The sequence below is a fragment of the Schistocerca nitens genome, chromosome 6 (genome assembly GCF_023898315.1).
Source record: "Schistocerca nitens isolate TAMUIC-IGC-003100 chromosome 6, iqSchNite1.1, whole genome shotgun sequence".
Lineage (NCBI taxonomy): Eukaryota > Metazoa > Arthropoda > Insecta > Orthoptera > Acrididae > Schistocerca > Schistocerca nitens.
Window position 1 is genome coordinate 462,945,675 of NC_064619.1, and position 72,089 is coordinate 463,017,763.

At 43.1% G+C, this 72,089-nt stretch overlaps 1 non-coding gene and 1 pseudogene across 1 annotated transcript; both read right to left on the reverse strand.

Moving 5' to 3' along the window:
• Window positions 1-13,791: 13,791 nt before the first annotated feature.
• On the reverse strand, window positions 13,792-13,909 carry LOC126191843 (5S ribosomal RNA; annotated as a pseudogene).
• Window positions 13,910-31,234: 17,325 nt separating this feature from the next.
• Trnas-gga (transfer RNA serine (anticodon GGA)) lies at window positions 31,235-31,318 on the reverse strand. Its single transcript is given in 2 exon segments — window positions 31,235-31,269; window positions 31,279-31,318. It is a non-coding gene; the product is annotated as a tRNA-Ser (tRNA).
• Between the last annotated feature and the right edge of the window lie 40,771 nt (window positions 31,319-72,089).

Genomic DNA, 72,089 nt, shown 5'->3' on the forward strand with positions numbered 1-72,089 from the left:
CTGACGCGCCCCAAAGATGGGTGATCCGAAGTGAAAGAAAAGTACACATGTGTCAACATTCAGCTGTATCCTGAGTTTTCCTAAACTCACTTCACATCATACACAAGCATGTGTCATGAGTTATGAGTAGGAAAGGGGGAGGGGGAGAGAAAGGCACTAATATTGTGTGGCATTAAAATGTAATATTGATAGTCCCTAAAATATGTAATGCAATTGGTTTAAAATTAAGAAGAAATTTGGATAAAGTACATAACATTGCTCGGTGAGACGTCTTGTTAAAATTCACAATTAATCAACTGATCCAGACACAGTTTTCACCAGAGGCCACATGAGTGCGTGGTTTCGCTTGTGTATACTGGGTTCAGTCTGCCTGCGACAGAATAATATTTGTAAGTGTGTGTGTGCGAGAACTGTGTCACGTTACGAAAATTTCTATCATCGTGTGCGTGTCTCTCTTTGTGTACACTTTTTTTTCAATAATGTCATCGGTGACAGCAATTTCTGATTCTAGTACATTTCTCTGATACGTCAAGATACCTCGTTAAATGCAACACAGCTGTTTAACATAATTCCGGCTAAACCCATGTAGTATTCCATGAAATGGCGTTCCTTTTTTATAAGTTGGACTGCAGTCCTAACTTCAATTAAGAGGCATGCGTGGGTACATGCACTCAAGACCTTTCATTACTCAGTGAATCTAACCATGCTTTAAAAACAAAAAAGAATTTTCATATTTCATACGCTAGATTGTGATTTATTTTGAAGAAATGGTTGTTACAGTATCTTGAAAGAAAACAGTTGTTTTTGAGCTTACTGAAATAGGCAGCCTTCTTATCGGCACGATTGAAGCTGAGTGCACGACCGTACACACTCGTACACACACTAGTTGTATGCGCGCCAAAACGTTCGGAGAATGATATTCGAAACTGTGTACATGAAGATTGTAACGCAGTACGAAGAGCGTCTGACGTAATTATGAAGGTAGACGTGCCCCGCTTTCACCAACGGAAATTTAAAAATCTGTATTCAAAACAACAGGACAGCGAGGTGAAATAAATCGCAACAGACAAAATCCGTTTTATCGCATAGAAAACAAATGGCACGTTTTCTTTTCGTACTCATAGTTTATAGTTATAAGAGTCTGAGTAGAAAAAAGTAAATAAAGGGTCTGGAGCAGCAGTACACTAAATTAATACTCAAACAACTTCCTCCTGACCAAAATATAGACATATCCTCACAGATCGAGCATTTCAGCCCAACTTTATCTTCAGACTTACCTCTAGGCAGGCCGGGTGGCCGAGCGGTTCTCGGCGCTACAGTCTGGAACTACGCGACCGCTACGGTCGCAGGTTCGAAACCTGCCTCGAGCATTGATGTGAGTGATGTCCTTGGGTTGGTTAGGTTTAAGTAGTTCTACGTTCTGTGGGACTGATTACCTTAGAAGTTAAGTCCCATAGTGCTCAGAGCAATTTGAACCCTTTGAACTTACTATTGTTTCAGACTGCAGTATCGAAAAAGTATTTGGAGGCGTCACATTTTATCAGATACTGATATTATATCCGTTATAAACGGATAAAGTTCGTAATTCGAAACACTATTTGTAGTGACTGAATTAATAACTTTAAATTCTAGAAAGATAGGATACAATTTTCTCGCCACAAATGCCGTAAAAAGGTATAACTGAAAAACAAGCAAAAGTCTGGAAAGCCTGGAGCCATTTTAACCCGAAGAGGAAAGGTAATTAGTATTAGATTCAGAAATTATTACAGCTTTGGAGGATTTAAGATCAGATAAGGCAGAAGGGACACAAGTCGCTGAGGAATGAAATAAATAGGAAGTGTAGGGAGGATATGACATAATGGCTGCATGAAAAATGTAAAGAAATCAAAAGAAGACATGATTGTCAGAAGGACTTAAACAGCCTACAGAAAAATCAAAACATCCATCGGTGAAATTAAAAACAAGGGTTGTGCCACTAAATGTGGAACGGGAATTCCTTTTTTAAATGCAGAGGAAAGGGGCTTCTATGAGAGTTACTGCAACAAGCAGTAGAGGAAGAAACAAGAGTCTATTTAGAAGAGAAAAGGTATTTAGTATTAGATTCAGAAATTATTAGAGCTTCGGAGGATTTAAGATCAAATAAGGCAGAAGGGATAGATAACATTCCATCAGAATTTCTAAAATCATTGGGGGAACAAACAATCTGAGGTCACGTTGGTATGTAGAATGTATGAGTCTCGCGACATACCATCTGGCTTTCGGAAAAATATTATCCACACAATTCCGAAGACTGCAAGAGCTTACAAGCGCGAGAACTATCGCACAATCAGCTTAACAGCTCATGCAGCCAAGTAGCTAAGAAGAATAATATACAGAAGAACTAAAAAGAAAATTGAGGATGTTTCAGATGACGATCAGTTTGGCTTTAACGAAGGAAAGTCGCGCGGGATTAGCCGAGCGGTCTCGGGAGCTGCAGTCATGGACTGTGCGGCTGGTCCCAGCGGAGGTTCGACTCCTCCCTCGGGCATGGGTGTGTGTGTTTGTCCTTAGGATAATTTAGGTTTTTTTTTTTTTGGTCATCAGTCTGCTGACTGGTTTGATGCGGCCCGCCACGAATTCCTTTCCTGTGCTAACCTCTTCGTCTCAGAGTAGCACTTGCAACCTACGTCCTCAATTATTTGCTTGTCTTCCTCTACAGTTTTTGCCCTCTATAGCTCCCTCTAGTACCACGGAAGTCATTCCCTCATGTCTTAGCAGATGTCCTATCATCCTGTCCCTTCTCCTTATCAGTGTTTTCCACATATTCCTTTCCTCTCCGATTCTGCATAGAACCTCCTGATTCCTTGGCGTATCAGTCCACCTAATTTTCAACATTCGTCTATAGCACCACATCTCAAATGCTTCGATTCTCTTCTGTTCCGGTTTTCCCACAGTCCATGTTTCACTACCATACAATGCTGTACTCCAGACGTACATCCTCAGAAATTTCTTCCTCAAATTAAGGCCGGTATTTGATATAAGTAGACTTCTCTTGGCCAGAAATGCCTTTTTTGCCATAGCGAGTCTGCTTTTGATGTCCTCCTTGCTCCGTCCGTCATTGGTTATTTTACTGCCTAGGTAGCAGAATTCCTTAACTTCATTGACTTCGTGACCATCAATCCTGATATTAAGTTTCACGCTGTTCTCATTTCTACTACTCTCATTACCTTCGTCTTTCTCCGATTTACTCTCAAACCATACTGTGTACCCATTAGACTGTTCATTCCGTTAAGCAGATCATTTAATTCTTCTTCACTTTCATTCCGGATAGCAATGTCATCAACGAATCGTATCATTGATATCCTTTCACCTTGTATTTTAATTCCACTCCTGAACCTTTCTTTTATTTCCATCATTGCTTCCTCGATATCCAGATTGAAGAGCAGGGGCGAAAGGCTACAGCCTTCTCTTACACCCTTCTTAATACGAGCACTTCGTTCTTGATCGTCCACTCTTATTATTCCCTCTTGGTTGTTGTACATATTGTATATGACCCGTCTCTCCCTATAGCTTACCCCTCCTTTTTTCAGAATCTCGAACAGCTTGCACAATTTTATATTGTCGAACGCTTTTTCCAGGTCGACAAATCCTATGAAAGTGTCTTGATTTTTCTTTAGCCTTGCTTCCATTATTAGCCGTAACGTCAGATTTGCCTCTCTCGTCCCTTTACTTTTCCTAAAGCCAAACTGATCGTCACCTACCGCATTCTCAATGTTCTTTTCCATCCTTCTGTATATTATTCTTGTAAGCAGCTTCGATGCATGAGCTGTTAATCTGATTGTGCGATAATTCTCGCACTTGTCAGCTCTTGCCGTCTTCGGAATTGTGTGGATGATGCTTTTCCGAAACTCAGATGGTAAGTCGCCAGACTCATATATTCTACACACCAACGTGAATAGTCGTTTTGTTGCCACTTCTCCCAATGATTTTAGAAATTCTGAGGGAATGTTATGTATCCCTTCTGCCTTATATGACGTCAGAATTGCCTCTCGCGTCCCTTTACTTTTCCTAAAGCCAAACTGATCGTCACCTAGCGTATTCTCAATGTTCTTTTCCATTCCTTCAAAGCTCTTTTAAATTCCGATTCTAATACTGGATCCCCTATCTCTTCTAAATCGACTCCTGTTTCTCCTTCTATCACATCAGACAAATCTTCACCCTCATAGAGGCTTTCAGTGTATTCTTTCCAACTATCTGCTCTCTCCTCTGTATTTAACAATGGAATTCCCGTTGCACTCTTAATGTTACCACCGTTGCTTTTAATGTCACCAAAGGTTGTTTTGACTTTCCTGTATGCGGAGTCTGTCCTTCCGACAATCATATCTTTTTCGATGTCTTCACATTTTTCCTGCAGCCATTTCGTCTTAGCTTCCCTGCACTTCCTATTTATTTCATTCCTCAGCGACTTGTGTTTCTGTATTCCTGATTTTCCCGGATAATGTTTGTACTTCCTCCTTTCATCAATCAACTGAAGTATGTCTTCTGTTACCCATGGTTTCTTCACAGCTACCTTCTTTGTACCTATGTTTTCCTTCCCAACTTCTGGGATGGCCCTTTTTAGAGATGTCCATTCCTCTTCAACTGTACTGCCTACTGCGCTATTCCTTATTGCTGTATCTATGGCGTTAGAGAACTTCCAACGTATCTCGTCATTCCTTAGTACTTCCGTATCCCACTTCTTTGCGTATTGGTTCTTCCTGACTAATGTCTTGAACTTCAGCCTACTCTTTATCACTATTATATTGTGATCTGAGTCTATATCTGCTCCTGGGTACGCCTTACAATCCAGTATCTGATTTCGGAATCTCTGTCTGACCATGATGTAACGTAATTGAAATCTTCCCACATCTCCCGGCCTTTTCCAAGTGTACCTCCTGCTCTTGTGATTCTTGAACAGGGTATTCGCTATTACTAGCTGAAACTTGTTACAGAACTCAATTAGTCTTTCTCCTCTTTCATTCCTTGTCCCAAGCCCATATTCTTCTGTAACCTTTTCTTCTACTCCTTCCCCTACAACTGCATTCCAGTCGCCCATGACTGTTAGATTTTCGTCCCCCTTTACATACTGCATTACCCTTTCAATATCCTCATACACTTTCTCTATCTGTTCATCCTCAGCTTGCGACGTCGGCATGTATACCTGAACTATCGTTGTCGGTGTTGGTCTGCTGTCGATTCTGATTAGAACAACCCGGTCACTGAACTGCTCACAGTAACACACCCTCTGCCCTACCTTCCTACTCATAACAAATCCTACACCTGTTGTACCATTTTCTGCTGCTGTTGATATTACCCGATACTCATCTGACCAGAAATCCTTGCCTTCTTTCCACTTCACTTCACTGACCCCTACTATATCTAGATTGAGCCTTTGCATTTCCCTTTTCAGATTTTCTAGTTTCCCTACCACGTTCAAGCTTTTGACATTCCACTCCCCGACTCGTAGAACGTTATCCTTTCGATGATTATTCAATCTTTTTCTCATGGTAACCTCCGCTTTGGCAGTCCACTCCCGGAGATCCGAATGGGCGACTATTCCGGAATCTTTTGCCAATCGGGAGATCATCATGACACTTCTTCAATTACAGGCCACATGTCCTGCGGATACACGTTACGTGTCTTTAATGCAGTGGTTTCCATTGCCTTCTGCATCCTCATGTCGTTGATCATTGATGATTCTTCCGCCCTTAGGGGCAATTTCCCACTCCTAGGACAAGAGAGTGCCCTGAACCTCTATCGGCTCCTCCGCCCTCTTTGACAAGGCCGTTGGCAGAGTGAGGCTTATTTCTTATGCCGGAAGTCTTAGGTTGGTTGGTTGGTTGGTTGGTTTGGGGAAGGAGACCAGACAGCGTGGTCATCGGTCTCATCGGATTAGGGAAGGATGGGGAAGGAAGTCGGCCGTGCCCTTTCAGAGGAACCATCCCGGCATTTGCCTGGAGTGATTTAGGGAAATCACGGAAAACCTAAATCAGGATGGCCGGACGCGGGATTGAACCGTCGTCCTCCCGAATGCGAGTCCAGTGTCTAACCACTGCGCCACCCCGCTCGGTTGAAGTCTTAGGTTAGGTTGTGCGTAAGCTTAGGGACTGATGACCTTAGCAGTTAGGTCCCATAAGATTTCACACACATTTCAATTTAGCAAAGATAAAGGCACCAGAGAGGCAATACTGACGTTGCGGTTGAGAAGAAGAAAAATCAAGACACGTTGTTAGGTTTTCTCGACATGGAAAAAGTGTTCGGAAATGTAAACAGGTGCCAGTTGCTCGAAATTGCGAGAAAAATGGTGTTATGCTGTAGCGAGAGACGGGTAATTTATGATATGTACAAGAGACAAGAGGGGATAATAACAGTGAACGACCAGGAATGAAGTGCTCGGATTAACAAGAGTGTAAGACTGGGATGTAGTACTTCACCCCTACCGTTCAGTCTGTACATCGAAGAAGCAATCAGGGAACTTAAAGAAGGATCAAGAATGGGGTTAAAATTCAAGATGAATGGATATCAGTGATATAAATTCCCTGATGACATAGCTATCGTGAATGAAACTGGGGAAGAATTACATGATCTGCTGAATTGAATGAACAGTCTTTTGAGAACAGGTTATCGATTGAGAGTAAACCGATGAAAGGTGAAAGTAATGATAAGTAGCAGAAATGAGAATAACGAGAGACTTAACATCACTGTTGATGGTCACGAAGAGTTACTTTCTTCGTGAAGGAATTGGATTACCTAGGGAGCAAAATAACCACTGACGGACAGAGCAAGGATTACATCAGAAGGAGATTAACTGTAACCAAATGAGCATTCCAGGCCAAGAGATACCTACTGGTATCAAACATAGGACTTAATTTGAGGAAGGATTTTATGAGAATGTACGTTTGGAGCACGGCATTGTATGGTAGTGAAACATGGACAGTGGGATAACGGGAACAGAAGATAGTCGAACCATTTCAGATGTGGTGCTACAGACGGATGTTGAAAATTAGGTCGACTGGTAAGATAAGATAGAAGGAGGTTGTGCGCAGAACTGGAAAAGAAAGCAATACGTGGAAAACACTGACAAGGAGAAGAAACAGGTTAATAGTACATATGTTAAATTATCGCTGAATGACTTCCATGGTACTAGAAGGAGCTATAGAGGGAAAAACCAGAAAAGGAAGAAAAAGATTGGAGTTCATCCAGAAGTTAACTGAGGACTTAGGTTGCAAGTGCTCCTCTGAGATGAAAAAAAAAAAAACAAAGGCATCGATACTTAAGTTTCCACAATCTACAAAGATAAAGAGGGACTTCATGAACACACCTACTGCTCCTTAATCAAATGCACACTTTATCGCCGAGAGCGTCAAGCTTTTCACTCCAACATCACTATCATTACATGCTAAAACAATTTTCTTATCTCTAGATTTTCGATCTCTGTAGTTGATAAGATGAGATGACTATAACCAAGCAGACTGAGATCAGCATCCTTTGCTCCTACTTGCCTGCACTTTAGAAGATTAAAATATCCGCTAGTCTTCTTGCTGGCCAAGAGACGAAGTGAGGTCATGTTGAATCTATCGGAAATCCGTTACGAAGTTAGCAAAATTACGGTCATGAACAAATAATGTTCTCAAATCAGTCAACTATTAATTGCAGGCACTCATCACCCTCATGACTAATGCGGACTAGAACTGTTCCTCAGATCAAAGTTTCTCCTTTCGTAAGTACCAACCTCTCTTTCCCCACCTCGTCACAGATGTCACGTGTAATTTGGATCCAAGTTTTTGCCGATTTCAAACCGCTTTCACATTAAAACTCCATTCCGCACAGCACTTCACCGACCCTGCCTACTCTAAACTCAGCTAAAGAGCATCCATTGTGCTAGAAGGATTGGGTATGTCGACTGCAAAACGTTTCGGTAAGGAGAGTAAAGACTTTTCGTTTACGTTTTGTTATTATTCCTCTGAGACTGCATAGTTAGGCACCTGCACACCAATACAAAGTTAGTTACTGTCGACAATGCAGGACTGCCGTGAAGTACTGCATGCATACGTACATGGAAGATAGCATAGCGCTGGGAGTGGCAAGGTGCTGAATTCAATATACCCAGAAACAAGAAATATTTTTTAGAACATTTATTTTTCTCGGTGGAATTCAACAATATTGATAGTAAAGAACAATTCAGTTTTTAAGAAAAATAATAATTCACTCAACAGAGAATAATTTTGCCTTTTCGACAACTGGCCTTATAAGAGTCACCAAATATTATTAATGAGTTACAAAACTGAATGACACTTTAAGTTGAAAGTTTGAAGAAAGTTTTAAAATTGCTACATATTAGTTTTAAATTCTTCATTGATGTGGCCATATTGCAGTAGTTGCTTTATAATTCCTGAGGATATTTTCGTTCCGTCGCTACAACTATAAGAAAATGCATTTTTTTCTCAGTAGATGCGTTTCGTTTTGTTGAGGTAAAGCATCATAAGTGGTATGTAATTAAAGATGTTTACAATTTGATATATTTTAAGATCTAAAAACATTTCATTTACATTTTGTTGGTACATGATAAAACGCTAAAACGGCGTCTGCTAGCAAGTCTTTGGTTTCTTTCTTCATTAGACACTGATACTGTAGTTCTCACTGCTTTGCTGAACTATGGATTTTTTTTTACGTTTTATGCAGCACCACAGTTAAGGTTTATTTTATACATACATCTTAGTATGTATTGCGTTTTGTAGTGTTGACAACACTGTCACTAGTTTGTCTTTCAAAAAAAAATGGTTCAAATGGCTCTGAGCACTATGGGACTCAACTGCTGAGGTCATCAGTCCCCTAGAACTTAGAACTAGTTAAACCTAACTAACTTAAGGACATCACAAACATCCATGCCCGAGGCTGGATTCGAACCTGCGACTGTAGCGGTCTTGCGGTTCCAGACTGCAGCGCCTTGAACCGCACGGCCACTTCGGCCGGCAGTTTGTCTTTCACTTTTTTTGTAGGTAATTATACATTTGCTAATCTACTTAACTACGTTGCTGTGCATTTATATACCGGTATTGTTTAAGTGTAATGAAGGAATAGTGATTGAGTAGGCAACCACTTTTTTTTAATAGGTTGGGGAGGAGAGGAAAAGAAAGATAATTGGACATAAGGCAATAGTGGTGTGATGGAAAGTAAGTTGGAGGAAAACGTGAGTAGCAAGAAGTGAAATAAAAGTGAAAGAGGGGGAAAGGGAGCGTCTGGGTGGGAGAGGGTGAAGGACAGAAATTGCTCTTTTCTTTCTCCTGTGATTTTTTCTTTTATTTTATGTAATGTCTGGCTTCTAGTGTTTATTTGATCACTGAACAACGGTTTATTTTGTGGGAACGCTTTATGTATGCAGATATTTTCTTGGCAAAGGAAGAGGTGACTGTCTTTGCTGATTCTTATGATGTTCAAACCTTTTTCAACATTGCTCAGTCTATGGTATTCCTGTTTAAAATGATCTGGATAGGTTGAATGGTTTGCTCCATATTTCAGTGCTCTGACATATTCCTTATATCTTGTGTCAAATGACCTGCCAATCATTCCAATGTATATTTTTTCACAATCTCTGCAACTTAACTGATATAGCCACATAAATTAAGAACTTAATGACATCCTGTCAAGCATAGCTAATTCGCACTTATTATTAGTTTAAAACCGTCCATTTTAATCTGCATTAAACTGTTGAAACCATCAGATTCAATAACCAGTGTAAAAGTAATGATCTGATGTCAAAATACATAAATCTAAAGATCAAAAGCAATTCTAAAGCGGCAAAAGTTGCCAGACAGGTTTCCAAAAATTCATGGTGAAAAACAAAATTAAGTCACTATACACGAGAAAACAGACAATAAAACGAGAAAAAATGCGAATTTCACTTTCAGCTAACACAAAAATTAAATAATACTGGTATTTTCAGTTTCATCGTGGAAAAAGTCGAACACTGCACATGCAGAGCAATAAGCAATATGCAACTACAACATAACAAGAAAATTGCAGATCTCAAATTGCACCACACAAATCCCCATAACAAGAAGCACTCTCACACACAACATTTCTATCCAAGAATGTTCAATCCTACAGATACAACACCAAGTGAAATCGAACAAAAACTCTTAGGAACAAGTTTAAAACACACTGTTGACTCTCCGTCAAATGAACAACAAATCGTTATAGAATCTGAATACATTCTCGCTACATAAGAAAAAAAAACTGTAACAGTAATGTAAATACAGGGTGAAGTTGGGAATCAATAAAAGAGGAAATTAGAACCATCAGTACAGATTAAAGAAGAAACAATGCATTCAAAAATAATTGTGATGAAAGAAAATATAAAAATCTACAACATACAAGAAGAAGATTTACTCATGGGTTCACCTTTTCAGGCACATTGCCCAACATTTTCATGAATCATATAGGAAGATTAATATTTGAAGAGATAATAAAAAGAAAAGCTACAACATCATCTACTGTTACTGGTATATGGATATATACTATGCATGGTAGATGAACGTAAAACTAGAGTGCAGAAACCACACAGAGAAAAAAAACTATATACAAAAACATAAAGTTCAAAATAGAAGAAGAACAAGGAAACACATCCACTTTCTAGACATAACGATAAGGAGAGGCAATCTCGGTCACACGTCTGATGTATACAGGAAACCCGCAAGTGACACCATCTTAAATGCCACCTCAAAAATCAAAGGCTGCAAGCAGATATATGTTAAACAGACTGAACAGGATGCTCCTAAACACTTCTGATTAGCAAAAAGAACTTGTCATTATAAAACAAATAACATTAAAAATGGACACAAAGGAACCATGGTAGACAAACTAAACAGGAAAGTAGAGACACAAAATCTGAAAGAAAACAACCGAAACCAGCACGTACTATCAGTAGTACCAGAAAAATGACACACAATGACCTACCATAACAAGTTCACTTATAAGACAGGTATATTAGGTATATTAAAAAACAAGTCGTAAACATTGCTTACAGAACGAACAACTCAATACAAAAGTGGCTCCTAAAACAGAAAGCAAAGCAGATAGATACCAACAATCTGCTATCTTCAGCTATCTGCAATCTATCATCTCAGTAGCAGAGTTGTGAAAAACATACAAAGGCAGGACATTTGACAAAATGTATCAAGATCACATCAGAGTTTTGAGGTAAGATGCAAACTATTTAATATTTGCAGATGGTCTGAAAGAGGAGTACCTCAGACCAAGCAAAATTCGAAAATGTATGAACACCAGAGGAATCAGTAGAGACAGGCACCTCCTCCCTTTTCAAGAAAATTTCCACATACATTAAGCTTTGACACAAACACTTACTCAATGACCAAATAAATACTAGAAACCAGACACTATATAAAATAATTGAAAATATCACAAGAAAAGGAAAAGACCATTTTTTATCTTCCTCCCTCTCCCACCCGACCCATCCCGTATGCTCCTTCAATTTAAATTTAGCGTCTTACTCCTCACCGTTTCCTCCAACTCACTCTTCATCACACTACTATTCACTTATGTCAACTCATTTTTCCTTCTACCTCCCTTGCCCACACCCACTTAAAAAGTAAAGAAACACTCCAGCACTATTCCTTCATTACTCTTACACAGTACATAAATACACAGAAACATAATTAAATAGAATAACAGACATACAATTAACTTAAAAAAGCGTCGTTCAAAGACAAACTAGTGGAAATATTGGAAATATCACAAAATACACAGAGGTATAAAGCTAAACAGTAAACAATGGTGTACGAAAAAGTGTGATGCGTGAACCATAAAAATGCATAGTTCTGCCAAGCAGCGAAAAATTAGACTACAAGTATCAGAGTGTAATGACGGAAGTAACCAAAGACGTGCTAGCAGGCGAAAATCTGAACAGAAATTACCGTAAGTAAAAACCAACAAATTGTTAACGGATTGTTTTTCAATATTAAAGACAAATTAGATTGTAAATGTCTTACATTACAACTGCTGATGCCTTACCTCAACTAAGCGAAACGCTTCTGGTGAGAAAAACACGCATTTTCTTGTAGTTGTAACGGCCGAACGAAAATACGCCCAGGAATGTTGGTTTTAAGTACCATGAACAGTGAAAGAATCAGTATTCGCGGAATTTAGAAATTTCGACACAGTATTCCGATATTCAGACGAGTTAGTAGCGTGCCCAATTTCTGCATAAACAATAGAAGCATTAAGGGTACTAAATCATATTTAAAAGAGGTGACACTAATACATTTGATTAATAATCAGGCGTTGACACAAGGTGGCGAGCTTCAACTGAACCTTGACATAGCTCGGTCACTTCATTCACCTCAGATTATGTACTCTGAAACACACACAGGATAGAAATTAAATTCATGTCGCCACAAGGTGACAATAACAGAAATGAGATGTATATCGCACTCCGAAAGATCTTATAACGACCCTTCCGTCGGTAACAGTGAACAACATCAGACTTTGTCTTTCGCTCAGGAACAAATAATTAAAAAACATCTACTTTTCATGAGAGTCTTAGCACATAGGCCTTTAAAAAAGAAAATCAGCCTTAACTGCAGCACATAGTGAAAGTATTTCAGTTTGGGGAGGAACTGATTTTTACAAATGTGCTTAGGAATAGCTCGGCCGTGTTTTGGAAATTCTGAATGATGGTCATTACTGAGGACTAAGACAAATATAACAGTTACACATCTAAGATAGACAGAATTGTAATGCGAGAAATCAATTATATTTCTGAAATAAAGCTTCGCCCGTAGAAAAGTGGGGTCTTCAAGTACCAGTACTATAGTCACTTTCCTTTGTACGCTGGTCCTTGGCTGTTTAGTAAATGCTGGGAACTAGGAATCCGCAAACTGATGCAGAAGGAATGAGGAACATGCGGATTTTGTACATGCGAACTTTCAACCATGAAGGCAGTGGAAAGCAGTAATTCTTCGAACATCATAGGCACACTTTTTAGAGTTAAGAATCAATATCCATCAGATGACGAGCCGAAACACTACCCTCGGTGAAGAATTCTAGTTGCCAGATTACCACAGCAGAGAGCGCTCTTATAGCTAAATCCGTTAGGCGAGAAGCTATGCTGCCTCTGGAGGGATGCCAGCGAACGCATTGCTGTCATACCAAATACAGAGAAGTATTACCACGACTTGTATCGTTACTGACACACGCACGACTCATATACATTTTCCATTGAATCGTTGCACACACAAAATTAATTATTATATGTGTCACACCTTATAAATGAATATCTAATAGCGCAATAGTATTGTTGCTATAGAAAGCGTTCCATTATCTCTCAAAGATCACTTTACTATCAAAAGTGGCTAGGTATGAAAAAGTAGGTACATGTCTAAATTGTACACATGACATGGCCATACTCTTACTTATGCCAACATCCTCTGTGAAATAAGGTTCCTTCTAGCACTCTAAACGAAAGAAGTTGCCTCCATACAGACAGAAACATTTATTGAAGTCAAATGAAAACAACTATTGGGTAGAAGAACTTTACAGGAGCAGATGAACAGCACTCCGTCTTCAGGCCACGAGTGGCCTACGGGGACCATCCGATCGCTGTGTCATCCTTAGTGGAGGATGCGGATAGGAGGGGCGTGGGGTCAGCACACCGCTCTCCCGGTCGTTATGATGTTATTCTTGACCGAAGCCGCTACTATTCGTTCGACTATCTCCTCAATTGGCATCACGAGGCTCTCAGTTCACCCCGAAAAATGGCAACAGCTCATGGTGACCTGGATGGTCACCCATCTAAGTGCCGACCACGCCAGGCAGCGCTTAACTTCGGTGATCTCACGGGAACCGGTGTATCCACTGCGGCAAGGCCGTTGCCCAACAGATGAACAGGAAAACTCAAAATTAGTTGCAACAACAGTCAAACTGAGTGGAAACTCATTGTAGTGCATTGAGTAGCTGAGGAAACAAGTTCACTATAGAGGCTGTGGGCGATCAACAGAATTTACATGATCAGACAGAAAGCTACTGAATCGTTACATAGCGAGTGGCGATGAAAGACGAATCAAGGACAGCCTTTCGCTCCACGTCATCATTCCTCTGTTGCATTGATGAGCCAAAATAGTTAGCACGCAGGCCACCAAGGGTTGAACGTAGCCAGGTGGTGTTGCAGGCACGTGTTGCCGTAGGAAAAGCTTACAAGCGGATCATAGCTGCATGGGGAATCATTCTAGCAATGACAACGGCCGCATGTGACTGATGTAAGTGACTTCGAAAATCGGAAGTGGCGAAACTGATATGCTGTTTGCTTACTACTTGTGGCTTGGCCTCTCTGAAAAAAGGAATAAGTAGCAATCCATAGCAGAATGACGAGTAAGTAGAATTCTGACGCAAGCAAACCATTCAGCACACGTTTATAATCATGCGGCTCCCTATATCTTTCCTTGTTAAACCAAATACATCCTTAAATCATTAATAGTGATTGCTGTGGGCACGAAGTCATCGCGGCTGCACTATGGATCAATGGAAATGTGTCACCTTTCTGGATAAATCATGGTCCTTGTTGCAGCAGGTCGTATCCAGATTACGTCGCCATACATCCAAACAGCTGCTCGAAACACGCACCACACCATGGACGGTAGGCGGGAGGGGAGGGGGGGGCAGTGCTTCCATGAAACCTAAGGCATTAAACGAAGGCACCACGACAGTTGGGGACCATGTGCTCATTATTATCGACGACATACAAATCTTCATGTTTCTACATATAGTTCTGTATGGATACTATGAAAATCACATTTAAGTGTTTGGCAGACAGTTCATCGAACCACCTTCACAATTCTCTATTACTCCAGTCTCGTATAGCGCTGAAAGAACGAACACCTATGTCTTTCCGTACGAGCTCTGATTTCCCTATTTTATCATGGTGATCGTTTCTCCCTATGTAGGTCGGCGTCAACAAAATATTTTCGCATTCGGAGGAGAAAGTTGCTTATTGCAATTTCGTGAGAAGTTTCCTCCACCATCAATATCATTTCAGTGACACTCTCTCCAATATTTCGCGATACGTTTTCGATGTACTCCGTCAATCCTATCTGGTAAGGATCCCACATCGGGCAGCAGTATTTTAAGAGAGGACGGACAAGCGTAGTGTGCGCGGTCTCCTTAGTAGATGTGTTACATTTGCTAAGTGACCTGCCAATAAAACGCAGTCTTTGGTTAGCGTTCCCCACAACATTTTCTATGTGTTCCTTCCAATTTAAGTTGTTCGTAATTTTAATTCCTAGGTATTTAGCTGAATTTACGGCCTTTAGATTTGATTGGTTTATCGTGTAACCGAAGTTTAACGAATTCCTTTTAGCACTCATGTGGATGATCTAACACTTTTCATTATTTAGGGTCAATTGCCAATTTTCGCACCCACAGATATCTTTTCTAAATCGTTTGCATTTTGTTTTGATCTTCTGATGATTGTACTAGTCGATAAACGTCAGCGTCATCTGCAAACAACCTAAGACGGCTGCTCAGGTTGTCTCCCAAATCGTTTGTATGGATAAGATACAGAAAAGGGCCAATAACACAACTTTGGGGAACGCCAGAAATCACTTCTGTATTACTCGAAAACTTTCCATCAGTTACTATGAACAGTGACCTCTCTGACAGGAAATCACGAATCCAGTCACATAACTGAGACGATACTCCGCAAGCACACAGTTTCACTACAGGTCGCTTGTGTCGTACATCGTCAAAAGCCTTCCTAAAATCCAGAAATACGGAATTTGAAATCCCTTGCGAATAGCACTCAACACTTCATGCAAGTAAAGAGCTAGTTGTGTTTGGAAAGAACGATGTTTTCTAAATCCATATTGACTGTTTGTGAATAGATCGTTTCCTTCGATCATAATGTTCGAACACAATATATGTTCCAAAAGTTTGCTGCATATCGACGTTAATGATAAGGACCTGTAATTTAGTGGATTACTCCTACTACCTCTCTAAATACTGGTGTGACCTGTGCAGCTTTCCAGTCTTGGGTATGGATCTTTCGTCGAGCGAACGGTTGTATATGATTTTTAAGTATGGGGCTATTACATCAGCACACTCTGAGAGGAACCTAACTGGTATACAGTCTGGACCAGAAGACTTGTTTTTATTACGTGATTTAAGTTGCTTCACTACTCCGAGAATATCTACTTTTACGTTACTCATGTTGGCAGCTGTTCTTGATTCGAATTCTGGAATGTTTACTTCTTTTTCTTCTGTGAAGGCATTTCGGAAGGCTGTGTTTAGTAACTCTGCTTTGGCAGATGTTTGATGCCTCCTGCGACTGTGATGCCATCTTCCTGCAGAGATTTGAGGAGCGTGACAGTGAACACACACAATTGTGTCGGCCACCCTACTCACCTGATCTAAACCTGATAGAACGTATCTGGATGGCAACTGGGAGTCAAATCCTCCAGCCAGTAGGTTAAGGAAACTGCATGAGACTTGTTGTCACCCATGCCTCGAAACCTGCCAAGGGCTTATCGAATCCAAGCCACGCACAATCGCTGCAGTATTGTGTTCCGGAAGGTGAGCCAGAGCGCCATCAAGCGGATGGTCATTTTTTTTTTTTTTTAACTCTGCCACCTGCGTTTGCCAGTGTATACCACGCCTTACCACTTCCGACGACCTGTTCTCATTAACCGGTCATCAATAGCGGCATACTTGTCCCTATGTTAATTTCTGTGTCATGTTACATGTAAGTAAATGACTTACGTGCGAGTACTATAACTACTGTATCCAAAATCGAGGAGGTGGTTCTGACTGTTGTGGCTGTTTAACTTTGTTGTTAATACTGTACGACGGCTGACTCTGTCTCTTCTAAGTTGCAGTCCTCGATAGTATTTGGCGATATACGTAATGACGACCTTGGTACTCACGGCAGTCGACTCTAGTGGCGGAATATTCCCGAACGGAGCTCCACCCTTGTTCCTGTAGCTCACTGAAAATATATTACATCTTACAAACATCTCAATGTTTTGCAAATGGCGGCCATTACATAAACATCGGTTGAATGTAATCCATTTTGAGCTTCATCCACAACAGATATTATTGAGAAAACTCTCTATACAGTATACAACATTAATGGCAATAGAATCATCCTAGCCATTTCCGTGCGCTGAAGCCACACTAGGAGGATTAATAATTTGTGTCACAAAAGTTCATACACGTCAGACCTTACCAAGATTTTCTTTTATGATTAAGGAATTCTCTATATTATTAAGGTTTCCATACATTAGAATAACTATAATAAAAGTAGCCGTCACAGTATATCTGCAAAACGATATACCCTAAGTTACAAGAGAAAACAGTGTGTGTTGATTTAAGTTTGTAAAATACATTTTTAATTCACATTGGTAAAAGGATGTGATATTCCTCGTTTAGGTATTAAAAATTATTTTCGTACTGCTATAATATTCTTTTAATTACATGGTGGATTGTGGGCCAGTGATCCTGTTAGATTATCACGTTATTTTGGGAAACCGATAAATGCATGTTATCTTCTCTACGTATGCCTCTAATTCGCACTATGATTTTTGCTGTATGGTATTTAGCTGTAGTGGGTGGAAAAATTGAAATTTTAACCCTGGATAGCTGATGCGAATAGGAACCGAAATGAATAATGTGTTGTAGGTCAACAATGCACAATTTTTAAACTACGGGAATTTGGCACCACGCGCTCCAGTTGGCAGCGGGATTGCCCTGTTGCCATATGCTTCGGACAATGCATAGCCGCGAATGGTTTGCCTGCCGGAGATCGCGATGTATACAAGGCAGCCCTCACGCTCGTTGGTAGTGCACTAACCTTCCACTCTGAGGGCCTGGGAGCGAATCCGCCGGGGTCCCGACACATCCGTTGTAGTTTCATGATAAGACGTACCAGGAACAGACCCGTCAACAGCTGTTAGTTCGCGTGCAGAAAGTCTTTTAAAAACACCTTCTTTACGGACGCACCCACCACACAAGCACCAACGGTCTGTCCACGGTGGAAACCTGCATAACTGGCTGCCTTCTGCATTTCTATTCCATTGATGAATGGAACATTCCAGAATTTGAAACACGAACAGCTGCTAGCATGAGTTTCTTAGAAGTAGATACCTTAGGGGTTGCGAAGCAACTCAGATCGCTTGATACGGGCAAGTCTTCAGGTCCAGATTGTATACCGATTAGGTTCCTTTCAGATTACGCTGATACAATAGCTCCCTACTTAGCACTCATATACAACCGCTCGCTCACCGATAGATCTGTACCTACAGACTGGAAAATTACGCAGGTCGCACCAGTGTTTAAGAAGGGTAGTAGGAGTAATCCATCTAACTCCAGACCTATATCATTGACGTCGGTTTGCATAAGGTTTTGGAGCATATACTGTATTCAAACATTATGAATCACCTCGAAGGGAACGATCTATTCTCAAGGCTGTCAATTCAACTAAGTATCTGGGTGTTAAAATTACGAACAACTTCAGTTGGAAAGACCACATAGATAATATTGTGGGAAAGGCGAGCCAAAGGTCGCGTTTCATTGACAGGACACTTAGAAGATGCAACAAGTCCACTAAAGAGTCAGCTTACACTACACTCGTTCGTCCTCTGTTAGAATATTGCTGCGCGGTGTGGGATCCTTGCCAGGTTGGATTGACGGAGGACATCGAAAGGGTGCAAAAAAGGGCAGCTCGTTTTGTATTATCACGTAGTAGGGGAGAGAGTGTGACAGATATGATACGCGAACTGGGATGGACGTCATTACAGCAAAGACGTTTTTCGTCGCGGCGAGATCTATTTACGAAATTTCAGTCACCAACTTTCTCTTCCGAATGCGAAAATATATTGTTGAGCCCAACCTACATAGGTATGAATGATCATCTAAATAAAATAAGAGAAATCAGAGCTCGAACAGAAAGGTTTAGGTGTTCGTTTTTCCCGCGCGCTGTTCGGGAGTGGAATGGTAGAGAGATAGTATGATTGTGGTTCGATGAACCCTCTGACAAGCACTTAAATGTGAATTGCAGAGTAGCCTTGTAGATGTAGATGTAGATGAAGTATGCATTACTCGCCGTGTTTTCATATTTTTGTGCATGCCCTGCAGTTGTAGAAACTACAACTGAATTAAATTGGCTGACGCTTTTTCTCTATTGAGGGGAAATAAATGATCTTTTGTGCCACAAATCGAAAGAAAATTTAAAATTATGTGGAATTTTTAGTATATAATATAAAATTAATGTTTCAGTAAGCTTTAGAAGTAGTTTCATCATGATAACTGTTACTGCTTCAGTGAGTGGAAGGCCTAGGATGAAGTGGGCGTGACACACATTTAAGACAACATTCATTCATTACAATATTAAAACGTAACAAACAAACAAAAATGGCTCTAAGCACTATGGGACTTAACATATGAGGTCGTTCCCTAGACTACTAAAACCTAACCAACCTAAGGACATCACACACATCCATGCCCGAAGCAGGATTCGAACCAGCGAGCGTTGCGGTCACGCGGTTCCAGACTGTAGCGCCTAGAACAGCTCGGCCACCCCGGCCGGCGCATTTTTGGTGACATGAATAAATACATGCGTGGCTGTCGGTTTCAATAGGACAAAGAAGAGCAAGAGTGGGTGTGGTTGTGGATTCATTAGCAGCCGAGCGCTTTCTACGAATCAGGAATTGATCGTCTCACGTCCCAGTGGGATAAATATCTTAACGTGTGTGGTGATTGCCTTTGAGTGGAAGTATTCCATGGTCCGACTGTGAGGGGTGATCGGTTTTCACTTGATTGTCCGTCATGTGCAACTTGCAGGCAGATTAAAATTGTGTGCCTGACCGAGGCTGGAATTCGAAACCTTTGCTTTTCCCGAGCAAGAACTTTAACGGTGGAAGTAAATCTGTGAGAAGCAGTGGCGAGTCATGTTCTAGTAGCACAGTCGGTAGAGCACTTGCCCGCGAAAGACAAAAGTCTCGGGTTCGAGTCTCGACCCACTACACAGTTTTAATCGGCCAGGAAGTTTCATATCAGCGTACACTCTGTAGCACAGCAAAAATTTCATTCTGTTTCACCGAGATAGGTATTTGTGACAAATGCATATGAGTGAGACTCAAGCTGCATAAGCTCATGTAGGAAAATAAAAAAAATGTAAATGTCGTGTGACTAGGGCCTCCCGTCGGGTAGACCGTTCGTCGGGTGCAAGTCTTTCGATTTGACGCCACTTCGCCGACTTGCGGGTCGATGGCGATGAAATGATGGTGATTAGGACCACACACCACCCAGTCCCTGAGCGGAGAAAACCTCCGACCCAGCCGGAAATCGAACACGGGCCCTTAATATTGACATTCTCTCGCTTTGAGCACTCAGCTACCGGGGGCAAACAGCCGACGTAAGCGACTGCATGTAAATCCTTGCAGTGCGAAAGTGAGGGCGAACTGTGCGGACTCCTCAATTGCGGTACACACACCGCAAGACTGATTCACATGTGCGAATTAATGGAAAAATAAAAATCAGAAACTTTTTTGGCAACATTTCAGTAGCAACTGTAAAGAAAATCTCGTGGATTAAGGTATCCTTCCCATATTCCAATTGTACAGCGACATGGTTTCATACACTACTCAGAAGCGAAGTGTGTCCAATACGACTGACGGCGGCAACCCCTCTATAACAGGTAGAGTGGATTAACAGGCCGCAGACTTGACCTACAGACGTTAGAGACGCGAGAAACAGGCTTCTCTTTTGTCTTGTTGCTTGGATGCCGCCACGGCACGGGATAAGAAGTTAACTTCATTCTGCAGGGAAGATGAGCAACTCCTTTGAGCTGTCTGTCGCTTAGGAGAGGCGTAATTCTGTAGCGCTGCATCCTGTGTGAGGTCGACGGTGTGGAAGGGAAAGAGGGGGAGGATGGAGAAGGGGGGCGGGGGAATGGAGGGGCGCTTGTCATCTCTCCTCCATTATGTGCCCCTGCTTTGTTCCTCTCCTGCTTCGCTATGTTATTTGAGACGAGAGGATATTTCTGTTTTCTAGATCCCCTAGCAAACTCGTGCCTCATCCCTCTACCTTGTATCTCTGCGCCGAGGGATGATGTTGCAGGTCGACCTCAGAGGCTGCCACGTCTGTGCGAGACCGCGTCTCCGCTCGCGCCAAAGCTGTCGTATTTTGCTTCCCTTCGCCTTGTTTTGTTTATAACCTCAACCTGCAAAGAGCGAATTGACTTCTTCGTAATTTTTATCAGTAAAATTACGTGGTAGGTACGACTGGCATTATACAGGGTGTAAATTTTAAGTTGACAAACCAGAATAACTGGAAAAATAAGCTTCTCACGAAAAATAAGCTTCTCACGAAAAAATGTGTAGAATCCAAATTTGATTATTTTCGAGGGGGACATCTGCTGGAGCTAAAATTAGCCCACCACCCCAGCCTTCTGGGGGTGTGGCGGGAGGCAACTTTAAAATTTCAAATGGCAACCCCCATTTTTTACTGTAGAATCAGATTCTACTTAAAATCTACGTACATTTGGTCTTATAGATTTGTTTTGATTCTTGGTGGTTGACGCTGTAATTCAAGAAAATCCATGTTCTGGTTTTTGCCTGGAAAATTAATATTTGGGTGAAAATTTGTAAAACTGTAATTCCTCTCTCTCAAATCCGACCCTATGGGGAGAGAGGGAGAGTTTTAATTTTAACAAATCCAAATTTTTGAATTAAGTAAGTACCTTTTATTTATCGGTAACCATTTTCCACGCAAAAATGAGAACTTATATTTTCTTGAATTACAGGACCAACTAGCAAGAGTCAAAACAAATCTATAAGACAAAATGTACGTAGTTTTTTAATGTAGAATCTGATTTTACAATAACAAATGGGGGTTCCCATTTGAAATTTTAAAGTTGCCTCCCGCCCAACCACCAGGGGGCTGGGGTGGCGGGCTAATTTTAGCATCAGCAATGTCCCCCTCTAAAATAATCAACTTTGGATTATACACAGTTTCGCCACAGGAAAGGCAGTACACCCAAGGGCGCTCAGAAGTTCCGAGGGTCGGCCTGGAATTCAAACACTAACGCTCGGTTGGGTGAGACAGGCAGTCGGTCCAACCACTATCGATCCGACTACAACCCAACCGACAGACAGTCAACGGACCCACCGACAAGACAACTTCCGCTTCACCCGACCAGCACACAACAGGGAGTTCAATGGAACAACGTTAAAGGTATTGGCGCCCACAACCAATCATACATTGAGCTGTCAGACTATACACCGTGATGAACAGCGACAACACGATGAGGAAAATACACTCCTGGAAATGGAAAAAAGAACACATTGACACCGGTGTGTCAGACCCACCATACTTGCTCCGGACACTGCGAGAGGGCTGTACAAGCAATGATCACACGCACGGCACAGCGGACACACCAGGAACCGCGGTGTTGGCCGTCGAATGGCGCTAGCTGCGCAGCATTTGTGCACCGCCGCCGTCAGTGTCAGCCAGTTTGCCGTGGCATACGGAGCTCCATCGCAGTCTTTAACACTGGTAGCATGCCGCGACAGCGTGGACGTGAACCGTATGTGCAGTTGACGAACTTTGAGCGAGGGCGTATAGTGGGCATGCGGGAGGCCGGGTGGACGTACCGCCGAATTGCTCAACACGTGGGGCGTGAGGTCTCCACAGTACATCGATGTTGTCGCCAGTGGTCGGCGGTTGGTGCACGTGCCCGTCGACCTGGGACCGGACCGCAGCGACGCACGAATGCACGCCAAGACCGTAGGATCCTACGCAGTGCCGTAGGGGACCGCACCGCCACTTCCCAGCAAATTAGGGACACTGTTGCTCCTGGGGTATCGGCGAGGACCATTCGCAACCGTCTCCATGAAGCTGGGCTACGGTCCCGCACACCGTTAGGCCGTCTTCCGCTCACGCCCCAACATCGTGCAGCCCGCCTCCAGTGGTGTCGCGACAGGCGTGAATGGAGGGACGAATGGAGACGTGTCGTCTTCAGCGATGAGAGTCGCTTCTGCCTTGGTGCCAATGATGGTCGTATGCGTGTTTGGCGCCGTGCAGGTGAGCGCCACAATCAGGACTGCATACGACCGAGGTACACAGGGCCAACACCCGGCATCATGGTGTGGGGAGCGATCTCCTACACTGGCCGTACACCACTGGTGATCGTCGAGGGGACACTGAATAGTGCACGGTACATCCAAACCGTCATCGAACCCATCGTTCTACCATTCCTAGACCGGCAAGGGAACTTGCTGTTCCAACAGGACAATGCACGTCCGCATGTATCCCGTGCCACCCAACGTGCTCTAGAAGGTGTAAGTCAACTACCCTGGCCAGCAAGATCTCCGGATCTGTCCCCCATTGAGCATGTTTGGGACTGGATGAAGCGTCGTCTCACGCGGTCTGCGCGTCCAGCACGAACGCTGGTCCAACTGAGGCGCCAGGTGGAAATGGCATGGCAAGCCGTTCCACAGGACTACATCCAGCATCTCTACGATCGTCACCATGGGAGAATAGCAGCCTGCATTGCTGCGAAAGGTGGATATACACTGTACTAGTGCCGACATTGTGCATGCTCTGTTGCCTGTGTCTATGTGCCTGTGGTTCTGTCAGTGTGATCATGTGATGTATCTGACCCCAGGAATGTGTCAATAAAGTTTCCCCTTCCTGGGACATGAATTCACGGTGTTCTTATTTCAATTTCCAGGAGTGTACACTGACTCAATTTACGTTAACGGCCATAACGCAGGAGATTCCGCTGGTGCACATCAATTCAAATAACCAAGTACAGTTAAACTCCACCGGAGGGTGGCTGAAATTTGCCAATATGAAAACACACGTTGTCGCTCGTGGCAATATCCCCACAGCCGACAATAAACTCCAAACGACACTTGCTGGTAGATTAAGTCAAAACTCAACTTTCATGTCCAGGATAGGTGAGCCACGAACTTCGTAGCAATGGGAGCAGCACCACACACCCCGCTACCATATAGAGGCCGCCAGAGGGCCCGGCCAAACTATGCGCCGCGGAGATGTCCTCGCTGCTCCACGATAAGCGACCAACTGCCCGCACACAGCCCAGCTGGAATCTATAAGCGCCAGGCCAAAGATAGTCCAAAGTGCACCTACCGATACACGCCGCTGCTGCCACCTGCGGAAAAAGAGGATAACAGCATAAGCGCGGTAACAGCTGGAGACTAAACACAGAATAGCAACCAAGGTTAAATCCAACGCATAGCATGAGCCAGCCAAGGGTCACGGAGGATAAAACCCTTCTGGAGAATTTCATCCTTGTTCTGCACGAGAAGCTCCTGTTCGTCACTCTACCGTCAGAAGAGGCGCTGCACCAACTAAGGATAAGACACGGAAACGGCTAATTCATCCTTTTCTTTGTCGCTGCTATCTTATCTCTGGAGATCATCGGGCACGGCAACTGAGAAGTAGGCACGTTCATAGCCATCCCAGCTCTTTCTTCATTCTGTGAAAATTCGTTTCGTACTATATAGTTACAATTTATCTACTTTCATTTACCAGACGACAATTTCTAAACTTTACAATCATCTTATAAACTTGCACTGTAAAGTATCGACTATGGCCAAATAATCAGTTCCATCTACGAGATATTCCACTAAAATCCTGTAACACAACCTCTAGTCTTGATTATTTTTCTGAGGACGTCAAACGCCGCACCCCACTCTAGCTTGGCGAAATCTGTTTTTGTGTCGACATCTATTATGAAATGGTCTCAGTTTTCTTGAAATCAAATTTAGCGTCAGACCTGCCTCTCTATTGCCTTAACCTTCCTAGGTGCTGCTGCTGTGGTCTTCAGTCCAGAGACTGGTTAGATGCAGCTCTCCATGCTACTCGATCCTGTGCAAACTTCTTTATCTCCCAGTAACTACTGCAAACTACATCCTTCTGAATCTGCTTAGTGTATTCATCTCTTTGTCTCCCTCTACGATTTTTACCCTGCACACTGCCCTCCAATACTAACCTGATGATCCCTTGGTACCTCAGAACATGTCTTACCAACCGAGCCTTTCTCGTAGTCAAGTTGTGCCACAAATTATTCTTCTCCCCAATTCTATTCAGTACGTCTTCACTAGTTACATCACCTATCCGTCTAATCTTCAGCATTCTTCTGTAGCACCACATTTCGAAAGCATGTATTCTCTTGATGTCTAAACTAGTTATCGTTTCACTTCCATACATGGCCACACTCCGTACAAATACTTGCAGGAAAGACTTTCTGATACTTTAATCTGTACTCAATGTTATCAAATTTCACTTCTTCAGAAACGGGTTCCTCTCCATTGTCAGTCTACATTTTATATCCTCCCTACTTCGACCAACATCAGTTACTTTGCTCCCCAAACAGCAAAACTCATTTGCTACTTTGTCTCACTTCTTAATATAATTACCTTAGGATCACCTGATTTAATTCGACTACATTCCATTATCTTCGTTTTATTTTCCTTGATGTTCTTCTTCTATCCTCCTTTCAAGACATGATCGACTCCGTTTAGTTGCTTTTCCAGATCCTTTGCTGTCTCTGACAGAATTCGGGTTCCCGGGTTCGATTCCCGGCGGGGTCAGGGATTTTCTCTGCCTCGTGATGACTGGGTGTTGTGTGATGTCCTTAGGTTAGTTAGGTGTAAGTAGTTCTAAGTTCTAGGGGACTGATGACCATCGATGTTAGGTCCCATAGTGCTCAGAGCCATTTGAACCATTTGAACCATTCTGACAGAATTACAATATCGTCGGCAAACCTCAAAGTTTTTATTTCTACTCCATGGATTTTAACTCAAATTTTCGTTTGTTTTCTTTACTGCTTGCTCTATATACAGATTGAATAACTTCGGGGATAGGCTACAAACCGCTCTCACTCCCTTCCCAACCACTGCTTCCCGTTCATGCCACTCGATTCTTATAACTCCCATCTGGTATCTGTACAAATTGTAAATAGCCTTTCGTTCGCTGTATTTGACTCCTGCCACTTTCAATATTTGGAAGAGAATATTGACCGGCATCTGCCCAGGTAACTGTATCTAATTCACTCTCTGGCATCATCTTTTCCTGAATCACGCACAATTCCGGCGCCCATTTCATTATCTTTTGTTTGCACGTCCCTGTGGGCTAAAAGCTCAAATGCGGTGCGCTCTAAACAAATCACCTGTCCGATCAGTGATGTGCTGAAGCGCCGAAATGCCCACACGACGCGGACAGTGCCTTTGTTGGCAGCGGGGCAGCTGAGCGCTGAGCAGTGAGCGGAAAGCAGGAAAGGAAGCGGAAAAGGGCAGAGAGAGAGAGAGAGAGAGAGAGAGAGAGAGAGAGAGAGAGAGAGAGAGAGAGGGGGGGGGGGCAGAGAGGGAGAGAGACAGAGGCAGAGAGGGACAGGGAGGATGAGGTAGGGGTGGGACTGTCCGTTGCCGGTCAGTGGCGGCCGTAAGCGGAGCATTATTCACAGGCCTGGGCGGAACGACAGCTGCAATTAAAGCCGGCGCTCCGTGCCCGCCGGCGGCGCCGAGCGGCGGGGTCGTGCCGGCTACCGACTGCCGACCATCGCGACCACTTTTATTTTCCATCGCCTCCGGGGCCGCCAGAGCGCGTCCGCGCCAGTTTCTGCCGTCACCATTGTTCCGACTGCCAACATCTAGTATGCTGACTCTCCGCGTCTCTCTCTCTCTTCCACATCCCTCTCCCTCATGCCCCGGCTCTCTTTTCTAAGCACAAAGACACATGCATACACATACACACTCAGACCCTGCCCTACATCGTAGGACAATAAGCTATTTGGTCCCCTTCACACTACGGACAGTACCATTTGTGAAAATAGCAACACCCAGACTGAATGCCCTGACTGAAACTGAACTCGGAGAAGCTAACAACACAGTTCCAGCTGTGAATACGACTACAGAGAGATGGCACTCTCGTAATCTTATACTTACAGGCATAGACAGACATCAGTGACATGGGTATAAGAAGTGTGTGTGGTGCTGCACTCTAGTATGTCAAGTGCTCATGCGATCGATATAAACCCATCGTATTTGGGTCTTCCCTTTCCAGTCCACATATTCAGTTGGCGTGGTGACACACTGGACTCACATATCGTACGAGAGGACTGTGGCCAAGCCGGCCAAAGTGGCCGAGCGGTTCTAGGCTCCACAGTCCGGAACCGCGCGACCGCTAGGGTTGCAGGTACGAATCCTGCCTCGGGCATGAATGTGTGTGATATCCTTAGGATAGTTAGGTTTAAGTAGTTCTAAGTTCTAGGGGACTGATGACCACAGCAATTAAGTCCCATAGTGCTGAGAGCCATTTGAACTATTTTTGACTGCGGCCAACTTCCTGTCTCGCCAACCATATTCAGTGTTTAATTTTTACTTCATTTAATTTTCAGTTTCTATTTTATTTTTTATTTACTTTTTACTTAAGGGACAACAAAAGACTATTTCTCACTACTTTTCTTCCGCTCAGAAGTATTTACTGTCTTAAATTTTTCCCAAAAGTTATGAATGCAACTTCATTGTCAACAGCTTGGCGCTATTATCGACTTGATATACCGCCGTAAGCACATTCTGTTCTCTACTGTGATAACTGCGAGACTACCTCCCAGTGCATACAAATGAAAGATGAACATGTCTCACCTAGTTCCCAAACTTAAGTACGCTATGGTACATTACCGTAATATACTTGTCACGCAAGGTCACATCGATCTTCGCCACAAAATATCGAAGATGAATGGCTAAGAGTTCTCGGGCTTCCAGCCTGGTGGCGCTGTCTTCAAACTGCGACGTTTCGACGAGTGACATACTCATCATCTTCTGGCGAAGTGCCGAGACTTTGCGGATGCCGATCCTTTATACCTGTGGTGTGCCCCCCACCACCTGGCCGCGGGAGGCAGGGTCCTGTGGAGCCGGCGGGCGGGGTGGAGGGGGAAGCGGGTGCGCCGTTCGTGTCTCCGTCAGAGCATTCTGATCGCGTCTCGTGAGCTGTACCACCGCCGAAGACGAAAGAGCTGCTGGGCTCAGCTAAAGACCCACTCAAACTAAACACACCTGGAATATACAGCATTGCCTGTGAATGTGGTGAGCAGTACATTGGTCAAACGCAGCGCTGCATCTCTAAAAGGTGCGAGGAACACATCAGGCATGTTCGACTAGGACAGATAGAGAAATCTGGTATAGCTGAACATAGCATCAAAGAAAACCACACCTTTGATTTCGAAAACACCAGAGTGCTGTGCCGAGCCGGGAGCTATTGGGATAGCGTCATTAATGAATCAATAGAAATACGGGTCCACGAGAATCTTGTGAACAGGGACGAAGGCTATCAACTGAGCGCGGCCTGGAATCCAGCATTAGACGCAATACGCCAGGAACGCAACAAGAACCGTCCAGCTCACGAGACGCGATCAGAATGCTCTGACGGAGACACGAACGGCGCACCCGCTTCCCCCTCCAGCCCGCCCACCGGCTCCTCTGGACCCAGCCTCCCGCGGCCGGGTGGTGGGGGGCACACCGCAGGTATAAAGGGACGGACATCCGCAAAATCTCGGCACTTCGCCAGAAGATGATGAGTATGTCACTCGTCGAAACGTCGCAGTTTGAAGACACCGCCATCCGGCTGGAAGCCCGAGAACTCTTCGCCAGCTGTATACGCCGGGAAAGCATACATTCACATTTATCGAAGATGAAGTTGTACTTCCTTTCAAATCAACTGTAAATAAATTGAAACTATACGCACAGATTAGAAAGGTAAAAAGAGAGCAGTCGTCCTCCACATTGCAATATTTCACACATCATGTCCACAAGTTCCATAGCCGTTAAACAATAACATACCGTTTATCTGACTTTGTGGAAAATTAAGGTTGTGGGACCGTGACTGTCTCAAAATAAGGGCTACTTCTTACCATAAAGTAAAAACAGCAACCACCTGATATTAATAATAGTTTGTATTACGAACAAATAGTGGCGTTATCGGTTTCGAACCGACAGGTCCATCATCAGACAGCTGTACACATTTAAATTTTAAACGTGACGAGTCATCTGTAATACCGATTTGCAAATGGATATAGACCATGTGTTGTATGATAAAGTGACGTCAGGGTGTCTCTTATACGTAATAGTGACAAGAAGGACTGAGTTTTATCTTAATAGCCATTTCCTGTCTTATTGCCGGATTGGCCGAGCGGTTCTAGGCGCTACAGTCTGGAACCGCGCGTCCGCTACGGTCGCAGGTTCGAATCCTGCCTCGGGCATGGATGTATGAGATGTCCTTAGTTTAGTTAGGTTTAAGTAGTTCTAAGTTCTAGTGGGACTGATGACCACAGCAGTTAAGTCCCATAATGCTCAAAGTAATATTAACCAACCTGTCTTATTGCTGCATATGAAGACGAATCCTAGCATGAGAGCGTAGCTGAAAAGTGACTGCACAGAAAAAGCGGATTCCAGCTGCGTAATATAACAATTTTAGGGTATTTCTCAGATAACTTTGCGAAAAATTTTATCGTCAACGTCAACAAACATTATCACTGAATTCGTCTTCTCAAGAACTTTCGTATGCCATTAAAAAGGAGTACCGTTTTCATTAATAAAAGCATGCTCACCTCAATTCTGTGTTTTACAAGAATTAATGGTATTAGGTACGCCACAAAACGACGTGATGCTTAACGTATTATCACAAGCGAAATCGTGGTCTCCTCCCCATGCTACCATGAACTATTAGGAAATTCAAGGGCTGTTAAGTGAGAAACTGCCTGTAAGAGGTGAAAGAATTAGCAATAATCAACGGCATGAGAGTGTAGGAGACAATGGAAACCACTAGGCTGAAGACCCTTAACGTGTATCCACAAGGCATGTGACCTGGTACTGAAGAAATATCGTGATGACTTCTCGACTTCTCCATTGGCTAAACATTCCTGTTAAGTCCTCCATTCGGATATACGTAGGAGACTGCCAAGGAGGTAATAATCATGAAAAGATTAAACAACCGACTACACGGGAAAGGTCTGTGAGTCTGAGCTTCGAATGTCAGACGTTTGATTGTGGTACGAACGCTGGAAAAACTTAAACGGGAATTGCGGAAGCTCAGTCTACATATAATGGGAATCAGAGAAATAAATGGAAAGAAGAGAGGTATATCGCTGGATTACATCATGATGAGCCATTAAAAGTCAGTGTGGAAAGAAGTGGGATATCGAATTACCAATCATGATGTGCTTTTAAAATTCTCTGAAGGTGTAAATATTTGGATAATGAATATCATAGTAGACAATTAAGTTGCGGAGGAATGGACGTCTGTAAAAACGGAATAATAGAAGTCTGAGAGACAGATGTAAGTGCGAGGAGGGTAATTGTGAAGAATCCCTGGGTAGCAGAAGAAATGCTTCAATTACTCGACGAAAGAAGATAGTATAAAAGTCCTCACGAAAAGGCACGAATACAGCAGTGTAAGTCTCTTAACAATGAAATAGATAGGAAGCGTAACGAATCCAATGCGAAATGTTTGCAGGAAAAATTTGAACAAATCGGAAAAGAAATGATCGCTGGGAGGACAGGTTCAGCATAACGAAAATTCAAAACAGTCTTCGATTAAATGAAGTGAATAGGAAGCGTAGCGAATGCAATGCGAAATGTTTGTAGGAAAAATTTGAACAAAGTGAAAAGGAAATGATCGCTAGGTCGATAGACTCAGCATAACGAAAATACAAAAAGCCTTCGATTAAATGAAAAGCAAAGGAGTCAACATTAAGACAGCAGCAGAGATTCCGTTATTAAACGTAGAGGTGAGAGCCGATAGGTAGAATTAGAATAATGAAGCGAGTGGGGCGAACTGTCTGATAACATCATAGCAAAAAACGCTGAAGTTGATTTGGTAGACATAGGCAGTCCAGTATTACAGTCAGATTTGTAAGGAGTTTTGGAAAATTTGCGATCAAGTAATTCGGAAGGCATAGATAATAATAATTCTCCGAAATATCTGAAACTATCAGGGGAAATAGAAACCAAACGACTACTCCATTTGATGTGCAGACAGAGTCTGGAGACATGTGATTTGAGTGTCGGAAAAACACCATCCACACAATTCCGAAATGGCTCAAATGGCTCTGGGACTTAAGATTTGAGGTCATCAGTCCCCTAGAACTACTTAAACCTAACTAACCTAAGGACATCACACACATCGATGCCCGAGGCAGGATTCGAACCTGCGACCATAGCGGTCTCGCGGTTCCAGACTGAAGCGCCTAGAACCACTCGGCCACACGGGCCGGCACGCAATTCCGAAGACACGAAGGGAAGATTGTGAGGGAAATACGCACAGTCAGTCAAACAACTTCTGCATATAAGTTACTCACAAGATTAATATGCAGAAATATGGAAAAGAAAACTGAGAATCTCTTAGACAAGGATGTGTTCGGTTTCAGGATGCGTAACGGCAGCAAAGCAGTTGTATCGTTACGCTTGATAAAGAATACTCGAGATGTGAAGCATACGGGGCTGCCCAGTCCATAGATCTGAGACAACACTTCCGCCTTTGTGTAGCGGGCCAGATACGATCCCTGCCTCAATTACGTGGCTGTTGGTGAACAGACGAGGTAAGACACTGCATACAGTCGAGTCGCCAGCAGCTGCCACGGCGTTAGGGGGGCGCCAGCTTCGCCACTACATGGCGTGTGACTCACAGAATGTAGCGCTGCGATCGTCGGGCGCTGTTTTACGCCCATGCGGTGTGTTCAGTGTTGAAACTTTATAAGTTCATCCGTGACCACTGTGGGGGATGGTAGACGGATACGGAATTCCCAACAGACAGCTTAGAGTCTTTGGAGAACGCTGTAAATGTTTGGTGTAGGTGAAATTCAGGCTTCATAGACATAAGAGATGTTCCGTCGGATTAAGAGTTTGTAGGTGTGTTACTTAGTGGAGGGATGTAATCACATATTCAACCTAGTTTGAGTCTATTTGGGGCTTTGTGTTCGATATTACGAAAAGGATTCGCAAATAGTATACACATTGACGTTAGCAGCTTGGTTTATAAATGACACATGAAAATTTGTGCTGGACTTGGACTCAAATCCGGAAATTCCGCTTATAGTGAGCGGTCGCCTTAACCACTCTGGCTGCCTGTGCTCGCGTCCCGCATCCAGCCAAACTTCCATATGCCATATATTCATATTGTCAATAACTTCTATGCTTCCACTTTGTGAGTCCTGCGCAGTAAGAAACAATTTTTAGTAATGTTATTTTACTTCGTCCGAAGTTAGGATGGCTTTTGACAGTTGCAAACGCCATAGAAAAATAACATAGGCCAGTGGTTAATACTGTACTGTTTCTATAAAAAATATGGAGGGAGTCTAAATGTATTCTTTCAGTGAAATCGATCTACGTCCGAAACTCTCATTTCCTTTCAAGGAAAATACTGACTGTGCTTTGTCAAACATCGGGCATCGGACATGCAGCCTCCGAGCACGTAGTCAGATCAACAACGCGAATGTAGCGTCCGGTAGAGGGCAAAATTTCCCAGATTAAATTACATTTAATCCTCTTGTCCTTCACTTGAAGATCTGTTTTCGGCATTAATGGAATGTACTTCTATTAACATAGTCGACCGCCACTGGTCAGGGCTTATTAGTTATCCAGTGGAGTGGATACACACACAGGGAGCTGTGTGGTTGGATTGAGGCGGCTGGCCCATATTCCCATGAGCTGCAATTTACACTAACAAATAAACACTTTTACTGTTACAGTGTTCACTGGTCATCAAAAATTAATACACTACTCGCCATTAAAATAGCTACATCACGAAGATGACCTGCTACAGCGGCGAAATTTAACCAACATGAAGAAGATGCTGTGATATGCAAATGATTAGCTTTTCAGTGCATTCACACAAGGTTCGCGCCGGTAGCGACACCAACAACGTGCTGACATGAGGATGGTTTCCAACCGATTTCTCATACACAAACAGCAGTTGACCGGCGTTGCCTGCTGAAACGTTGTTGTGATGCCTCGTGTAACGAGGAGAAACGCGTACCATGACGTTTCCGACTTTGATAAAGATCGGATTTCAGCCTATCGCGATTGCGGTTTATCGTATCGCGACATTACTGCTCACGTTGGTCGAGATCCAATGACTGTTAGCAGATTATGGAATCGGTGGGTTCAGGAGGGTATCACGGAACGCCGTGCTGGATCCCAACGGCCTCGTATCACTAGCAGTCGAGATGACAGGTATCTTATTCACATGGCTGTAACGGATCGTGCAGCCACGTCTCGATCCCTGAGTCAACGGATGGGGGCGTTAGCAGGAGAACAACCATCTGCACGAACAGTTCAACGACGTTTACAGCAGCATGGACTATCAGCTCGGATACCATGGCTGCGGTTACCATTGACACTGCTTCACAGACAGGAGCGCCTGCGATGGTGTACACAACGGCGAGCCTGGGTGCACGAATGGCCAAACGTCATTTTTTTCGGATGAATGCAGGTTCTTTTTACAGCATCGCGATGGTCGCATTCGTGTTGGCGAGATCGCGGTGAACGCACATTGGAAGTGTGTATTCATCATCGCCATACTGGCGAATGACCCATAGTGATGGTATGGGATGCCATTGGTTACACGTCGCAGTCACCTCTTGTTCGCATTGACGGCACTTTGAACAGTGGACGTTACATTTCAGATGTGTTACGATCCGTGGCTCTACCCTTCATTCGATCACTGCGAAATCCTATATTGCAGCAGGATAATGCACGACCGCATGTTACAGGTCGTGTACGGGCCTTTCTGGATACAGAAAATGTTCGACTGCTGCGCTGGTCAGCATATTCTCCAGATCTCTCACCAATTGAAAACGTCTGGTCAATGGTGGCCGAGCAACTGGCTCGTCACAATACGCCAGTCACTACTCTTGATGAACTCTGGTATCGTGTTGAAGCTGCATGGACAGCTGTACCTGTACACGCCATCCAAGCTCTGTTTGACGCAATGCCCAGGCGTATCAAGACCGTTATTACGATCAGAGGTGGTTGTTCTGGGTACTGATTTGTCAGGATCCATGCACCAAGAGTGAAAATGTAATCACATGTCAGTTCTAGTATAAGATATTTGTCCAATGAATACGCGTTTATCATCTGCATTTCTTCATGGTGTAGCAATTTTAATGGTCAGTAGTGTAGAACTTAAATCACTGGATGCATGTATCCAAGGATGGTAATAGTTCAAAATAAAATAAGCGGCGTAGATGGAACTTACACTTAATGTTCTAGAAGTCACAGTATGTAAGCAATGACGGTTGATGCTGTCGAGAGCAAATTAGAATTTATCACAAGATTTAGACTGCTGTAGTATAAATAATCCCAGTAAATGTTTACGAGTATAGCACTTATAGTCGAGCATTACTGACTACGTCAAAGTCCTCGGGTAGTATATTGGAGAGAGAGAGAGAGAGACTCACTCAGAGTCCACAGCTGTGATGGTGAGAAGTTGGTGAGTTGGCGTAGTTAACGATCATCTGCTTGAGGTGGCTGCCCAGGGGGAACTGCCGTCCGTCTTCTCCGCGGCCGGTTATATTGCCGTAGTTAAGTTCCCCAGGCGCCCTACTTGCGTAGTCTGAAGTAGTTAGCATCGCTTGTGGCGGAGCCGCTAAATCTACGACGTCGATAGCCTCTGTCATCAACGTATCTTCGTCCATCGATGACAGACATTGAGAAATGTGCTTAAAGCACTCTTCGTTATTAGCAACTTCCACACATGTTATAATCCCGTACGCTACGAAAGTAACTGGAAACCACAGTTTAGTTTACTACCGGCTTTTTGAGCCATACCCGCTCTTCTATTTATCTCTTTTCCTGTCGATCGAGTTCTTGTCTCCAAATTTCATAAACACAATGATTTGTGGGTTAATTATTCAATTTTATTGATTATCAGTACAATTCTGCGAACTGCGTAGCGAAGTAACGTACATCGGAACAACGGAACCGTGGTTCCTTTAGTTAAGACGGAACTTTGTACTAAAAGGTATAGTGTATGGAAACACCGGTAACATATTCTTTAACGTGCGACTATTTTACTCCCATGTATTTTCAGTATGACTTCAAAATTTACCAAGATAAGTCTTTCTTTACTTGTTGAGGTTTGACTGATCTAGACGCAAACATTAGAATGTCGTAGGGGAAACGAAATCTTCCAATAATACTGTTCTCGTCTTCGTTTTTACAGATTACGGATAATAAAACTACAACAACAACTGATGGTAATATTACTGGAGATGTAAAATCTTCTTCCATTACTTGTATTTTACGTCTTAATTTGTCAATATGGTGCTTAATTGTGACGAAAACTGTAGTAGAGGAGAATCTTATACCTTGTTTGCTGACTTTCGCCTCTAGCCAGCTCCGTAAATTTTGTTATTCGATTTTTAAATAATCGCAAACCCTTTTTATTTTCTGTAGCCCGTTTCTGAAATTACAAAACATTGTTACGCTAAATTAAAGTTTTTCCAAATCTAAAAACGTGTTTCAAGGTAGAACATGATCATGTAACGAGGAAAAAATACTGTGATGAAACTTAAATCTACGACACACCAATAATTAGTAAGTGAAATCAAATTAAACAGAAGTACTGTAAAAACTAGTTACAACTTCAAATTACTTCGAAACTGAAGCTGCTGGAAACAAGCAAAAATTTCCCTTTTCAAGACAGGTAAAACTCTTACTGCACTAATGAAACTAAATTAATTTGTAAATATCCCATGTTCCATAGCAAAAGACCTTCTTGTGTTTCAAGAAACAAAGTGGTGCACAACAGACAAAGTAAGACTTCACCATCCACACGTAGTACAACTAGTTTTAAAATGTTGAGCTTTAATTACACATAACTGGTTCACCAATCATACTGAATATCGCAGGAGTTTATATACAGGTTTTAAAACATGTAAATACAAAACTGAATTAAAAGTCCACTAGTCTGCAATAGCGTTATCTACTGAAGTCGACTAGAGAGTCACACAACCGATTTCCAGACTTTTCAGTTGGATTTTCTGGTGTATATAATGCTACGTTATATAGTACAGGGAGCTATTACAGAGTGTTGCAGCAGGCTAGGCAGAGTTCTCAGCCTTTTCAATTAGTGAAACCATTGTCAATGTCATTCTCTGTTAAAACCACGATGAACTGGCAACTTGACCGATTAAAGTATCTTTCAGTAGCCCCATGTAAAGCAACAGACGACACAGGTCCACTGGAACATGTGTGACTGTGGCTACCCTAGTTTAAAAAGAAAAAAAAAAGTTTCCGGTCAATTCTGTAACTTACTGAGTAGCAATATATTACAAATAGTTTTCATATATTACACAGAACATAAATGTATAGAACTCTAAATATTTACAAATGCTGCACACAACACAAGCTCTTGTCTAACAATAGCAAAAACTGTGGAATATAAGGAAAAGTGCTTGTAGCAGTCTGTAGTGTGCATTTCTTCATGTGATACTAAAATCAAACACTAGTCTGCAGTAGCTAAAAAAAGAAAAGCACGTCGGATGCTCTCAGGTTCACAATCCTCTAGATAAAACACTCCCCTCTATATATTCTTAGTAACTGATACCCTACTTGTAAATGGTGGTAGTAAAAAATTGTAGGAACTAAACTTGCAACTTTTTCAAAATATAACTTTGAAAAAATAGTAACTGATAATTATTTCTTCGTGCTGTTATTACATTCAGAACTAACAAATCGTCATGTGTGTCGCATTCAATGCAAAAGTCAGCTTGTTCCTTTGCCAAGAAAAAAAAAAGAAAAAAAAAACATTTTTCTATGTAACTTTCGTTCTTTGAGACCCACAGAGCAAAGTATGCCTTTAAATGACATGATTACTACGGAAAACATATAATTGTGGTGAGTAGCTAGCGTATATCTCGAAACAGGCTTGTAAGCCATTTCTTGGATAAGTCCTATCCTTGTATTAGAATGACTAAAGTATTGTTCCAATTTTCGTAAGTTTTCAGTTTCGTATAGAATGAAACTTGATTCAACAACAGTTGAAAATATTAATCAAAATAGTAAACTTCCAGAAATAATAGCGAATGAGGTCCCACTCCGTACTCGTATTCTGGAAGACGACTATACAAATCCCCGTCGGCTTATCGAGATTTACATGTTCCTAGTTGCATCGTCGTGATGAACGTTTCATTGTGTGAAGACTCGCGAAGCACATATACATTGCCACATTGCATTCGTCATCGTCACATGGGCTGCTGTGGTGCAAGCCGTCTTGTGTGGGATACTTCCGTAATGATTATGTGGCATCAGACGTGATATCAGTATTGTCGTTCATCGCAGCTAGTCACTTGGATCTCACTTCATTCACTTCCGAAAATTTGAATTTTCTCGACGTATGTACGTAATTCGTTTCTTAAGATTAAATTGTGGGCACAATGTCTCTTTCGTTTTGCGATAATAAATATCAAAATGTTCAAATAGAATGTTGCGGATGAGGGCGTAGTTGATTGCGCTGCTATGCCACCCAGAGGCAGCTACGACGGCGGTGTCGCTATGGAACTGTAATTAAGAGAGACGGAGTTACAGTCTTACACTGTACGTTTCTTTGAAGCTGTCGGCACCATGTTAGATGAGACTACTGTTTACGATTGCTTCTCGTTCTCAATTTCTGTACTGTGCAGGCAACTGCAGTTTTTAATATAAACAGTGCGATCGCGAATAACAAAGTATCAGGAAAACATTTTGATGTGTTTTTATGAGCTTAAGTGCATATGTGATCCAATAATGCGACACGTTCCGACTAGTTAATGTAACTTCGTTTTTTATGCCTTTCGAATAACCAAGGAGAGTCTGTGATATGAAAGGGCAGCTTTTGTAATCTGAGATCTTGCTTAATAAGGACTAACAAGACTGATGTTCGGTAATTTCCTCTTCCCGAAAGTGCAGAGAACTCCTTTTGGTATGTTTGGTTTGTTTCCAAATCTTCACTTCTCACAGCTTTCACTTAGAGAACTTTTCGAGTTGGATTCATATCAAAACTAGTGTCAAATAACAAAAATAAAATCACTAAGGTACAACTGAACAGCACAACCCCAAATTATATATACAAAGGAATCATTGCTTGAACGAGTCCACTTACTAATGAAATGTGATTTCCCTACACTTCAGACAATAATCAAACTGTTTAGTAAACCTATAAATGACGAAAGCTGGCACCTTTGATCAAACCGCTTCCACCAAGCTAATGGTTGGGATAATTAACATATTGGACGTCAAATTCAAGTTGTGGCGTCACGACAGCGTGTAACGATTTCCTTAGTTAATTTCAGTCAACTGTTAAGCGATATTTTAAAATTCGCGTCCACTACGATCACTTATTTTGGGGATAGTTAGTTACTACACTTTTCACTGATAGACGATGTCTCGCTCCTATCGCTTCACAAACATCAAAATATGCAGTGTCAAATTCATGTAATTGTAATGTTTAGCGATCAGAGATCATCACAGAGTATCACTTTAGCGTCGTAACGGCCTTTTAGTATTAAACAACTAGTATCGATTCTTCGAAATATCTCCTCAACACGCAATTTTCAAAAATGTCTTGGTTAGAATAACATCAAACAAATCACTATACAACAGATTTATGTTCCCTTCAACGTATAAAACATACTTCTTGCACACAGGAACATACACACTACTGCCACGATTTGTCAGCATGTATGCAAAAAAACTTCCACCTAGATCAGAACAGGAAATTTTTCATAATATTCATTAATTTATTTTATTTTATTGTTTACATTTCTGCAACAGTTAACACAGCAATTAAATGCAGCTTCAAAGATATTCTTCATCTGCGCGGCCATCGACTCCTGGAAGGTTACATTCGGCAAACTCCTCGTGCAGCAGTGAACACTGCCATCGGAATCCACTTATTTGTTAAGTCCCTCGTGTAACAAAGAACCAAAACGCCTACGCCGAAGTACAATGTATCATTCCAGCGCCCTGTACTTGGCGTCATGATACAGGACGCCACAGGCTACATAAGTTGGTTTATCTAGGAATGCATAGTCGATAATCTGTACAGCAGCCGTTAGATTTTTGTCGTGTTAAGGCTAGTTCTTGTGCCATATCTTCAAAGTCTCTGTTACATTATATTTCAACAAGATAACGCAGGATTGCTTGTTGCCTGTACCGTCCTGATATATCTCGACACAGAGTGTGATCGACTGTTAATGCAGATGCAGTTAGATGCAGATGTCTTTTGATATTTGACAAACCTCTTCTGCATTTAATCTCCGATTCTTCTTGAAACACCTTACAAGCTCAATAGTTGAACCCCAACGATATCTTCCGTGGCTATAGTCTCCTCTCATCAGCTCCACACACACATTCTCATCATTAATCTTAAAAGAGGCACAGACTGCAGAGAAGTCGAATTTTACGTCCATCTCCCGGATATTCTCAGTACCCAAAATACACTCCTCTATTAATTTATTTGTTACTAGGAACGTATATAAAGCCGCTACATTTCCTATTCTTGATTGAATAAGAGTCTATATCTTTACCTTTTGTGCCCTGTTACCGATTGCACCTATATCTTCGCAATTACTCACAGGAAAGACTGGAAGTTTCCGGTGTCGTCAGCCTCTCAAACAGTGTTGCGGAGGTTGTATGAACTTTTGCTCCTGTATCAAGAATTACTTTAATGGTATGGTCAGAGACTTTTTTATATATCGCCGGTATAGGAAGGGTCATACGCTTGGCTGTACACTGCTGGACGTCACGTGTAAGTCCATCTCCTAGTGTATGTCTGTCACTGCACTGGAACATGACAACTCTCTTGCCATAGCCTCTTGCATCATACCCGACCGATTCTCCGGGGCACGATACGGTCGTCTTTAGTTTAACGGATGGGTTCTGAGTTCGTTAGTGACATTTGTAATCACTGGCGGTTGCTCTCTCCAGTCATTTATATTTGGTGATGGAGGGTTAATATTTTGTGATTGCCAGTTCGGGTTATTCCGGTGGAACAGGTGATTATTCTGACTATGTTGGTTGTGATGATTTCGATCGTGGTTTGCATCGGGTAGAACCTTCGCTCGTTAGGTTTATTTTTTGCGCAGCGAGGCTGAAACTACACCTAACCGGAATTCAATCTTCGGCCGCCGTTCAGCTGTCGTTTGTAATGCTGAGCTTTGAAAGCCTGAGCTATGTTGCGCCCTACTATTATTATTGCTGCTAGGTCTTGGGTATTATGCAAAGTTCTTGTTTACACTAGTCGACGACCCATTCCCATGATTTGTAGCTCTTAAGTCCTCGTTTAATAGGTCGATAGAGCCGACGACAGACAGGAGTTCTTCAACATTGTCTTCGGGAGCATGCATGAGTTCTTCACGTATCTTGACCAGTAACTTTTCTGCTTAATAATCTTCAAAATATCTACCTGTGGGACTGGAGTCTCCAAACATCTTCTTTTATACAGGTACTTCTCAAAGTACAGACGCAAGTTCCCACCCTTGACTGAAAATGGTTCTGGATTATAAACCTCTTTTACCAGTCGTTCTTGAATTCCTTTGGATCAATACCTACTCAAGAACGCTCGCTCAAAATCCTCGTAGGTGCCACAGGTTTCCATAATATCTGTTCACCATAAAATACCTTCCCCTTTTACGTAGCCAGCGACAAAATAGATCTTTTGCGCATCAGTCTATACACGTGGTAAGACTCCTCTGAACCCGCGAATGAAAACGACGGCATTAACAGTTTTCTTCCCCACACAGAAGGCTTGGAGCTGCCGGTGCTCTAGGAGCTTCTCCTCCATTAACATTTGGGCGCATACATTGTTAGGTAGTCTATTGCCATTAATAGGGTCACAACCAATGTGCACTTCTTGTCGAAGGCGTCTGGCTACACATCATTGATGGCGAATTCATTATATTTTGCTTTGGTTCGTCGGAGAATGTGGCATGTGTGTCAGAACCACTCGCTCTTATTTCCTTTATTGACTTGGAAAATTCTTCAGTCGAATTGGTTATACTGTCTTTACACTTCAAGACCTCTGCACCAAATTGTTGGCTTATCACATCTCTATCAATCTGGATCCTTTGGAATCCGATACATTCGCCAGTTAAACGTTTTGCACAGCGTTTTACAGTTGTTCATTAACAAAATGTGTCATCCTCTCTTCGATAACTGCGACTCAATCTGATTTAACAAGTTCCAATTTGGACACAAGAGAATCTACGGTTGCGGTGACACCTTTTACTTCGGTTCGGATTTTAGAGATTTCCTCATGAGTTTTCTCCTGCAACAGCTTAAGATTTGCCTTTTCCGTAACAATATCACTTTGCTGAATGCTTAAAATGATCCACTTCTCATTTCAAACTCAACCATAGAAATAATATCTGGCATAGTTAGGCTGATATTTGCTTGTTTAGTTACTAGTGCCTCCTGCCGCTTAACGAGATCGCCTTGTTTAGCATAGAGACTGTTCCACTGCTGCGGTATGAACTATGTGGAATTTTGTCTTTTTCCGCTGCCATTGATTCTTGTGCGGAAGCTATCCTAGACTGTTCAGTTGCTACAGATTGCAGTTTAGCAGACATCGATTGTTGATTTTCAGTTAACGTCTGCACCGCTTGGGATGTACTAATAGTAATAGATCTTTATAAATTTAAACTCATCAGGCCTACCTGTGGTCATTACAGGTACTAAACTACCAGTCGAAAGCACCTCCTCAACTGACTGACTATTGTCCATTGTATTCTGTTCCGCTCCGTTCCCGACTGGGCGCGTGTCCTAACCATAAACCACTAAACAGTCCGACCCGATAGCTGAATGGTCGGCGTGACGGACTGCCGTCCTAAGGGGACCGGGTTCGACTCCCGGCTGAGTCGGGGATTTTCTCCTCTCAGGGTCCGGGTGCTGTGTTGTCTTCCCCATCATTTCAGCTCCATCCGGCGCGCAGGTCGCCCAATGTGTCATCGAATGTAATAAGACCTGCACCAAGGTGGCCAGACCTGCCCTGTACGGGACCTCCCGGCCAATGACGCCAAACGCTCATTTCCATCACTAAACAACGAAATCTTCTCACGACCCACGTAGTTTCAAAATACACAGATAAAATCAGTACAAATCTACACATGATTTTTTAAATGTTAATCTGTAACTAATAGAAATAGGAAGACTCTACAGAAAGTGACAGTACTGGACTCCAGACGGGTAAACTTGCTGTTGCTTGTGTGCGGCCTGGACATTCGGGTGATCTATTGAGACGCACCGTTCAGCATCAGTTTGCCGGCCCCTCTGGCCCCTTTGTGGTCTCGGACAAGGACAAGGTATGCAACACAGAAACACACGTTATAGTACACTTCTTACCAATAGCATACATACATGGAAATGATACAAAATTCTAACAAGTTCCCTAACTTTGCAAGTAGTCCTGTCATTAGGACGTCACTCTCTCATTAACTGCTACGTCGTAAAAGAAAAATTAATTAACTTGACCTTTGACTCTGACACAGAGAAAACAGGTACTACGTTTAAACTCTCTTTCGTTTTTTTTTTTAGATGCATACATTTTAAAAGTTAGACCTGTCTAATATAAAAATATGTAAAAAAATTTGTCTATAGATGAATATATTTTCTTCGTGGCTGCTGTAAGGAGAACGCCAGGCAAAGTCGAAGAAAACTGCTACAACTCCCGATGAAAACTCCGTCTGCCGTGGCACGTGAAGTACTCACAGTCACCGTAAGATTTTCTGGAAACACTTTCAGAATGAGAATGTTGAACGGCAGTGGCTGTATGGTATCTTCTTACTAACAAACTGGTCGCTGAGGGAACGTCTCTAATACAGAAGCTGACGGCGAAATATTCAGTGTCGTTCGGACCGTGATAGTAGCAGAATCGCCCAGTATTGTTAATTTGAGAAGAAATCACTATGTACTGGATTGCTAAACACACTAATCGTTTTATGAAGGTCCGAGTATCTAGCATCAAATAAAAGTTCGTAGACGATATTTACCTTCTTTTTCACAGAATATTTTTTTTTCTTGATAATTCCAATTACAAGTTGTATCTCCTCTGTACTTCAAATTACGTCTATATGCAAACAACGTACCTGACCCCCAAAAACCAATGTCCAGTTGGTATCCCTCAGCTTCACAATTACAAAAGGCATAGATGCTCTTTTTAATAGCAAAGAGCCTTGTGATCTCAATTATTGCAGGGCATCACCGCTGGTACTCGCAGCCGGAATATTACAATAATATTATTTAACCGCTCCACTGCGCTAATAAGGGTTATGTGTTTTCTAGGCCCTGTTGCTTATGGGGTTTCAAGTCATATTTTGCACACGAACAAATGATAAATTAAGCTTCACGTAATGGATATGATGCCAATAGAGTATGTTACTGTACAGCGTAGATTCGTTAGTTCTTGTTCCGAAGGAATATTGCAAGAGGTACCGTGCGTTGTATCCATATTCGTCAGCTAACCACAGTTCTCTCGTTGCGTAGCCGGGTTAGAGTCTACTTCGTTGTCGGAGGCGGCAGCTCAGCGTACTGAATTTCTAACTCTGTACACTACCCGATCAGAAGTATCCGGACACTCCTCTGTAATATATAACTGATTCCACATGTCTGAGAGGCGGACCTGCCGGTATGAGAGTAGGCGGTCACAAGAGGAGCACCAGCACCAGAATGGATCAATCAGCAGAGCTCAGTGGCTCCCGACTTGGACTTGTCATTCGGTAACAAACCCATCAGGGACGCTTCAGCCCTTTGTATCACATTTTACTACGGAAATAACTGTGTCAGATAGTGTGCTGTGTGTAGGAATCAAAGATGTTGCTCCTTGGATAAGAAAAATGAACACTATCTCTGATTTCTTTTTATCTCTGTTGTTGAATGTAATATTGATGGCTACGATTTTGTTCTTGCTCTGATAAAGACGAAAGGAACTTATAATTATTAATATTACGCATTGCAACAAGATATCAGAGTAAAAGCTGTATTCAGGGAGGAAATAAAAGCGTTCTCGTCTCTGATTAATAATTATGTGACTCTCGAACGTATATACTCGTATTATTCTTTCTAGTCATTCTAATTACTATAGAAAGTTTCTGTAGTCAGTAGCAAGCGACGCTTGAGGTGATGTGAAGAGCGACTCCAATGGACAGTGGATGACTAGAAACGAGTGATTTGTAGTGATGAATAACGTGTGGAAATCCACAGAAGGGTTTTGGTTTGGCGACAGCCTGGAGAACGTTACCTGCCATTGTGCATGGTGTGGTGATTTGTGGAAGAATTGATGTTACGGTATGAGAGTGTTTTCGTGGTTGGTGTGTGATTCCCTTACTTTGCGTAAGAAAACACTTAATGTGGAAGCGTATGAGCATAGTTTATAACAATGTGTACGGTGCTGGAGAAGATAGGAGGCAATAGTTTGTATTAGTATGACAATGCACAGAGTCATATAGCAGCGCCTGTAAAGCAGTGGTTTGTAGAAATAACATACCTGAAATGGACTGGCCTGCCAGGAGTCCTGACCTGAACCGAATGGAACACGTTTTGGGTGAGCTAGAACGCTGACTTCGCGCTAAAGCGCAGTGTCCAGCGTGACTACCTTCTCTGGTTCCGGAGTCGGCTGCCATTCTGCCTCAGACATTGACACCTCACTGAAAGCGCAACACAGCAGAGTTCAAGCCGCCACGAAGGGTGGACACATTTCACATTAATGTCTATTAACCGGTGTCCGGATACTGCAGTTGAGATTTGTTCCCGCACATATATAATCAAGTTTTTCCCTATTATACTAAATATGCACAATAAATAAAATTTTGAAATTTTCCAAACTTCGTGATGTAGCAATATAAATAGCGACCAGTATAATTACGAGTAAGTTAATCCCTTAATGGCGTGTTTCGAGAATTCACACCACATCAAAGCAACGCCTATAAATGGAAGATTGAATATTTGGAGCGCCAATGGAGGTAGCTGCAGTTTCTACACGAAGGTACCAACGCGACTGACATGTGCTGTCATTTCCTAAGTGTTTCGGGTACCTGATAGAGCTATTCGATTCTCACGACTATGTTCACGACACGCACGTGAGGATTTGTCATTGTCTGATGAATTACATCTAAAGGCAGAGGTAAGATCGGTCATAAAAATTATTTGTTTGTTCTGTAGCATGCGTGACATGACGTACAACTGAATTAGGAAATACGTATTGTGTAAAAATAGGGGCCATTAGGCGTTTGTGTACTTGAATATCAGTGATAATTAATTGTGTTCATTATATCCGTAAATATGGATTAGTTACAGCTTTCCAATGAACCATTAGAAAATCTGGCCTCAGCACTGTTTTGATAATTTCATTTCAATTTTGTTGCGATGTGGAAATTCTGATGAAGTGTTAATATCCTGAAGCTTGTATTCCCTAGCTATGGATCCCCGTGTGTTTATGCCCCAATGAAATGGAAATTTCAATCCTGTGTACCACCTGCGGAGAGAGTCAGTGACAGTTAAAAATATCCCGTGATAAACAAAATTTTCTACTGGAATTGAAATCCCGAATAACAATGTATCAGTATAACGTTAAATAAAAATCTCTTACTGAATGAACTTTTCTAAGTGTTCAAGGTCTTAAATGGGTGTTGTAGCAATTTTGCGACATATCCAGTAATTCTTGACCTTCTGAAATACAGAGACACGATTTCTGTGGAAGCATTCTGTACATTTTTATCGTTAAAGGAATATACTGCGTATTTATTTTTCAAAAGATTCTTCTCATGTAACGTATGCTTTAGATGTTCAACTGCTGAGTAATACCGACTGTAGGCCGGCCGGAGTGGCCGAGCGGCTCTAGGCGCTACAATCTGGAACCGCGCGACCGCTACGGTCGCAGGTTAGAATCCTGCCTCGGGCATGGATGTGTGTGATGTCCTTAGGTTAGTTAGGTTTAAGTAGTTCTAAGTTCTCAGGGAATGATGACCACAGCAGTTAAGTCCCATAGTGTTCAGAGCCATTTTTGAACCGACTGTTGGCTGGCCATGCGTTCCGCGTGGGAACAGTGTAGTGAAACGAAACTTTAAACTTAGTGAAATACCGCATTTGATATAATGGAAACTAATCTAATTAAATGCTCACATTAACTAGTTGTGTACTCAGTGAAAACTGTTTGACTAAAGCTCAATACTGAAGCACATTATGAAAACTGTGTCATATGAAGCCCAATTTCTGACTTTCAGTGTCAAAAAAAAATAAAATACTGGTCTAATGAGATGAAAATTAACTGTTTGAGATTATCTACACTGTTCACTGTAAATTAATCCGCTTGCTTAGCACAACACCTGATATTCCTGACTATGTTTTCTCACAGGAGTGCAAAGTGAGAAAAAAGTTAGTTGCCTCTTGCTCAGCATGTTGGTTTCTGTCTGGTCTACTGACACTCATAGAAAGCTAATACAAATCAGCATATGCAGCAGCTAAAGAAAAGTAAACTACCCAGTGCAAAGTTTGCTTTTTGCCTGTCAGAAACAATCTGTGGCTGCGTGTGGCTAAGATATTAAAAACCTTACGAAGAATGGCAGAGGGTGGTTTGCTTTAAAAAGGTCATTCTCAAAAATTAAACTCGTATTATTGTCAAAGAAGACTGTACAACACTAGAAGACTAACAATTACAAAATTCTATCATTACTAAAAAAAGTTACAGACATTTAAACTAATTGCGTTACTTGTGATATAATAGAAACAAAGATATCAAATCAACAATAATCTTGAACAAAGGTAATTCTGACAAACATTTCATTTTCGCGCATGCATTGGTTACCTTGAAATGTTAGTTCAAAAATCTTCTCCATCCATAGAATCAGTTACGTATTTTTACAAACAATTTTTGATCTTCATAACAATTTCAGATTATTTATCCCACATTCGAAAATATCACATCAGATGAATTCGCAATTGTGAATAATGACTATCATCAGCTGTACGGTGTTATTACAAATGACTGAAGCGATTTCACAGCTATACAACAACTTTATTATTTGAGATATTTTCACAATGCTTTGCACACACATACAAAAACTCAAAAAGGCACAAATGTTCGAAATGTGTCCCTTTAGTGATTCGGCAGACATCAAGCCGATAATAAAGTTCCACCCACACTCGGCGCAGCATGTCCCCATCAATGAGTTTGGAAGCATCGTTGATGCGAGCTCGCAGTTCTGGCACGTTTCTTGGTAGAGGAGGTTTAAACACTGAATCTTTCACATAACCCCACAGAAAGAAATCGCATGGGGTTAAGTCGGGAGAGCGTGGAGGCCATGACATGAATTGCTGGTCATGATCTCCACCACGACCGATCCATCGGTTTTCCAATCTCCTGTTTAAAAAATGCCGACCATCATGATGGAAGTGTGCGGTGGAGCACCATCCTGTTGAAAGATGAAGTCGGCGCCGTCGGTCTCCAGTTGTGGCATGAGCCAATTTTCCAGCATGTCCAGATTCACGTGTCCTGTAACGTCGTTTTCGCAGAAGAAAAAGGGGCCGTAAACTTTAAACCGTGAGATTGCACAAAGCCCGCATCTCGTGGTCGTGCGGTAGCGTTCTCGCTTCCCACGCCCGGGTTCCCGGGTTCGATTCCCGGCGGGGTCAGGGATTTTCTCTGCCTCGTGATGGCTGGGTGTTGTGTGCTGTCCTTAGGTTAGTTAGGTTTAAGTAGTTCTAAGTTCTAGGGGACTTATGACCACAGCAGTTGAGTCCCATAGTGCTCAGAGCCATTTGAACCATTTTTAGATTGCACAAAACACGTTAACTTTTGGTGAATTGCGTACTTGCTGCACGAATGAGTGAGGATTCTCTACCGCCCAGATTCGCACATTGTGTCTGTTCACTTCACCATTAAGAAAAAATGTTGCTTCATCACTGAAAACAAGTTTGGCACTGAACGCCTCCTCTCCGTGAGCTGTTGCAACCGCGCCGAAAATTCAAAGCGTTTGACTTTGTCATCGGGTGTCAGGGCTTGTAGCAATTGTAAACGGTAAGGCTTCTGCTTTAGCCTTTTCCGTAAGATTTTCCAAACCGTCGGCTGTGCTACGTTTAGCTCCCTGCTTGCTTTATTCGTCGACTTCCGCGGGCTACGCGTGAAACTTGCCCGCACTCGTTCAACCGTTTCTTCGCTCACTGCAGCCCGACCCGTTGATTTCCCCTTACAGAGGCATCCAGAAGCTTTAAACTGCGCATGCCATCGCCGAATGGAGTTAGCAGTTGGTGGATATTTGTTGAACTTCGTCCTGAAGTGTCGTTGCACTGTTATGACTGACTGATGTGAGTGCATTTCAAGCACGACATACGCTTTCTCGGCTCCTGTCGCCATTTTGTCTCACTGCGCTCTCGAGCGCTCTGGCGGCAGAAACCTGAAGTGCGGCTTCAGCCGAACAAAACTTTATGAGTTTTTCTACGTATCTGTAGTGTGTCGTGACCATATGTCAATGAATGGAGCTACAGTGAATTTATGAAATCGCTTCAATCATTTGTAATAGCCCTGTAGAATGGAATGACGACAATGAACGTTTCTGCCAGGGCGGGACTCGAACCCGGTTTTCCCGCTTATCGCGAAAGGGCACCTTACAACTTTTTTTTATTTTTTATTTTTTTTAATTTTTTGTAAATCTTAGTTAATGTTGGTTGCATTTGTCCTTGGAGTACGTCCCATGACACCAGTTCAAGTACATCGTTGATCCGTTCACTCAGTTTTTTATTGCAGAGGGCAGTTAACACACTGACAGAACACGCTGAGCTACCGCGCCGGCCCACCATTTGCCTATGCGTGCACGACTCAAGACCAGAAGTATAGTTGACGACATATGGAAGTTTGGGTTTGGCACGCACGAATAGCCAAATGGCTCTATAACAAAAAAGGTACAAATTTTCACTATCGCCATTCCATTCTAGAGCAGACAGTAGTTATTATTTGCAGTTGCGAATTCATCTGACGTGTTTCATAACGGCTGCGGTCGCCGCAGTGCATCAACAGAATAACTGGCACTGCAATATCGTATCCTATTAAAAATATCAGGTCTCCTTCTATGAAAACTCAATTCCTCGCGATCATGTATCAATTAAGAATGTCCCAGCGCTGCAGAAACGACTGGCAATCAGGTGCGCCCCTGATTACATTCAACACAGAGTCACGAATCGTATTTACTGCCGGCCGGGGGTGGCCGAGCAGTTCTAGGCGCTACAGTCTGGAACCGCGCGACCGCTACGGTCGCAGGTTGGAATCCTGCCTCGGGCATGGATGTGTGTGATGTCCTTTGTTAGTTAGGTTGAAGCAGTTCTAAGTTCTATGGGACTGATGACCTCAGAAGTTAAATCCCATAGTGCTCAGAGCCATTTGAACTATTTTAACCTTATTCACTACTCGTGCAGCGTGCTCACTCATCTTCGCCTCAGTACAGTAAAAGTGAATTACTTTTTAGTTGCAGGAGACACACAAAAACCTTATAACTGGTCAGAAAATGGTGCAGAGGGATTAACTGAGTTCCCACCTGCCGAGCGCCATATCGATCAACACCCAAATGCTATTCACGGAGGTAGATAATATAGCGCAGTTGGAAACATTATCCTTGATAGCTGTGGAACACAAACTTGTCCGTTTCACCGTGGTTGCTATATGGTAACAAGTCTTTTATGAAAGGCAAAACACGTTGTGTCAGAGCTGTTCGTTCGCACATTGTCATTAGATTGGCGGCAACGGTAGTGACTACTGGGGAACGATAGGACACGACGTGAGGAGAGCTATAACGAGCGCAGTCATCCATGTGATGACGCCGCGGGCCATTGACGTAGCACAGCCCCCGCTCCCCCTTCATCCCCCTCCCTCCCTCTCTTCGTCTGGTGGCGCCTCCTTTTTCTTTTTGCGGAGGAGAACAAGGGAGGCCACTCCGCCATTAGTGAGCATCACGCGATATGGAAATTACTGGAATGCCGTTCTTTTTCTGGTGGCCGTCCGATGAGAGGAGATTAATTCCGCTCGCCTGCGAACAAATGAAACGCCCGTCAGCGCCGCCATCGACCAGGAAGCTCTGTGCGGGGGTGTTGGCTGCGAGACCCACTCTCGGCGTTCCACTCCCAATGCGCGTGTTGCGCTACGCAATTGACAAACGCACCGATGGCATCATATTGGTGCAGCCTTCAACGATCATACAAAAACACGGACTGAGAATAGGGGAGAGCCAATGAAAGACACGAGTGATTTACCAAACTTCTACGTCAGAACGCCGCAATACGCAACCTTGTTGGCTCAGCGACACGTTGTAATAAAATGGGCTTTATTCTCTCGCCCGACTCGTGAATATTCTTTAGCTCATCACTGTTAATTATTTAGTGGAAGCAGTCGGTAGCCTGGTATTTCACACATGATGTTGCTATTTTCGAGCAAAATCTGTGCGATAACAACGCCTGTAACACTTTTTTAAATTTCGACAAAATACGAGTCTGAGGTAAGGACTATGAGCTGGTCCTTAATACAGACAGATATAGACAAGCGCTGAACTGGTACCAGGCAGCCATGTGACACTCTGCCGTGTGTCTGATGGAAGTGAAGCTGTGTGTGTGTGTGTGTGTGTGTGTGTGTGTGTGTGTGTGTGTGTGTGTGTGTACCGCTCGGTTGTATGGAATGAGCGTAATAAGTTCGGTCGAAGTGGAGGCTTGACAGAACGGCAGAATGAGCTACCGTATTTGGTCGACCCAGTGTCATACCATGATTGGTGTTGCCTGACATGATGGTACATGGACGTAAACTCCTCAACGTGTCTACGATGAATGATGTACCACACAAAGTATTGTAACTGACAGGAGCCGGAGGTAATTTAGCAGTGACAAATGGTTTCCAACCCGATAGGAATCACAGCAACTGGTCCCTGTCAACCACATTACAATTGATCATTTGGAATGGGGTTCCATGATTCGAACATACGTAGTTCCGTACCTCGCAAAAGGACATTGCCGGCAGTGGCACTTAAAACTGCAGATTTTGAAAGGATCAGACATTACACAAACTCGACTATATATGACAGGTAACACGTAGTGTGTTCCCGTTTTGTTCTGTTTTCAAATGATGCTACCTGTCGAATACACATACTGCACAATGAGGCTTTTAATTCACAGAGTTTGGAGGGTGTAGTTCCGGATGGAGGTGATTGTGCGATATTTTGTGGGAGCTTCTCGCACAATGGCTTTAGACCACCTACTCAGGTTATCTTGACATGACTCAGGGTGCTTGTATAAATAAACTGTTAAACAAAAAGAAGCAAACCACGAAAGAGTTATCCGAATAGAAAAAGCTTCAAAAATAGAGCAAGTTAGTAATGCGTTGGTCCACTACTGGCCCTTGGGAAAGCAGTTATTGGGCTTGGCATTCACTGACAAAGTTGTTGTACGTCCTCTTGAAGAATAACGTGCCAAATTATGTCCAATTGGAGCGTTAGATAGTCACAACTACCAGCTGGCTGGAGGTCGTTGCCCTTAGCGCTCCACACGTTCTCAGTTGGGGAGAGATCCGAAGATCTCGCTAGCCGAGGTAGTCTTTGGCAAGCACGAATCTCGCTGTGTGCTGGTGGGTATCAGAGTGCTGAAACGTGAGCCAATGACAGGCAACAAAACAGGGAGCTGAACACCGTCGCCGTACAGCTGTGCAGTAAGAATGCTGCTTATGACAATCAAAGGGCCATACTGTAATATGAAACTGCACCCCAGAACATCAAACCGTGCAGTCGAGCAGTATGGACTCCAGCATTGTGGCTGATATCCCACCACTGTCCAGGGCGTCTCCAAACACGTTTTTGCCGGTCCTTGGGAATCATTTAGAAGCGGGACTCGTCACCGAAGACGGTTCTACCCCAGTCAATGAGATACCAGGCGTAGACGAGTCTTTAGATGGTCCGGACAAGGCTCCGATGCCAACTTCACTGTCCCCTACCACCATATGGCCCGACAACAAAGAGTGATGGCCTGGGATGCCATTTATTTCCATACCAGAACCCCTCTGGCTGTGCTGCACCGTTGTAGCACAGGGTTATGTCGACTATACTCTACATCCTGTTTTGTTGCGCTTCATGGCAGGCCGTCCTGGGTGTACATCGCGGAAAGATAATGCCCCCAAGCACACGAGTTGAGTTTCTACTGCTTGTCTTCGAGATAACCAAACCCTAACTTGGTCAGCAACGACGTCACATTTCTCCCGAGTTTAGAACGTTTGGAGGATTGTGAACAGTAGCCTACAACGAGCTCGGGACTTTGACGCTCGAACGCGTCATTTGGAGAGAATTTGGCACGATATCCTCCAGGTGGACATTCAATAACTTTGAAACTTAGTGGCAGATTAAAACTGTGTGCCGGACCGAGATTTCCCAAGGTGCCAACTCGGCATTTCCCTTGAGTGATTTAGGCAAATCACAGACTACGTAAATCTGGATGGTCGGACGATGATTCGAACCGTCGTCCTCTCGAGTGCGAGTCATGTGCTCTAACCATTGTGTCACCTATCTCATATGTGCCATATACAGTAGAGCCCACACGTTGATATACCACGGTAGAGACACCAAATTGCGGAAGTGCTGACTGCGACATTTAATGATATTGATATTACATGGGATTAAAGTCGGTTGGTTTAACGTGCTAGGCAATGCGGCATGCTATCTGAGAATTCGTCAAACTAGTAACGTAGACATGGAGCCCTTCCAACTTTGAAGAAGTGAACGTCGAAGAAGCGCGGTCGCGGAGAATACACTTCAAGACGCTCCACGAATGAGTTATCCGAATGGGGCGAACATCGGTACAGGCAGAGAAACAGATAATTACAATTTCAGAAAAACTGAGTGATTTACTCACGAGAAAGAGCTTTACAAATTGAGCAAATCAATAACGCGTTGGTTCACATCTGACCCTTACGCAAGCAGTTACTCGGCTTGGCACTGAATGATAGAGTTATTGGATCCAGAATGAGATTTTCACTCTGCAGCGGAGTGTGCGCTGATATGAAACTTCCTCGCCGATTAAAACTGTGTGCCGGACCGAGACTCGAACTCGAAACCTTTGCCTTCCCGATTCTTTCGTAATCTGAGCTTCTGCTCCGACTCTAATGACTGCGCTGTCGATTCGACATATGGTATAACCGAATAAAGTTGCAAACTTTATTCGTCACCAAATTGAGTCCAATACCAAAACTATAGTCAGTGTTACACGATATGAGTATGATGGGGCCTGAAGTGATTAATTTTTGGCTATGTGGAACAGCCAGACAGGATCACTTGCAGGCTGAGCAAATGAGAAGTCGTGATTTATGGGGAATACATGGAAAAACTGCGTCTATTGTCCGAAAGAGATTTCACACTAAACATTTTCTTGATTCTTATTTGTTTGTGGGCCAGATGCATAGGGCCACATCAGCCGGGACTAATAGGAGACGAGCGTTTACAAAATAAGGTCGATAGGTATATTTTGAAACTGGTATTACCTGTAACTTGCTCTAGCAGTAAGCACTACAGTTGAGTGCAGGAAGGAGTAATACTACTTTTGAGTGACGGAAACGAGATAGTGGCTGTTCAGTGCCCGCCTTCACGGTTCAACTGCCACTAGGCTCGTCATTTTGTTTGTATGGAACCAAATGATAAAGGTCCACGACTAACGAACTGTCGGATATCGCAAAATGTAACAACGGAAATATGCATCTTAAGGCGGCAAGTCACATCAGATTCAGCGATGGACTATGGATGTGGGCAGATTTATTCTATCACCCAGCCTCACTTTCCTGCTGTGGCATGCAAACATTATCGCTCCATACATGAACATGTGTTCACTAGACAAGACATTGGAAAACCACTACAATTGTCTCCATGCGTGGTGCACTATTGAATAAACTGGCGAAACTCAGTGTAAGATGGTATATGAATGAGCTGATGCCTCTTGTCTGACATGCAGTAATCTATAACCGACATATTAGGGCTACTTTCGTGTTCATTCAATGGGATGAAATGGGAACATTAGCACTAAAATGTAAACTTTAGTTTATATATCTCGCCCCCCATCAACCATAGACCTTGCGGTTGGAGGGGAGGCTTGCGTGCCTCAGCGATAGATAGCCGTACCGTAGGTGCAACCACAACGGAGGGGTATCTGTTGAGAGGCCAGACAAACGTATGGTTCCTGAAGAGGTCAGCAGCCTTTTCAGTAGTAGTAGGGGCAACAGTCTGGATGATTGACTGATCTGGCCTTCTAACACTAACCAAAACAGCCTTGCTGTGCTGGTACTGCGAACGGCTGAAAGCAAGGGGAAACTACGTCCGTAATTTTTCCCGAGGGCATGCAGCTTTACTGTATGGATAAATGATGATGGCGTACTCTTGGGTAAAATATTCCGGAGGTAAAATAGTCTCCCATTCGGATCTCCGGGCGGTGACTACTCAAGAGGACGTCGTTATCAGGAGAAAGAAAACTGGCGTTCTACGGATCGGAGCGTGCAATGTCACATCCCTTAATCGGGCAGGTAGATTAGAAAATTTAAAAAGGGAAATGGATATGTTAAAGTTAGATACAGTGGGAATTAGCAAAATTCGGTGGCAGGAGGAACAACACTTTTAGTCAGGTGAATACAGGGTTATAAATACAAAATCAAATAGGGGTAATGCAGGAGTAGGTTTAATAATGAATAAAAAAATAGGAGTTCGGGTAAGCTACTACAAATAACATAGTGAACGCATTATTGTGGCCAAGATAGACATGAAGCCCATGCCTACCACAGTAGTACAAGTCTATATGCCAACTAGCTCTGCGGATGACGAAGAAATTGAAAAAATGTATGATGAGATAAAAGAAATTATTCAGGTAGTGAAGGGAGACAAATATTTAATAGTCATGGGTGACTGTAATTCGATAGTAGAAAAAGGGAGAGAAGGAAACGTAGTAGGGGAATATGGATTGGGGGGAAGAAATGAAAGAGGAAGCCGTCTGGTAGAATTTTGCACAGAGCATAACTTAATCATGCTAACACTTGTTTCAAGAATCATATAAGAAGGTTGTATACATGGAAGAAGCCTGGAGATACTGACAGGTTTCAGATAGATTATATAATGGTAAGACACAGATTTGGGAACCAAGTATTAAATTGTAGGACATTTCCAGGGGCAGATGTGGACTCTGACCACAATCTGTTGGTTATGAACTGTAGATTAAAACTGAAGAAACTGCAAAAAGGTGGGAATTTAAGGAGATGGGACCTGGATAAACTGAAAGAACCAGAGGTTGTAGAGAGTTTCAGGGAGAGAATAAGGGAACAATTGACAGGAATGGGGGAAGGAAATACAGTAGAAGATGAATGGGTAGCTTTGAGAGATGAAATAGTGAAAGCAGAAGAGGATCAAATACGTAAAAAGACGAGGGCTAGTAGAAACCCTTGGGTAACAGAAGAAATATTGAATTTAATTTATGAAAGGAGAAAATACAAAAAATGCAGTAAATAAAGCAGGCAAAACGGAATACAATGGTCTCAAAAACGAGATCGACAGGAAGTGCAAAATGGCTAAGCAGGCATGGCTAGAGGATAAATGTAAGGATGTAGAGGCTTATCTCACTAGGGGTAAGATAGATACTGCCTACAGGAGAATTAAATAGACCTTTGGAGAAAAGAGAACTACTTGTATGAATATCAAGAGCTCAGATGGAAACCCAGTTCTAAGCAAAGAAGGGAAAGCAGAAAGGTGGAAGGAGTATATAGAGGGTCTATACAAGGGCGATGTACTTGAGGGCAATATTATGGAAATGGAAGAGGATGTAGATGAAGATTAAATGGGAGATACGATACTGCGTGAGGAGTTTGACAGATCACTGAAAGACCTGAGTCGAAACAAGGCCCCAGGAGTAGACAACGTCCATTAGAACTACTGACGGACTTGGGAGAGCCAGCCCTACCAAAAGTCTACCATCTGGTTAGCAAAATGTATGAGACAGGCGAAATACTCTCAGACTTCAAGAAGAATATAATAATTCCAACCCCAAAGAAAGCAATTGTTGACAGATGTGAAAACTGCCGAACTATTAGTTTAATAAGTCACGGCTGCAAAATAATAACGCGAATTCTTTACAGACGAATGGAAAAACTGGTAAGAAGCCGACCTCGGGGAAGATCAGTTTGGATTCCGTAGAAATATGGGAACACGTGAGGCAATACTGACCCTACGACTTATCTTAGAAGCTAGACTAAGGAAAGGCAAACCTATGTTTCTAACATTTGTAGACTTAGAGAAAGCTTTTGACAATGTTGACTGGAATACTCTCTTTCAAATTCTAGTGGTGGCAGGGGTAAAATACAGGGAGCGAAAGGCTATTTACAATTTGTACACAAACAGATGGCAATTATAAGATTCGAGGAACATGAAAGGTAAGCAGTGCTTGGGAAGGGAGTGAGACAGGGTTGTAGCCCCTCCCCGATGTTATTCAATCTGTATATTGAGCAAGCAGTGAAGGAAACGAAAGAAAAGTTCGGAGTAGGTATTAAAATCCATGGGGAAGAAATAAAAACTTTGACGTTCGCCGATGACATTGTAATTCTGTCAGACAGCAAAGGACTTGGAAGAGCAGTTGAACGGAATGGACAGTGTCTTGAAAGGAGGATATAAGATGAACATCAATAAAAGCAAAACGAGGATAATGGAATGTAGTCGAATTAAGTTGGGTGATGCTGAGAGAATTAGATTAGGAAATGAGACACTTAAAGTAGTAAAAGTGTTTTGCTATTTAGGGAGCAAAATAGCTGATGATGGTCGAAGTAGAGGGGATATAAAATGTAGACTGGCAATGGCAAAGAAAGCGTTTCTGAAGAAGAGAAATTTGTTAACATTGAGTATAGATTTAAGTGTCAGGAAGTCGTTTCTAAAAGTATTCGTATGGAGTGTAGCCATGTATGGAAGTGAAACATGGACAATAAACAGTGTGGACAAGAAGAGATTAGAAGCTTTCGAAATGTGGTGCTACAGAGGAATGCTGAAGATTAGATGGGTAGATCACATAGCTAACAAGGAGGTATTGAATAGCATTGGTGAGAAGAGGAGATTGTGGTACAACTTGACTAGAAGAAGGGATCGGTTGGTAGGACACGTTCTGAGGCATCAAGGGATCACCAATTTAGTATTGGGGGGCAGCGTGGAGGGTAAAAATCGTAGAGGGAGACCAAGAGATGAATACACTAAGCAGATTCAGAAGGATGTAGGCTGCAGTAGGACTGGGAGATGAAGAAGCTTGCACAGGATAGAGTATCATGGAGAGCTGCATCAAACCAGTCTCAGGACTGAAGACCACAACAACAACAACAGTTTATATTTGCGCAACAAACAGTAACATACACGTGTGTGACAGATGCAGTTACGGTCACTGCCATTGGTCAAAACTCGAATGATTATCTCCTCACACTTGCTTTTCTATTGAGCTAAGTCAAAAGAGAAAAAATGCATCCTCTGGACTAGTATGCGGGAAAGTCTCACTTCTTTCCTCGCTAATTAAACGTAAACTTGAATTCTCACATGAAAACTCAACCATTAATGCTTAAACAAACATGAATATAACATTTCAATAGTGTTGTATTTGATCGTTAAATGGGATTACATTACGACGCTGGCAGAGTTTGCCGCTTGTGTAAATTTTCCAGCATGAAGTTATAAACGTTTGACATGTTTAGACTCGTCTGAAACGCTATTAAATAATCAATTGTAACTGAGCTGAAACTATAATGTGAAATAGATGTAACAAACGTCGCATCACTGCATACATACTCACATAGGAGAAGCACAGTCTGTCATTAATTATAGTAACTGAATGTATCACAAATTAAAAAATGGTTCAAATGGATCTGAGCACTATGGGACTTAACATCTGAGGTCATCAGTCCCCTAGAACTTAGAACTACTTAAACCTAACTAACCTAAGGGCATCACACACATCCATGCGAGAGGCAGGATTCGAACCTGCGACCATAGTGGTCGCGCGGTTCCGGACTGTAACGCCTAGAACCGCTCGGCCACACCGGCCGGCACAAATTAAAAGAAGTAAGAGTTGATTTAATACTGAAAGACGACACATTTTACTTATTGGGTTACACAATAATGGCAAGGATCTGACTGTAATACACACATCAAAAAAGTTTTGCATCACCTCGGTTCCGAGAGTTCCGTAACCTGTACAGAAAAAAGGAATAGAGATCAACATAAACATCATTTCTATCTTTTTTTATTGCTCATGAAAACTATACATTGCATGTTGTACCACCATACAGCGAGACCTTCAGAGGTGGTGGTCCAGATTGCTGTACACACTGGTACCTCTAATACCCAGTAACACCGTCCTCTTGCACTGATGCATGCCTGTATTCATCGTGGCATACTATCCAGAAGTTCATCAAAGCACTGTTGGTCCAATTTGTCCCACTCCTCAACGGCGATTCGGCGTAGATACCTCAGAGTGGTTGGTGGGTCACGTCGTCCATAAACAGCCCTTTTCAATTCATCCTAGGCATGTTATGTAGGGTTCATGTCTGGAGAACATGCTGACCACTCTAGTCGAGCGATGTCGATATCCTGACGGAAGTCATTTATAAGGTGTGCCTTATTGGGGTGCGAATTGTCGTCCTAGAAGTCGAATGCCTCGCCAATATGCAGCCGATATGGTTGCACTATCGGTCGCAGGATGGCATTCATCATACAGCTGTTACACCGCCTACCATGACCATCAACGGCGTACGTCAGCCCTACATAATGCCACCCCAAAACATCAGGGAACCTCTACCATGCTGCATTCGCTGGACAGTGTGTATGAGGCGTTCAATCTGATCGGGTTGCCACCAAACACGTCTCCGACGATCGTCTGGTTGAAGGTATATGCGACACTCATCGGTGAAGAGAACGTGTTGCCAATCCTGAGCGGTCCATTCGGCATGTTGCAGCTCCCATCTATACTGCGCTGCATGTTGTCGTGGTTGCAAAGATGGACCTCCCTATGAACGTCGGGAGTGAAGTTCTGCATCAAGCAGCCTATTGCGCACAGTTTGAGTCGTAACACGTCGTCCTGTAGCTGCACGAAAAACATTATTCAATATGGTGGCATTGTAGTCAGGGTTCCTCCGAGCTAAAATCCATAGGTATCGGTCATCTAATGCAGTAGTAGCCCAGGGGCAACATGTGCGAGGCATGTCATCCACAGTTCCTGTCTCTCTGTCTGCTCCTTGGCCGAACAACATCGCTTTGGTTGACTCCGAGACACCTGGACACTTCCCTTGTTGTGGGCCTTTCCTGGCACAAAGTAATAATTCGGACGCGATCGAACCGCAGTATTGACTGTCTAGGTTTGGTTGAACTACAGACAACACGAGCCGTGTACCTCCTTCCTGGTGGAATGACTGGAACTCATGGGCTGTCAGACCCCCTGCGTCTAATAGGCGCTGCTTATTCATAATTGTTGACATCTTTGGCCCGATTTAGTGAAATCTCTGAACCGTCAAAGGGACTGTGTCTGTGATAGAATATCCACAGTCAACATATTACTTCAGGATTACTGGGAACCGAGGTGATGCCAAACTTTTTTTGATCTGTATATTACGACAAAAATGCTCTTAGTCTAGCTAAAATAGTATACCAACATGTAAAACATTAATTTAATGGAAACGGCAATAAATGTACATGGAAAGAAAGAGCGCTCCCATCTCTTAAAGGAAACAAATTTTACTCTGTGGAACTTCCTGGATAACCGTCATTGTCACATGATTTTCAGATACGAATGACTTGATACTTTAGGACCAACAATCGTACAGCTTCCTGAAGTTTAATAGTAGCTGCCTCCGTGGGTGTAATTAATTCGTCTTTGTTCTGAGTTGCAGAATCTATTTTTTTTCATAAAATTTTCTCCTCATATGGCTTTAAGACATTCAACGGGTACGTGTAACTAAATTCTGCACAACTGTTTGATACATCGATGAAAGTGACCATGATCTTGGGCTTCCCTTCCTCATAGACAAATCTATCAGGCTCAGTATGCCAAATATCATCGAATAATTTGCTCAACTCACTCACTCCACGTTCTCATTCTTATTAGACAGGAAAGTGTGTATTCATGCTTAAAAGCTTCTTACATATACTAAAAAATCCAAAACTGAAACACAAATTGTTCTTTCTGCATATATTCACTCAGATGTGATCTATATTATGTTACAAGATGAATCACAATCATGCATAACTGGATTTATACGTATCAAACAGATTGGAATTAAAGTATAAACAGGTGCACATACCTGATGTCTGTGGGAGTGGAGAGGTTGCCCTTCGCGAGTGGCAACCTGTTCCGTGGTGCTAATCCCATTATCGCATTTGTGTACAGTGCTATACTGTACTGTCTAGCTAATATGTTGTTCTATCCCTTGGGGGCATTACATTCGGGTACATCATAACACTGTACTATCTGGTTAGTGTACTGCACTAAGCAGTATAGGTTTCACATTCGGTTACAGCGCCATATTATACTGTCTTGGTAATGTGCTGCACCATCTCGTTTGCTTATCACATGCAGCTACAGAGCCATTCTATACTTTTCTCTAACAAGCCGTGTTAACTCATACAAAAAAATGCTATTCTGAGTCAACACACGGGCAGTTGATTAGGCCGCTGGAAAAAAATTTTCTCTTAGTTTCCATTAATTCGCATTTATCCATGAGTTTTGAGATTGAGTCATCGTCAGTACATTGGTCAAAAGATTACGAAAGTTATATGCAACAGGGCTATATAGATTTTCGGAATCACGATAGAAAACTCTTGTTAGCATGCGGAGCATACCTATGAACCTACCGAAGAAAACAGGCGGGATTTTCCGTATAAAGTGAGGTGCCCTATGTAACATAACTGCTCCAGAGCATAAATAAGCGTGAAGCGTATTACAACCAAGCATGCTAACAGAAATGAGCTCTAGACAGCGTTAGCGTGAGCGGAGTGGCGTCACGGGTAACTAATGGCGGTCTGAAGAAACAGTTGCGGTAATAATATTTAAAATAAGATGCAAAAGAATAAATGCTTAATCACATACAAGGTGTATCAGAGCTCTAAATAATGCCAGAAATGTCATGTATATAGATAACAGTGTTCATCGAAACTCATAAAAGGCTAATTGAGATGCGGTAAAAGCAAAATACTGCGTAAATGAAAAAGGGTAAAAGAGCAAAAAGGTTATAGTTAAAATTAATAGACATCATACAGACATATGATAGACGGAAAAAATAGTGGGACAGCGGGATAGAAGGTAGAATATAATTTTCACTGACTGCACAAAATTACATTCAACGTGAACCAATGTAATGCCAAACAAATTAAGAAAAAGTATGTACCATACGACCTTACAGCAGTCTACCAAAAATCACTATTTTATTTTTTAAATGTTATTTCGTCACAATAAATTTAAGAGAAGGATGATTCAAAGATCGCCCGCATCTCGTGGTCATGCGGTAGCGTTCTCGCTTCCCACGCCTGGGTTCCCGGGTTCGATTCCCGGCGGGGTCAGGGATTTTCTCTGCCTCGTGATAGCTGGGTGTTGTGTGATGTCCTTAGTGTTATATCCTAGCCAGTAATGCCAACCGAGCCCGCTGCCAAAAAGGTTGGCAGCATCAAAGTCCGGACGCCGTCCGCATAAGCAGCGCCAGCGATACAGGAAATCGCCGCAAGTCTGCGCGCGCCACCGCTGGCTTCTGGCTTCTTAAGCGCTGGAGTCGCGAGCGCTAGGACAGTTCTGGATTCGCCGCTCAGTTGTATACTCGCCACCGAATTGTGTACCTGCTAGTCAGTTGTGTGTTCATCACAGCAGAGTTGTTGTTTGTCGTCAGCCGACGCTGACCAAGCCGCTCCGACTCGAACTAGACAGATTTCTGTAGACCATGTTCACCACTGTGTTCTGTATCGTCGTTAATAAAGATAAGTACCGACTTTCATTTAATCCGAGTGTTTGGGTTTTCATCTTTCTGTTCACTGTTCCAGCGGACCGGTCGGCCCGCTATTAAAAGTGTGGCGGTGACTTCGTAGGCCGTTTCTACAGCGAAGTGTTGTCGCTACGAACGCCGCCACAAAACTGGCGACGAGGACTTCCGAACTCGTGTGCAGGGCTGGTTTGTTTCTTGAGATAGGATTTTGGGGGCTGGTTTAATTTGTGTTCGCTATGTCTGCCGAATTACAACAGTTGATCTTGTTACAGAGTCAGCAAATACAAAGTCTGGTGGAAGCAATCGCCAAACAAGCGGCTAATCCACCACCACACAAGGAACACGCACAGGCAGCACCGCCTTTTCGTGCATTTGAGGCATCACGAGAAGAATGGCAAGAATATTTCGCGCAGTTGCAGGCGCACATGTCAGTCTACAAAATCACAGGTAATGAGCGGCAGCTTTATTTAATTTTTCACTGCAGGCGTGGAAGTCTATAGACTACTTTGTAAGTTGTTCCCGGAATCCAAGCCAGAAGCTTTAGACTATGACGTTGTTGTTACCAAGCTTGCTGAGTATTTCGAGTCGCGAGTTCATGTGGCAGCGGCCAGATTCAAGTTCTTCAGATTAAAGAAACTGCCACATCAATCTAATAAACAGTGGTTAACAGATTTACGGGGCCTCACCCGTCAGTGCCGATTTAATTGTGTGTCTGGAGCTTCCTACAGTGATGTCATGTTACGCGACGCTATTACTCTAAACATTGCAGATTCTCGTATTCGTGCTGCTATCTTAAAGTTGCCTGACCCGTCATTAGAGACTGTGATGAACATTATTGAAGCCCAAGATACTTTTGACTATGCTGAGTGTGAGTTAGATCAGCCATGTATTTCTCAAATTGCCTGTGCTAAGCAAGTTATGTCACGCCCGCGGCCCCACCGGCAGAGTCAGACTGTAAACACTAGCCGGCCGCGTCATGTTAAACACATTCGTCAGCCGCGTGTGCAAAATTATAGACTTAAGTCTTGCCCTAAGTGTGTTCTTGCTCATCCTCGTGAACGTTACCCGTTACGAAACGCGGTTTGTCACTTTTGTCAAAAGAAAGGACACATCCAGACTGTTTGTTTGCGTAAACGCAAGAACAATTCTAGTGCTGCCCAGCCCATGGCTATTCATGTTCTTCAAAGCCAGCCCGCCTAGAAGGTCGGGTTTAAAGACTCTTCCACGGTTCGTGTGGGTAATAAACTTGTTCGCAATAAGCCACCCACCCGGCCCTCTGCTATGCGACCCAAGCGTAATTCAAACGCTGTAAAAAGTAATGTACAGACTGCAAGTGAAGCGGGAGTTGTTGTTCCACCCGCCCAACCCACGAGTTGTCGTAAGCAGCGAACACGCGCTAAACGCGCTGATTTTGTGTCTTCCGCCTCCGCTGCACCGATCCAGAGACAGTGTAATAAACTATTTGTGAAGCTACGCATCCAGGATAAGACCTTCAGTTTTCAATTAGACACTGGTGCGTCTGTGACTCTCATAAATAGTGCTACATATGCGGCTATCGGCCGCCCTAAACTTTCAGCGGCAAAACATTCTTTGGCTACTTATAGTGGAGAACAAATTCCTGTGTTAGGTTTATGTAGCGTGCCAGCCACATTCCGGGGCAACACAAAAACAGTTTCATTCACAGTGCTCCGCGCTACAGACAGTGTAAACATTTTCGGATTAGACTGTTTTGACTTGTTTGGCCTGTCTATCCAAGACAATGTGTTGCAACTTAATTCTGTTGTTGTTCCTCAAGACAGCATAACCGATTTGTGTAAACGATACAGTGACATATTTAAAGACGAACTCGGTTGTGCTGCGAACTTTGCCGCTCATATTACGTTAAAAGATAATGCTCAGCCTCGATTTTTTCGTGCTCGTCCAGTGCCTCACGCCCTCCGGGCACCTGTAGAAGATGAACTTCGTCGTTGGCAAAACGACGGTGTTATTCAACCCGTTTCAGCGAGCCAGTGGGCTTCTCCCTTAGTTATTATAAAGAAACCGTCTGGCAAGTTACGTTTGTGTGCTGATTTTAAGTCGACAGTTAATCCTCAGACTGTCATTGATTCTTTTCCTTTACCTAGACCGGACGAGCTGATGGATAAGTTAGGGGAAGCTCGTTTCTTTTCCAAAATTGATCTCCGTGAAGCATATTTGCAATGGCCCCTCGACGAGCAATCACAACAGTATTTTGTCATAAACACGTCGTTGGGGTTGTTCCGTTTTCTGCGTTTGCCTTGTGGTTGTGCGTCAGCTCCAGCTGTTTTTCAGCGTTTTTTGTCCCAACTTTTGGCTAATGTGCCATCGTGTTGCAACTATTTAGACGATATTGTTGTGTCCGGTCGGACGCCTGCTGAACATTTCCGTAATTTGGAGTGTTTGTTTACAGTGTTGTCTCAGGCAGGCCTACGTTGCAACATCGATAAATGTTCTTTTTTCCTTACGGTGTTGGAGTATCTGGGACATGTTATTAATGCTCCAGGCATTCATCCCTCCCAGTCACATTTAGCAGCTATTCGTGATTTGCCCGCCCCTTGCAATCTGCATGAATTTCAAGCAGTTCTTGGCAAATTGACGTATTATATTAGGTTTATACATAATGCATCACAGATTGCTGCACCGTTGCATCGTCTCCGCCGTGGTCAGCTGATTGCCAATCAGCCTTTCAGCAGCTAAAAGAGGCTTTATTGAATGATCGTTGTCTGGTCCATTACGACCCTAACAAGCCTCTGGTGCTAGCTTGTGATGCTTCTTCTTTCGGTCTCGGTGCTGTGTTGTCTCACCGAGTCGGTAACACCGAACGTCCTATTGCGTTCGCATCTAAATTGTTAAACAAAGCTCAGTGTAATTATAGCCAATTGGACAAGGAAGCGTTGGCTATTGTGTTCGGTGTCACAAAATTCCATCACTACCTCTATGGTAGACCATTCTATTTAGTCACAGATCACAAGCCCCTGACGTCACTGTTTCATCCGTCTAAACCAGTTCCTCAGCGGACAGCTCAGAGACTACAACGTTGGGCTCTTTTGTTATGACAATACCAGTATGAGATACTGTATCGCCCTACAGCTCAGCATGCAAACGCGCTTTCTCGATTGCCGATTGCTGCGGATGAGGTCTTCGATTCCTCTGACGACTCTTGCCATCAGATTGACGCCGATGAGCATCAATCCCTCCGGGATTTTCCGATTGATTATCGTCAGGTGGCACGTGAGACAGCTACGGATCCTCATCTGAGTTTACTATTACGTTTTGTTCAACGTGGTTGGCCTTCCAAGGCAAAGGACATATCGCATCCTGTGGTTCGTCGCTATTATCCGCAACGTCATCTGTTGTCTGTTTCGCACGGAGTTTTGCTGTTACGCACCGAGAATGACCAGCTTCGTGTAGTGGTTCCCCAAGTGCTCCAATCCAAGGTCCTCGACTTGTTGCACCAAGGTCATTGGGGAGTGGTCCGCACCAAGCAGCTTGCCCGCCGTCATTGTACATGGATCGGCATTGATAAGCAGATTACGCAGATGTCTACAGATTGTTCGACGTGTGCCGAACACCAAGCTGCTCCGCCTCAACGCTATTTTGAGTGGGCACGCCCTGCCGGTCCCTGGCAGCGAGTACATATTGATTTCGCTGGTCCATATTGGAATTCTCGTTGGCTCATCGTGATAGATGCATTTAGTAATTTTCCGTTTGTTGTGCCCATGCAGTCTACAACGTCTGCACAAACTATACAGGCGTTGACTTCAATTTTTTGTATTGAGGGTCTTCCAGAAGTTTTAGTGTCTGACAATGGTCCACAATTTACCTCTGCTGAATTTGAAGGTTTTTGTTCTGCCAATGGCATTCGCCATGTTCTTACTCCGCCGTTCCACCCTCAATCGAATGGTGCAGCGGAACGTTTTGTACGCACATTCAAGGATCATATGGACCGCCTTCGTGCTACGCACTCTCGTCAGCAGGCCCTCATCACGTTCCTGTCGTCGTACCGGACCACGCCACGCGACGGCCCTTCGCCTGCGGAGCTTCTCCACGGCCGTCGTCATCGCACCCTACTACGGTTGTTGCACCCCCCGGATCGACCCGCCGCTTCTGAGCATCGCACGAGTTTTCAGCGCAACGACGCCGTTTTTTTCAGAGTTTATCACGGTCGCCGTCGTTGGGATCGTGGTACCGTGATAAGTGTCCAGGGTCGCGGTTTTTATACTGTTCAAGGTGCTACTGGGGTGCACAGGAGGCATCAGAACCAGTTGCGCCGCGCTGGCCGCCCGGATTCTGCCGCTCGTTCTTTGTCCAGAGATTTGGTCCGCGGCGGGTTCCAGCCGCGCCTTCCGACTTCGCTGCCGCCCCCAGGGCAGCAGCAGCAGCCGTCGCCGCTCCTACGCCGACAGCCCGTCCCGTTGATGCCTCCCGCGCAGCTTCATGCGGGAGCGCCCCGGGTGGTCGCTCCGGCGCCTGCGGTCCCTCTTCAGTCGCCACCGCCTTCGGAGCTGATGGACGTCGACCCCTCAGCCGGGCCGCCTTCCCAAGCGGTGGCTGTGCAGCCTGTACTGCAGCCGCTTTCCTTGGGCACCCCCAAGGAGTCTGACACCGCAGCGCCTTGTCCGGCGCCCACTCAGCAGCCGTCGACGCAGCGTCAGGAGACGCTGCCTCTCTTCGTGGGTCCCGACTCCCCGTCGCGTCCAGTACCAGAAGCTGCGCCCGTGGTCACAGGCGTGCACCCTGACCTCGGTTTTCAGTCGGTGTTTCCCGAGGCCCCGCGCAGCCAATGCTGGGGTGCGGACCGGGGACTGCCACCAACAACAGTCTCCGCCCCGGTCTCTTCAGCTACGTCTGCGGCCAGACCCCTCCCCCGCCGTCGACGCTCGCCACGTCATTATTCAACGACGGTGCGGCGATTTGGGGGGGATTAGTGTTATATCCTAGCCAGTAATGCCAACCGAGCCCGCTGCCAAAAAGGTTGGCAGCATCAAAGTCCGGACGCCGTCCGCATAAGCAGCGCCAGCGATACAGGAAATCGCCGCAAGTCTGCGCGCGCCACCGCTGGCTTCTGGCTTCTTAAGCGCTGGAGTCGCGAGCGCTAGGACAGTTCTGGATTCGCCGCTCAGTTGTATACTCGCCACCGAATTGTGTACCTGCTAGTCAGTTGTGTGTTCATCGCAGCAGAGTTGTTGTTTGTCGTCAGCCGACGCTGACCAAGCCGCTCCGACTCGAACTAGACAGATTTCTGTAGACCATGTTCACCACTGTGTTCTGTATCGTCGTTAATAAAGATAAGTACCGACTTTCATTTAATCCGAGTGTTTGGGTTTTCATCTTTCTGTTCACTGTTCCAGCGGACCGGTCGGCCCGCTATTAAAAGTGTGGCGGTGACTTCGTAGGCCGTTTCTACAGCGAAGTGTTGTCGCTACGAACGCCGCCACAAAACTTAGGTTAGTTAGGTTTAAGTAGTTCTAAGTTCTAGGGGACTGATGACCATAGATGTTAAGTCCCATAGTGCCCAGAGCCATTTTTTGATTCAAAGATCAACAGATATTGTAATAGAAAGCTTAAAGAAAATTTTATGCTTGATAAATCTTTTAGTATAAGGAATTAAACGTCAGTGATTACTAGAGACACTACCATGGGAATAAAAGAGCAAGCATGTCTAAAGTTTTGACTATGAAGGTAAGTGGGGAAGGTTCACGTTTGATTACTGGTATCTATCGCAAGCCAACTACCATCAGAATTTACCACGGTAATGCCAGAGCAAGGATTTGATTATAACTAGCGAAGTTTCAAGTCTGATTATTGACGTATATCGTAACAAGACTACCAGCGGAATTGACCATAGTAATGGAAGATCAAGGATATCGAAACTTTTTAGATTTGAAGATAACTAGGGAAGGTTCAAGTCTGGTTACTGAGATTCATCGTAAGCCAACTATCGTTACCCATGTGGAATCGTATCACCTCTTCGTTCATAAGCGAGCACACGTTTCCTCTACCTCCGACAAACTCGCTGAACTGCAGCTTTGGGGAGACGATATCAACAAAGAAATCGACATAAAAGTTCAGGTTAGACATCCTAAAGGCTATACTGAGAATTATCATTGTAACGTGTAGTAACATTCCAAAGGCTTTTAGGACTAAATGCGCCTCGCTGTCTTATTTCAGTGATTGCTGTGATACAATACCTTACACCTTTAAGAAGAATAATGTGAAATTTACCAGGGAAAGTCAATTATTATCCGCAAAGTAGTTATAAAATTGTGTTGTTACCAAATAGGAAACTTACAAGAACATCATTTTTCGACATAGTCGATGTGCGTTTCAACGCACTTGGTCCATCGTTGTGCAAGCTTCCTGATGCCCTCATAAAAGGTTCTCTGTTGAGCTGCGAGCCAGGAATGCACCACTTCTTTCACTGCTTCGTGCAAGGCAAATTGACGGCCCCTTAATGCCTGTTTGAGTGGACCAAACAAGTGATAGAAAGAAGGGGAAAGATCTGGACTATATGGAGGATGGTCGAGTACTTGAAATCTGAGTTTCTGGAGCGTGTCAGCAGTGTGGACAGCAGTATGCGGACTGACATTGTCGTGCAACAACACATTTTAAAAACAATCCTCGGCGTTTGCTTCGAATTGCAGGCTTTAGCCTAGCAGTAAGCATCTCATTGTAACGTACGCTGTTTATTGTTGTTCCCCTTTCCCATGATATTCCAGTACTGGAGCTTGTGCTTCCCAAAAAACCGTAAGCATCAGTTTTCCTGCGGACAATAGGGTCTTGAACTTTTTCTTGCACGGCGAATTTGGATGTTTCCATTCCATATTCTGCCGTTTACTCTCCGGCTCATAATGATGGATCCATGTTTCGTCACCAGAAATGATCCGGTCTAAAAAGTTGTCCACTTCGTTTCCATAGCGATCCAAATGTTTTTTCAAATGTTCAAGAGCGGTTGTTTATGCAACTGTGAGAGTTGGTTTGGGACCCAACTTGCGCAATCCTTATGAAACCCTAGTCTACTGTGGACGATTTCGTAGGCAGAACGGTGACTAATTTTCAGACGATGTGCCGCTTCGTCAATAGTTAATCGTCTAAGATAATCATTTCACGTGAACGCTCAATGATTTTTTCATTTGTGGCTGTAAACGATCGTCCGGCTCCTTCATCGTGCGTAGCACTTGCGCGACTATTTCGGAATTTTTCAATCCATTCGTAGACACTCCGTTGTGGCAAAATACTGTTCCCGTACTGTACCGAAAGTCTTCGATGAATTTGGGTCCCTGATATGCCTTCCGACCATAAGAAACGGTTCACTGAACGTTGCTCTTCTTTGGTGCAAATAGACAGCGGGGCAGCACGGCAGCGATAACGAAACTAACCTAGCAGCTTGAAAATTGCAAATATACAACAACAAATAAAAAAGCATGCGTCATCGACGTAAAACGACAGTACTACCAAAATAAACAAAAATATAACTAAATTGCCGATAATAGTTGACTTACGCTCGTAGTTTACATACACTAAGAAACTTAGTTTGGTCTTGCGCCCTTGTCATAAGTCATGTGACTTTAAAAACTCTGGGATATGTAATATTCATTATGGATAGTGCAATAGTGTCTACATTGGGCAAACAGGGATATCTGGAGTTGATATGGCAACTTGGGGCCTAATTAAAAAAGCGATAATGCTCGTAGCTGTCACCTAAGAAACGAAGGTCACGCTTCGCCTCTTATAAACGAGACCATCAACCTAAAGAATGTGAGCTCAACATTGTCGAGGACCGGAAAGTTTATATACACCTTCTTACTAAGCCTTCTATAGTGATTAATGAAGAGACAGGTTCCATTCGCCAGTGGGTTTTTTGGTATTTTCAGGAACTTGTTGATGACATAGCTTTTTTCTGTTCATAATCATGCTATGCCTGCATACCTATTTTTACTGTTCGTTTCATTTATGCGCCTTCTCATTTTATGAAGTGCTCATTGCTTTTTCAGTTCACACATTGCTATTTCCTTATGCGTGGCATGTAGTCGTCCCATCTTATCGTTTGAAAAATCCTTGTTTTAAATTTATTGTAACAAAATAAATCAAAGAAACTAAAGTAGTAATATTTGGTATACTGATATAAGGCCATGTAGTACGTATTGCTTCGTAATGTGTCTAGCATAATACTACGCAGGCTGGAAAAGCTGTGGGTCAGCAGCCTCTGTTGATCAGCACAACGAAACAACCAGTCCAAAGTTGCAGAATTCACTTTTTTATTCACTCGATGACTAGATTCCGGCCGCAACCCATTTTCAAATCATCATAACATAATCAAAAATGGTACATGTGGAAATGCAAAAACCATTTCAACATGTGCAACCAAACAGTTACAGCACATACATATCATTTTTGACTACGTTACGATCACTTCAAAATGGGTCATCGAGTGAATTAAAAAATAGATAATAAAAAAGTTAAATTTGCAACTTTGGACTGGATTTTTCTTTGCACTTGCACAAAACTTGTTCACGTTCGGCATAATTTGTTATAACCAATAAAAATGGTATTCTTCCTTTTATCCCCTTGCCCAATACCTATTTTTTTCGTTTGGCTTATGTCTGTATGGCGTCCATTCATGTTAGCTGCAATCGTTTTCTACTTTTACAATTCTTATTTATACAGTTATATGTTTTTACCGCTTTTGATTCCCAGTTCGCATTTATAACATTTTTTTGCTTTGGTACATTTTGTATATGGTCAAGTATTTATCCTCTTATTTTACGTATTAACACAATTGTTTCTTTGTACGTCTGTTAGTAACTCGTAGAGCCACTTGTATTTGGGGTCATTTCTGTTAATTCGAGAATCACACATGATACCGTACTGTGTGTGAAGAATCCCACTTTCTTCTTAGGTCTGTTCGTAGTTTGCCCAGTATGTTTAAAAAGATGTTACATTGATCCAGAAAATCTTTGTTGCTGTGTGTCTTATGACTTTGGTAATCTTTTTGCAAATGTTCTGATGATGAGTTAATCTCGAAACGCATCAGTTAATGTTAATTACCGAAGACGCACTAAAGAAAAAATTTCTAGCGACCTAACGAGCATTATTACAGGTTTCAAAATTTTCTTTCGTACTGTCAGTAGCATGTAGCCCTGGTCTTATCCCTCCATGCATGCCCTACTTGACATGATGCAGGACCCGGGGTGAAAACCTATGCCGACTTCGAACGTCGAAGAGGCACTTCCTACTGCTGTGTTTGTTTAAATAAAGAAATAAGCGTTCTCACCCTACCGTACTGTCAATGTTTAAGTCGCCGTTTTGCATTTGCTCTCTTTCCCGATTAAATCGAAGAGACTCTGTTCTAACCTAGTGTCGCCATCGTCTATTCTGACAATTCACAGCTACAGCAATATATATATTATCCGTTCGTCCCTAATTCTACTTAGACCGAACCTCTAACGCATTTACACCGTTTACTGAGACAGTCAGATTTCGCCATGTACTTCATGCTCCAAATACATTTCGCTCAGCAAGCCAGTAGTACTGCGAAAGCCATTGTTTCGATTAGTGACAGGTGTCAGCGAGAACGTGTTTCGTATAGATTATAAGTTAGATGTAAAGTTTCTACGAAATCGCTAAGTACACCTGTACTCAACCACTGGTTGAATAATGTCCACATACTGGCGCCCAATCGGTTAAGCTGTTTCAATACGCACGCACTGTTTCTAATTACAATACTACGCATATTGTGCTCAACTTTTAACTTAAGATTATACCTCTTAATGTGTAGATTATAAAAATATTTTAAATTTTTAAATGCGGCCGGTAACTACGTGAAATATTGAAAATAAATTCTTTGTTACACCTGAAAACTGTTAAGTAAGCAACTTGCTAATAAAGGATATTGCGGAGATATGGCTTAGCCACAGCCTGGAAGAAGTTTCCACAATGACATTTTCGTGGCCGAGCGGTTCTAGGCGCTACAGTCGCAGGTTTGAATCCTGCCTCGGGCATGGATGTGTGTGATGTCC